At 44.7% G+C, this 69222-nt stretch overlaps 5 protein-coding genes across 7 annotated transcripts; all 5 read right to left on the minus strand.

The window, feature by feature from the left end:
• Window positions 1-6403: 6403 nt before the first annotated feature.
• On the minus strand, window positions 6404-8984 carry LOC133067951 (cathepsin G-like). The gene is made up of 5 exons (XM_061159035.1): window positions 8930-8984; window positions 8059-8206; window positions 7476-7625; window positions 7079-7331; window positions 6404-6627 (listed from the first exon to the last, which is right to left on the minus strand). Exons 1-5 carry the CDS (start codon window positions 8982-8984, stop codon window positions 6466-6468), a joined length of 768 nt encoding a protein of 255 aa, XP_061015018.1. The 3' UTR covers window positions 6404-6465.
• Window positions 8985-26016: 17032 nt separating this feature from the next.
• LOC133067955 (granzyme H-like) lies at window positions 26017-29374 on the minus strand. Of its 2 annotated transcripts, none has more exons than XM_061159041.1 (5): window positions 28959-29374; window positions 27777-27937; window positions 27113-27248; window positions 26653-26910; window positions 26017-26271 (listed from the first exon to the last, which is right to left on the minus strand). In XM_061159041.1, exons 1-5 carry the CDS (start codon window positions 29010-29012, stop codon window positions 26128-26130), a joined length of 753 nt encoding a protein of 250 aa, XP_061015024.1. In that variant the 5' UTR covers window positions 29013-29374; the 3' UTR covers window positions 26017-26127. The 2 variants fall into 2 exon arrangements, with proteins under 2 accessions (XP_061015024.1, XP_061015025.1); XM_061159042.1 differs by having other exon boundaries at window positions 27182-27248; window positions 28959-29373.
• Window positions 29375-31368: 1994 nt separating this feature from the next.
• LOC133067956 (mast cell protease 1A-like) lies at window positions 31369-33441 on the minus strand. Its single transcript, XM_061159043.1, has 5 exons — window positions 33351-33441; window positions 33002-33146; window positions 32400-32535; window positions 31961-32218; window positions 31369-31641 (listed from the first exon to the last, which is right to left on the minus strand). The coding sequence occupies exons 1-5, from the start codon at window positions 33403-33405 to the stop codon at window positions 31480-31482; spliced, it is 756 nt and encodes a 251-aa protein (XP_061015026.1). The 5' UTR covers window positions 33406-33441; the 3' UTR covers window positions 31369-31479.
• A 16946-nt stretch (window positions 33442-50387) lies between these two features.
• LOC133068425 (mast cell protease 3-like) lies at window positions 50388-52560 on the minus strand. 2 transcript variants are annotated; one of them, XM_061159660.1, is made up of 5 exons: window positions 52397-52560; window positions 52036-52183; window positions 51497-51563; window positions 50979-51236; window positions 50388-50646 (listed from the first exon to the last, which is right to left on the minus strand). In XM_061159660.1, exons 1-5 carry the CDS (start codon window positions 52449-52451, stop codon window positions 50491-50493), a joined length of 684 nt encoding a protein of 227 aa, XP_061015643.1. In that variant the 5' UTR covers window positions 52452-52560; the 3' UTR covers window positions 50388-50490. The 2 variants fall into 2 exon arrangements, with proteins under 2 accessions (XP_061015643.1, XP_061015642.1); XM_061159659.1 differs by having other exon boundaries at window positions 51428-51563.
• A 9943-nt stretch (window positions 52561-62503) lies between these two features.
• On the minus strand, window positions 62504-66026 carry LOC133068426 (granzyme B-like). The gene is made up of 5 exons (XM_061159661.1): window positions 65827-66026; window positions 64460-64607; window positions 63843-63978; window positions 63387-63644; window positions 62504-62733 (listed from the first exon to the last, which is right to left on the minus strand). The coding sequence occupies exons 1-5, from the start codon at window positions 65879-65881 to the stop codon at window positions 62590-62592; spliced, it is 741 nt and encodes a 246-aa protein (XP_061015644.1). The 5' UTR covers window positions 65882-66026; the 3' UTR covers window positions 62504-62589.
• Between the last annotated feature and the right edge of the window lie 3196 nt (window positions 66027-69222).

Here is a 69222-nt window from a genome sequence, read left to right on the forward strand (position 1 = left end):
ACAAGTTGAGAACAATACTGGCTTTATAAGGGCTACCTGGGACTGGACCATAAGATAAATTCAGGTGCATTTGTCTGTCAAACCCACCTTCTCAAACTCTTCTATTCTGTCACTACCTTATCTTCCAGGTGCTCTCACTGACACCCCACCTCCACTTCATCCGCAGTCTCTGGTCCTCACCTCCATCCCCAACAGTTTGCAGTTACCTGAAACTACCAAGAAGCTGATGGATGGCTAGGCTCTTGCCTAACATGTTCTAGGAAAGACTTTTGCTTGGTAATTTTGCATTTATAAAGATAACAACAACAAACCTCTTCAGCTATCCATAAAAAGTGAAGTTCTACAGAATATAATTGGATATTTGTATGCTTTTTGATACCTAATGACAAATTCAAGGCATGGTGGGGTCAGATTTATGGTCTTGGAGGGTCAAAATTAGAGGAAGGGGACACCATTTCTGATTAATGCCACCAGCTCCCCCCCCACCCCCAACAACTCCTTTCTCTGTTCAGAAAGCCCACCCAGGACTTTCTCTAGATGAATTTGGTCCTGCTATCAAGGGCCTAAGAATACAGCTCCTGTAACACCCTCACCACACAGACTTTTCTGATGAATGCTCATGTCTTGAGAATCAATAGAACCAGGAGCAAATTGGTGGTGCCCGGGCCTGCCCTTTTAAACTCAGGATTGAAAAAACCTGAAAGGAGAACCCGCACGCCACTTCAGACCTGCTCAGCTTTTCAGAGAAGACACTGTTGCTCCTGTTCTCACTGGCCGATCTCCTAACCCCTGGGGCTGAAGGAGGTAAGTGACGGTCCCTGTCTTCAGTGAAAGTCGTGCAGTCATGTCTGACTCTTTGCAACCCCATGGACTATACAGTCCATGGAATTCTCCAGGCCAGAATACTGGAGTGGGTAGCCCCTTTCCCTTCTAAAGGGTGTCAGGAAGCATTTAACAAGAGGCTTCCTGTGTGCTGTTTTGGATCTGTTAGGAACCCTGTGGCCCTTATTAATTCCTGAACATTCAGGAATTAAGAGGAGAGGCACGCCTTTCCCGGGGCTGAGGAATCTAGGCATTTCTCATTACAGTGATAAGTACCCTCTTCCTTTTTATGAGCCAAATGGTAAAAGGTGATTGTTTGCATCTCTCTCTTTGATAGGGATCATCTAATGTTTTGTAAGTCTGGAGTTTTAATCGTTATCTTTGCTGAGAATAACCACCTTGTAAGACAGTATATGTGCCCACACCATGTTGATTATTACCTTTGCTCCATCAGAGCTTGGATCCCTGTGTCTTTCTCTCTCTCTCTCTTTCTTTCTTTCTTTTCTCTCTCTCTCTCTATTTCTGGCTAATTCCTTGGAGCGCAGAGGCCCGCTGAGCTCACTTTCTTGCCTGGGCTTCTAAGACCCTCTCGAGAAGGCACACTGCGCCTTCACCTACTCGAGAGGGCGCCTGGTGCTTACGTGCAGCAGCGCGAGCCCTAAGAACAGGGCTCTATTGGCTTTCTGCGTAAACCAGGGGATATCAGCCTCTTTCTCTCTCTTACTCTCCAGACCACCAGGTTCCGGTCCGTTAAAGGATCAACAAAAGGGGATCTTCCCAACCCAGGGATGAACCCAGGTCTCCCGCATTGCAGGCAGATTCTTTAGCAGCCGAGCCACAAGGGAAGCCCCTCTGTCCTCAGAGGCCTGGCTTATTCCAGCAGCACCACTTCCCCAGTGCCCCTGAGACACTATCGCTATGGTGTTCCTCATCTTAGTCCATTCCCAGAAATTTGCTAGACTCCAGATCTGCTGCTGGACACAGTGTGCAGATTACAGAAAACTACTCCCATGGAGATCTGGTGGGTCTTCTCCCTTCATTAGGTCACACCCTGACACGTGGAAAGTTATTTATAATTAGGATGGCACAGGATCCTGGTGGGGAAGGAAAGCTGAGAATGAGTGTTGTCACTTCCCATTCTCCAAAGCTAAGGGTGGGTTGCTTTGTCCCAGGAGCTATCGTCTAGAACAAGAATGAAGGAGCCATCTCACAGTTTCCTAGATGTCACCCTCTCATTGACCCCACTCTCCTGAGCTACTCTGCTCCACCCGGGCAGGTATCTAGAACCCAGGCGAGCCTCACAGTGTCACCTCACTGCCAATCAAATGGCACTCATGAGGGCTGGCTTCTACCCAGGCCCCCTCCTCCCATTTCCCTGCCTCATTCTGGTTTCTAATCCTTGCACATGTCCTCTTTGGCTTGAAAGTTAAATTGCTTAAAAAGATAAATCTGTGCTGAAATTCAGACCGCATTAGGACCCAAAGCAATTTTGGAGACTGTTCATTCACATGTCCAACAGCATTTGTCGGACATTTACTAGGCGCCTGGCTCATGATGGGGGAGAAAGAAGCCAGAGTATTCGGTTCCACGGGCTCAAAACTTTTGGGTTTTTGAAACCAACCTCATCTGGAAGTAAGCAAGACCCAGGGGGTCTGAGAAGCTCAGGGACAAAGAAAGAGCCAGAGTAGGTCAAAGAGAGTGGCTTCCAGGTGGTTTATCCCGAAGACAGATCCCTACCCCCTCACATGTATTTGAAGTGCTCCAGAACAAGGGCTGAGCCGCTCCTCTCTATGGGGAGATAAGAACTAACCAGGGAAACAGGTCACATTGTGAGCCTGCTGTGCTGCCCAGGGGAGCCTGGGGCCCCCAACTCATTGAGCTGGGTCCCTAGAGACTGTTGAGGACTATCATCCTCTGAACATCCCATTGTTTTAGGCCACCTGGCAGTTCCTGTCCTGTTTCCTATGAAGACAGAACTCCAGGGAAATTTTGTCTTTCGGGGGAGATCAAATGGCGCAGAAAGGGCAGATGGCGCTCCCCACCGTACATGGTATCTGTAGATTTTTATGACAACAAACAAGGCTGGAGCAGATGTTGGGGATTCCTGGCATGAGACAACTTCATGTTAACTGTGGCTCGCTGGGACAGAAGGTAAGGAGCACAAAAGAGTCTTGTCTTTCTGGGAACCCCTGGTACCAAACTAGGCCTCATAACTCAGGAAAGCCCCAGAGCATGCAGAGCGGATGTTAATCAATTGAACCATCTGATTGTCTTGGGCCAGGGCAAACCAAGTGTGGGATACTGGGGGGAAGTGTTTGGAGAGAGGCCTGTTAAATTTCTGGATGTGAAAATGGTTTAGTAATTTTTTGCACAACAATAACAGTGAATCATAATGTAGCCTGTGAAAATTATACTTCTGAAAATTCAGTGGAAATTTGAAAAAGCAACCTTTTTAAAAAATTGAAGTATAGTTGATTTACAATGTTGTGTTAGTTTCTTTCATACAGCACAATGATTTGGTGACACATATACATATATAATCCTTTTTAAAAATATTCTTTTCCATTATGATTAACTATGAATATAGATATCTGTACTACACAGCAGGACCTTATTGTTTATCCCTTCTATATGTAATAGCTTACATCTGCGAACTCCAACCTTCCCCTAACCCCCTCCCCAGGGGCAACCATCTGTCTCTTCTCTATGTCCATGAGTCTGTTTCTATTTTGAATATAGGTTCATTGGTGCCGTATTTTAGATTCCACATATAAGTGATTTCATATGGTATTTGTCTTTTCCTTTCTGACTTCAGTTAGTATGATGATCTCCAGTTGCATTTATGTTGTTGCAATGATGCTCTTTCATTGTTTTTTATGGCTGAGTGGTACTCCACTGTATATGTGTACCACATCTTCTCTATCCATTCATCTGTTAATGGACATTTAGGTTGCTTCCATGTCTTGGCTACTGTGAATAGTGCTGCTATGAACATAGGTTGCATGTATTTTTTTTGGAATAGAGTTTTGTCTGTATATGTGCCCAGGAGTGGGTTGCTGGTGATAAAGCAGTCTTGATAGGGTATCAGTCTAGTGGAGCTTGTAGTTTTTCTGGGGATCATGCCACCTAAAATCTCGAAATGATTCATGATGTATTAGGCAGATTTTGTATACTGAGAGTTTTTCTTTTTTCTTTTTTAATGTTTCTGCAAGAAAGGCATTTTCTTTGAGCTATTGGTCCTGGGCTGCCCTCTTGTCTCCAACTCAGGTTGGTGGATGAGCTGGAGAAAGGCGGCTTTCTCCTGGGGTCCCCACTCTTCCCAGACAAACTCAGATAACCACGATCAAGGTCACCAGCCCTCACTTCTGTGATGCTGCTAGTTCTGATGCATCACCAGTGTCTAGCTCCTCCTGATTCTGATGCTCTGCCCCGGGGCACAGGCACCGGGTTCCTGTGGACCGGAAGTCTGCCTGAGTGATCAGGTCAGGACTGAAGTTCCTGGTGGGGTTTCCATCCTAGAACTTGTCATGGTTTTGTGACTTTCCAGACAAGTCAGGAGGTCTTCCAAAGCACACAGGTTGAAAGCAGAGTAAGAGATCGAGAGGAACTGTGTTCTTTTGCACTGGTGTTTGGTGTGCAAAATGTTTTCTTGCCGAAGCTCTGCTGCTGAGGTTTATTATTAAGGAAGTGTGCTGAGCCGTGAGAAGTGGTGGAACTGGCTTCTGAAATGGTCATGAAGGGAATTGTCCTCTGGACGTGGACATGGTGAGGGCTGTAGAAATCTTTCCAGCAGGGCGGCTGGCAGCAGACAGCTGCCTTGGAGAGCTGACTGGCAGGGAGAGGCTTGGAGGAGAGATGGGTCTGTCCTGGGAGTTTCCTGGGCATTCCTGACCTCGGCGGTGCTCTGGTGGTTGTTCTTTAGTCGCTCAGTCATGTCCAACTCTTTGCGACCCCATGGACTGTAGTGTGCTAGGCTTCCCGGTCCTTCACCATCTCCTGAAGCTTGCTCAAACTCATGTCCATTGAGTCAGTGATGCCATCCAACCATCTCATCCTCTTGTGTTCCCTTCTCCTCCTGCCTTCAATCTTTCCCAGCATCAGGGTCTTTTCCAATGAGTCAACTTTTGCATCAGATGGCCAAAGTATTGGAGCTTCAGCTCTGGGGCTCAAAGTAAATGTCACATAGAGGAAGGGCTTCACGGGGGCTCTTCCACTGCTCTCTCCTCTCCCCCTGCCCCCACCATCAAGTATTCTTTCCATCTGGCAATGCAGACATTTAATAATGAGACTGTTATACCTGAGAACATATAAGTAAGGGATAATTCCTATGGGTACGTGGTATCAAATTTAGAGGAAATGACTGAATGTTGTCAAGATGTATTGTTAAAATTTTGTGGAAAATGACGTGCGCTGAACTTTAGGCAAATGACTTTTTGACAAGAAGTACCCATAAACATAACAGACAAATCTGCCAAAGCATATCTGTGTAGAGCCAGTTGGAATTGATACGTGTGTATGGATCATTTCATGTCAGATTATAGAAAATGCAAGAATTCAGGTGGGAAATGTAACACTGCAAGGAGTAGTTAACATTTTGATGATGTTTAGCATCCTAGCTGATTCTCTACAGTTACCTTAAGGTGTTAAAAGCTTGGGCTTAATTATGTTACTTCAGAAATCCTGTATTTCAATATAATATTGATGCATTAGTCATGCATAAAAGGGTAAATGGCATTTTATTTTAGTCAACATATTGTGTGGAGTTTTGTTTAATTTTAGAGTAACAAACCCAGAAGGAGATTCTCATCACAGTGAAAACGAGAACAACAGTCTACAGCACAGTGAGGGATGGTATGGGAAAGGACTTTGGAGAAAGACTCCGGCTGTCCATAGACACTTGGGTTGCTCCCATCTCTTGGCCATTGTGAAAAGTGCAAATTTGATATGGGTATTTCTTAGATATTTTTAAGAGAGTAAATCTTCTTTTTTCTTTCTTCTAGTACTTGCATGGCTTGATTTTTAACAGTTAAATCTTTAATCCCATTTGAGTGTTATCTTGGATTATGATAAGAAGTATGGACCCAACTGTATCTTATTCCCCAGTGATTCTGTTTTGTTTCAATGACACTGATTAAAAGTTTATTGTTTCCCAGTGGTTTGACAGCTGTTCACCAATCCTCGTTTAGAATTTCAGTTGTCCCTTTGGTTTGCCTGTCCAACTCATCCTTCTCACACCAATGGTACATGGTTTGGGGGTACACTTTAATACCTAGTTTGGAGTCTCTTTAATACTCTAGTGGGTAGAGAATAAAAAGCCTTACTCTGGGGAGAGGTAGGTCCCTCCATCCCTCCTCAGGCTGTGGGTAGAGGGGACACAGAGGAATGGGTGGCTGGGAGGAGGGAAGAAGATCATGCTGACCCCAGGACAGTAGGAATCGGGATTCACTTCTCCTGAGAAAGAGACCCCATCTTCCTGATGAAGCTCGCCCTCATTCCAGGCACACTTTGTTGTGCACAAAAATGTTTAATGAACACATTAGAAATCAGTCATTTCCACTCTAGACAAGGATGTTTATTAAGGCTCTGGGATCTGCTCTGGAGCTGGGCTCTGCCCCAGAGAAGGAGAGTCAGTCTCGTGGGATGTCACTCTGGTCTCCACTCTTTGAAGCGTCTCATTGTTCTCCTTATCCAGGGCAGGAAGCTGGAAATTCTGGTGAAGACTGCTGGAGGGGTCCCCATCCTGTCTCCATAGGAGACAACGCCCTGGGCCACATTGTTACACACGAGGGGGCCCCCGGAGTCCCCCTACAGGCAGAGGAGGGAAGGCACACTCCGTTTTCCAGGACTCCCCACTCCTGTTGCCCTCTCCCAACCCTCAGAGAAGACGGGGGTTGAGGAGAGCTCCTTCCAGTGCTGGCTGTGTGTGAGATGGGAGGGTGGTGGGGTGCAGAAGAAAAGCTTCTGAATTTTCCCATCACTGGGCTTCAGCCCTGACTGTGATTGCTTCCCCAGGCCAATCCAGGTGAAGGTACCTTCACTGGCCCCAGGAAAACACTGCACATGAACATTCCTGTGTGTCTGGTACTTCTCCAATTCCCCCAGAGACTGGATGGATGGGGAAAAGCCCCCCTCCCCGCCCCATGTCACTTTGGTGTGGACCCCAGGTGGCAGCCACAGAGATGGAATCTGTCCCCCTACCCATTCTGCCCAGGGCCCCCTGTCTCGGGCACTGTCAGCAGACCCTACATTGTCTTACCAGGAAGGTGGACTTCCCCTCTCTTGGGTCCCCCACACAGATCTGCTTTTGGCCAGTGTAGAAATCAAAGAGACTGTGACACTCTCCATCCCTCTGAATTGTCAGCTGCACCTCCTGGAGTGTGACTGCTCTCCTGTTCAGCCCGGTGAGGCCCCAGCCGGCCACAGTGCACTGGGTCCCAGGGTCCAGCATTTCCTCTGTCTGAGGCAGAGCTACCAGCTTCATGGCTTCATTCTGTCTGACTCGACGCCAGCTGGCAGGAAGTGTGCAGGCACTCAGGGACTGTATGCTCACCCCATGCCCACCACCACCCTGGGAGCCAGCCCTGATTGCCCCTCCATGGTCCCAGGACACATGAAGCCCCCCAGGCTGGGAGAAAGTCACCCAGGTGAAGAACCAGAGGGTCTTTACCTGCAGTAACATGATGTCATTCCGGTTGTTCCGCTGATTGTATCTGGGGTGGGGGATGGGTCTGAGAACAGGGATGCGCTGCTGCGTCCATTCAGAAGCGGTGACACTGTCGATCCCCAAGATGACATTTATTTGGCTGCAAAAGAAAGGGAGCCTAGAGGTAGGTTTGAGCTGCAGGAACCATGGTCCCCAATATAGGTCAAGTGACTGCCCAGGGTAACGAGACCTCAGCCAAGGGAACCAGGAGACAGGAGGGCTCTGGGGCTGAACTCCGTGCCTTAGGTCTCCCCAGCCTTGAGATGGGGGTGGTGGGAAATTCAGTGACCTTAAATTTGCCTCCCCTACAAGAAATTGAGAAAGAGCTTGAATTCACAATTTGAGCCCCATGGTGTACCTTCCATCTCCCCCTCTTATTCTTTCTGATCAGATCCTCGCTTCTATCCATTCACACAGGCCTTCTCCTGGTCTTTTTTCACCTGTTCATTGCTAGAACGCTGCCTTCAATGGCTCCTCTCATGAACTCTTCTGGACCTGCTTTGCAGGTGCCTAGAAGTTCTTTAATTTCTCACCTTCCCAAGCAATGAGTTCCTGTCATCACAAAGTCTTCACGCACCAGGAACCCCCTACAGATGGTCAAACCTGCTGGTGTCAGGGTCTGAATATATGCCATGTAGGGGTGGGAATGGGGCCTGGCCTCTTGGCCTCCGATGATCTGCCCTGGAAGGAAGCACTAGGATTATCTCTGCACCGGCAGGTGTGTGGACATCAGCTTGGTGGCTCCAGAAAGACTGGAAGTTGGGGAGCAGGAGAGATGATGCAGGGGCAGGGTGAGCTGGTGGTTGGTGAGAATGGGGTCTGCAGGGCACAGAATTGGGGGAGGCTGCAGGACCCTGCAGGAAGTGCTGCTGGCTCTCCATCCAGCCTCAGCACCCTCCCACCTGCCTGGAAGGAAGGGCCAGCTACAGGCTCCCTCACAGGAGGGTTTCTCTGCTGTGGGGATGGCAAACCCAGAGCCCTCTGGAGGGGCCTGTCCCTGAAGTTCTGTGGCACTTTCTTCCTCAGGGAACTTTCCAGATGCCTGTGAGTCCAGCTCATGAATTTAAGGATCTAGAGATGAGCTGATGGGCCCGCTATCGCTGTATGTTGATCCCCTAGGCTCTGACACAGGGGCTGCAAACTCAGTTCAGAGAGCACATTTATACAGCAGGTAGTATGTACAAGGGTGGTTCTGAGAGCTTTATGTACACTCCGTCTCTTAACTCTCATAGCGACTCTCCAGGTCAGCTTGATATAATTTCTGCCGTCAGAATCTGAAGCTGAGAAGCTATGGACTCATGCAGGCTGCCCAGTGATACAGGGCTAGCAAGTGTCTGGATGGTCTGACTCCAGTCTATGGGGTGGAGTTGGGCCCATTCCCTGAGGGTGGGAATGGGCACTCACCTGCCCGAGCCCTGGGGAACAGGAGAAAGGCCACCAGGAGCAGGAGCGGCCGCATCTTCCCGGCGAGGCTGCCCAGTCAGTAGCTGCCCCTACTTCCTCCTGCCCGACTTTGAGCCCCCGGGAGAGGAAGGAAAGGGGAGGGTGGGGGGCGGGGGCTCGAGAATTCACAGTCCCATCTCCTGCTGCTGGGATAAGTTTCATCACCCAGAGTGCCCAAGAGGCTTGCCCACCAACTGCCAGGGACCTGGGGGAAGGCAGTAACCGAAGGCTTCAGTGCAATAGCCCGCACAGCTGCTGAGTCAGGGCCGGCCACAGAAATGGGAGCCCAGGGCACCAAGGCGGGGCTGGGCACTGTGCCCCAGAACCCCATACCCACCACATTCAACGATGTCCTCACAGGCACCAAGGCTGGGGCCTGTCTGCTTCCTCCTCCTCCCTCGGGGAATGGAACCTGCGTGTCTTCACCCCCTGGTCCTGATCCCCACCCAGGCCCTTGCTGCTCCCACTTCTTTCTAGAAGCTCTCAAGCGCCCTGAGGAGCTCTGCTCCTGGAGGGGGTGGAGGGCACGGCCAGAGAAAGTAAAGGGAAGAGTGAGGCTCTGCCACTGACCATTTCTCTCTCAGGTCATTTGAGCCCCCAACAAGCTCTCAGTGAATCACGACACTGGGGACGGCTTCTATTCTCCTGCCTCCTCCTGAGGTGAATGTTTTTGTGTCCCAGAAGCTTCCCTGCCTGCAGAGAAAGCCCGGTGACTTGATTTTGTTGACAGCCCTCAGACCCTGTGGAAAAGCATCTCAGATCCTATTCATCCAGGATAGACCCGTCAACCTAAACCCATCTCTGCTCCACGGGAGCTAGCTCCTAAGAAGGAGGCGCCTCCCTGCTGTGCTCCCTGTGAGACATGAAGAAGGGGACACTCACCATTGAGAGGAAAGGATGGGAGAGTTCTGTCGAGTAACACAGGGGGTTGGCAGACACACGTAAAATACTTGGAAGGTTCTGTGTTGGCACAGAAAACCCTACAATACAGTAAATGTTTGCAAAAATGTCAGAATTGAAAACCAATACAGTTCTCAACCTTTTATGGATTGTGATAAGCCCACTTGAAAAATCTTATGAAAGTTAACGATCTGCTCCCCATATACAAATATACACAGCTTGGCGCTTATTCTCAAAGCTGCAAAGAACTTAATTCCTTCCCTATTACATTGTAAATGATTGCAACGTCATGAAATTTCCTTATGCATCTCAAAAAGATATAGGCAGAAAACAGGAAAACAAGCAAAAATAGTATAACTACTTTACTTAGTGTCTTTGCATAATTTTAATTTATCGTTATATAGGCTTTCTAACTGTTTATTTTGTCTTTAAAATGTTACTCTAATCTAAACTATGGGGAAAGTATGAAGAACAGAGAGTCCGTGTGCAAAAAGGGAAGTAAAATATTCTCCTAATGATCTGGGTGGAGAGATGTTCAGGGGATTTCATTAACAGTGACTAGGATTTCATGCCAATTTTCCCACCAAAACCAACCCCAAACAAACTTGTTTAAAATGTATGGAAACCTTGAAGAACTCCCAATGCAAGAGTTATTATTAGGTTAAAACAGAAGGAATAATGGGAATCAAGACAGGTAACTCTATTTCTCTGAGAGAATTTGCTAAATCCACAGAATTTGAGCTTCTGTTTGAAGAACACCTAAAATGATGGTGTAGAAATCAAAGATCATGAGGTCTAGACTAGACAAACAGGTCTAGTCAAACCCTCCCCACAATAAGCTGTGAATTTAAAAGTCTACATCCTCAAATTAACAAAAAAGAGGTATTGAGTTAGTAATTGCAAATAATTTCTTGAAAGTTTGCAATTACCTGGATTTTTTAATGGACTCTCAAGCCTTGAGTTTCTGTTATTGTACTCATGGATTGTGTTCCAATGTACCTGGCAGAATCTATGGCAAAGAAATTTCACTTATCTTCAAAATTCGAATTACACCTAAAAAATTATTTTTCAAGTATAGTGACAAGCATATAGCTAAATACAAACAGCTCAGCAAACAATAAGAATATGAGACATCATGACTAAGAAATAGTAAATAGCAAAAGAGGAAAAAAACCCGTTAGTTTTTAAGATATTATCAGTATAATAAAATATAGATGTCTCCTTTTACAGCTATTAGCATTTCCCTCATATGTTGAGGTACTCCTATGTTGGGTGGATATATATTTACAATTGTTATATTTTCTTCTTAGATTGATCTCTTGATCATTATGCAGTGTCCTTCTTTGTCTCTTGTAACAGTCTTTATTTTAAATTTATTTTGTTGGATATGAGTATTGCTACTCCAGCTTTCTTCTGATCTCCATTTGCATGAAACACCTTTTTCCATCCCCTCACTTTCAGTCTTTATGTGTGCCTATATCTGATGTGGGTCCTCTGTAGACAGCATATATGTGGGCCTTATTTTTGTACCCATTCAGCAAGTCTGTGTCTTTGTTGGAGCATTTAATGCTTTTATAGTTAAGGTAATTATTGATATATATGTTATTGACATCTTGTTAATTGTTTTGGTTTGTTCTGGTAGATCTGTTTCCTTCCCTCCCTATTTGGTTCTCTCTTCTTTTGATTTGATGATTATGTTTAGTATCATGTTTGGATTTATGTGTGTGTGTGTCTACTGTAGGTTTGGTTCCCATGAGGTTTTGAAATACAATATTGTTTTAAGTTGCTGATCTCTTAATTTCAAATGCATTTCCAATATCCTGCATTTGTGTACTCTCCTCTTTTCATTATTGCTGGCTTGGATATCATATTTGTGTGTGGATGATTTCCTTTCTTTGCTGAATGTTTGTCTTAACTGGTGAGCTTTCCCATTCGTACTTTTCTTGTTTCTAGCTGTGGCCTTTTATTCCACCTAGAGAAATTCCTTTAGCATTTGTTGTAAAGATGGTTTGGTGGCATTGAATTCTCACAGCTTTTCCTTGTCTGTAAAGCTTTTGATTCTCCATCAAATCTGAACAAGAGCCTTGCTGAGTATAGTATTCTTGGTTATAGATTTTCACCTTTCATCACCTTAAATATACTCTGCCACTCCCTTCTGGCCTGCAGAGTTTCTACTGAAAAATCAGCTGATAATGGTATGGGGTTCCTTTGTGTGTTATTTGTTGCTTTCCCCTTGTTGCTTTGAATATTTTCTCTTTGTCTTTCATTGTTGTCACTTTGATGAACATGTGTGTCTGTGTTCCTCCTTGGGCTTATCCTGTATGGGACGCTCTGTGCTTCCTGTTAGTTGAGTGAGTGTTTCCTTTCCCATGTTAGGGAACTTTTCAGCTCTTAACCTCTTCAAATATTTTCTTAGGTCCTTTCTCTCTCTCTTCTCCTTATAATGTGAATTTTGGTCTCTCAGGCTGTCCTCATTTCTTTTCATCCTTCTTTCTTGATTCTGTTCTGCAATAGTGATTTCCACCAATCTGTCTTTCAGTTCATGTATTCATTCTCCTGCCTCATTTATTCTATTGATTTCTTCTAGTGTATGTTTCGTTTCAGTCACTGTATTGTGTTGTTCAATAATTATATTGTACTGTATTGTTCATCTCTGTTCTTTAAATCTTCTAGATCTTTATTAAACGTTTCTGTGTCCTCTCAGTCAGTGCCTCCATTCATTTTCTGAGATTGTGGATCATCTTTACCATCGTTGCATTGAATTCTTTTCAAGGTTGATTGCCTATATTCACTTCACTTAGTTGTTCTTCTGGGGTTTTATCTTGTTCTTCATCTGGAACATATTTTCCTGCCATCTCATTTTCTCTAACTTGCTATGTCTGTGGTCTCTGTTCCTTAGGTTGTAGAATTATAATTTTTCTTGTTTCTGGTGTCTGTTCCCTCTTGGGTGAAGTTGGTTCAGGGGCTTGTGCAGGCTTCCTGGTGGGAAGGACTAGTACTTGCTACTGGTGGGTGGCGCTGTGTTTTGTCCTGCTGGTTGGCAGGGCCATGTGTTTCTAGGCCGTTGTTGGCTCAGGATGACTTTAGGCAACATGTTTGCTGATGAGTGGGACTTTTTCCAATTGTTTTCCAGTTTGTTTGTAGCCCACCTTGTGGGTATGGGGTTATTTGATTTTATTGTGAAACAGGCATTCTAGCACTGGAGCCTGCAGGCTGTTGAGTAAGGCCAGGTCTTGGTGCCCAAATGGCAACCTCCAGGAGACCTCACACTGATGAACATTCCCTGGGGTGTCTGCCACCAGTGTCCTTGCCCTCACAGTGAGCCACACCTTCCTAGGATAGGATATCCCACCTTCCTAGTATACCCTCCAGGCCCCCCAGGAAGGTCTGGCCCAGGCCTTTATGGAGTCACGGCTTTGCTCTGGGTCTCAGGGCACATGAAGCCTTGTATATGCACCCCAAGAATGGAGTCTCCATTTTCCCCAGTCCTGTAGAGCTCCTGCATTCAAGTCCTGCTGGCCTTCAAAAGAAATGCTCTTGGGGTTCTTTGCCCCAGTGCCAGATCTCCAGGCTGGGAAGCCTGATGTGGGGCTAGGGAGTCTCACTCTTGTGAGAGAATTTCTGAGAAATAATTATTTTCCGGGTGGTCGGTTGCTCACTTGGTGGTATGGGGTTTGATTTTATTGTGAAAGAGCCCCTCTTGACATCTCATTGTAGCTTCTTCTTTGTCTTTGTGTGTAGAATATCTTTTCTAGTATGTCAAATCCTTTTTCATAAATGGTTGTTCAGCAGTTGTGATTTTGGTGTTTTCATTAGAGGAGGTATGCTCAAGTCCTTCTACTCCACCATCTCATTTTTCATTCTATACAAGGTTTTTATTTTTCAGTTGTAAATGCTACCATGCTACACTATCCATGGTTGATTATATAAGTGATTGTGAAACCACAGAATGGGAGGGCCAACTATAAGTTTTACTTGGATATTCCACTGGGTGGAGAGTCAATGCCCTTAAACCCTGCACTGTTCAAAGAGCCACTCTAAATAAAGAGTCAAAATTTGAAAAGAATGGAGACAAAAAATGAGTTTAAAATGATTAATAATGGCAAAAATAATCTATAGTAAAATTTATTGAGTATGAGTAAAGATAAAACTTGATTATTTAAAATAAAGGAAAACACTTTTAAAATAAGAATTTTCTTTATAAACTTAACAAAGGGAAAATTTTTAAGATATAGAAAGTGCTAACCAATAATAATTACAAAGTAAAAATGGATAAATTAATCTGCATAAAAATTTATTGGGTATATATGAATAGAGGTGTGGCTCCCCTGATAGCTCAGCTGGTAAACAATCTATCTGCAATGCAGGAGACCCCGGTTTGATCCCTGAGTCAGGAAGATCCCCTGGAGAAGGGATAGGCTACCCACTCCAGTTTTCTTGGGCTTCCCTGGTGGCTGAGATGGTAAAAATCTACCTACAATGTGGGAGACCTCGGTTCAATCCCTGGGTTAGGAAGATCCCCTGGAGGAGGGCATGGCAACCCACTGCAGTATTCTTGCCTGGAGAATCCCTATGGACAGAAGAGTCTGGTGGGCTACAGTCTATGGGGTCACAAAGAGTTGGGCATGACTGAGTGACTAAGCACAGCATAGTATGAATAAAAGTGAAATTCTGATTATCCAAAATATTATTAAGACAGTGAAAAGTAAAGCCACAGGGTGGGAGAAGATACTTGCATTAACTGAGAAGGGGTTTGTATGTGGGAGATGTGTGTGTGTGTGTGTGTGTGTGTGTGTGTGTATGTCATATCTATGTTATCTTACACATCATTGAGAAGCCAATAATTGTGAAAATCTACATGAAATTGACAAATCCCTAAAAAATATAACTTATTGAAATATACCCAAGAAGTTTTAATTTTCCTTTAAACATTAAATAAATTGATTCTGTTTTCAAAAACATTCTATCAAGGACAGCCCTATGCTCATAAAGCTTCCCTGAACATCTCAACAACATATTCAAAGAACACTACATGATATTTTCTAGAGAGGAGGTGCTACCTATCTCCTTTATGAGATAGCAAAGCCTCAATGCCAAACCCAATAAAGACAATATGGGAAAGGAATATTACAGGCTAAGTCACATGAATATTGAGGTAAGGAAAAGTAATATATCAGAATTAATTTGGGTTTATCCGAGGAGTGGGTGACTTTTTATTCAAATCCAATTGCTATAAAACAACAGATTGATTGAAAAAGGGAGAAATGCCATATGACTATTCAATTGAAATAAAACAAATGAACATTTGTGAAGTTCATTAATGAAAATTCTAGCAAAGTATAAATAAAAAATTATGTTTTTAACCTGATAAAATGTCTCCATAAAAAGCCCCAGCAATCATTATACTAATGTTGAAACACACAGTGTTGTTGCTTGAGAGCAAAACAATATAAGGACATGTGGATAGCCATAATCACCATTTCTCTTTAGTATTATACTAGAGATTTTACATAGTGCACGTAAGCAGGATATAGAAATGAAAGGCATAAGGTCATGAAAAGCAGGAATAAAACTGAATATTTGAGATGCTATTGTGTATATAGAAAATGCCCAAGAACTTGCAGCTCAACTATTATGGTTAATAAGGCAGTTTGACAAATTTGCTCGGCCATAAAACCAACTTAAACATTAATTATATTTTGATATATACTATAATACTGTTGGAAATGTTGAGGAAGTTAACATTTAAATCATGAAAATTATCAACTAGATATAAATCTAACAAAAAGATGTGCAAGATCTCTTTGGTGAAAATATGTATAAAATTATAAGAAGAGACACTTAATAGGACCTAAACATAGAGATATTCCATGGTGATGTTTGAAAGAGAAAATTTTTTTTAAAGTCAATTCTCCAGAAAGTGTTCTATAGATTCATTGCACCTGAGAGGTATTTCACAGAACTTAATTGATTCTAAACAGATATGGAGAAAGCAATGGCCAACATTAGCCAAGACAGTCTTGAAGAATGAGAATAAGATGGGAGGTCTTATTCTAGCAAATGAAGTCACAGTAATGAAGATAGTGTGGTGCTGATGGGGCATAGACACATAGATTAATGGACAAGAAATAGAGACCCCACACACATTTAGACACTGATACACACATATTGAATGCTTGGTTTATGATGGAGGATTTATGTCAGAGAGTGAGGAAAATACTTTTTTTCTTTTTACTCTTCAGTAAGTGGTTCTAGGACAGTAAATGCCTCTATGATGTCCTATAAGAACACATATTTCTACTTGACCCTTATTTCACACCATATCCAATAATCTGTTTTATGTGGATTATGGATCCAAATGTGTATTTGAAAATGTAACAAAAACTTTATGATAGGTAAATATTTTTAATGCTGTATACAGAAATATTAATCATTAATAAATGGAATGGTGACTTAGATATCCAAGTAGAAACAAAAACCAGAGTTTAGGGATTAGAGAGACCATTTGGGTAGAGAGGGGATATATGATGGTAGAGAGAGGTACGCTTTTATTTTGTATTTTAATGAAAGGTGACTGAACTGGACTGAAAGTTATTTTTTAACAAATAGGATGGTGATATGTTTCACAATATCCATAGCTAGTTACATCTACTTTGGGCTGTTTTATTACATTTCCGTCAGTTACAATGTATTTTTCTTCTCTGGGATGTTGGGACACTAGATCGGGTGTTTCCCATGTCCTTCCTGGCTCCAAATGCCACCAACAGTCCAAGTCTTCTGGGCAGGCAGTTGTCAGGTGGTGCTGGGTCACCTCCCCTTCCCTCTTTTTGCTGCTGCTTTGGTCAGAAACCAACGTAGTTAGTCTTGACTTTGTAGGAGACCCATGTACTCCTGAAGCATTCTGGAAATCCTCAGGACTGCCTTAAAATCACTTAGAAAGATGTTTTGGAAGCTCCTTGGGGACAATTTTACTGATAAGCCTGTGTTGCCACCATGACTGTCTTCCCACCACACGTGAAATGAAAGACAAATGAAATGGAAACACAACACTCCAAAATCTATGAGACACAGCAAAAGCAATTCTAAGAGGGAATTTCAGTGCAACACAGGCTTTCCTCAAAAGATAAGAAACATCCCAAATAAGTAAAGCTACCGATCATCAAAAGGCATTTGAAAAAGAAGAACAAAGTCCAAAGTCAGGAGAAGGAAGGAAGTAGTAAAGACCAGAGAGGAAACAAAGCAGTGAAAACAAATAATGGAAATAAAATCAATGTAACCAACAGCTGATTTTTTTGAACAGACAAACAAAATTAATAAACTTTTAGCCAGACTCACCAAGAAGAAGAGAGAGAGGACCCAAGTAAACAAAATAAGAAATGAAAGAGGAGAAATAACAACTGACATCACAGAGATACAAAAGAATCATAGGAGAATACCACAAACAGCTATATGCCAACAGACTGGTCAACCTAGAAGAAATGAACAAATTTCTAGAAAGATACAACTTGCCAAGACTGAGGCAAGAAGAGATGGATAATTTGAACAGACTGATTACTAGTAGTGAAATCAAATTTCTAAATAAAAGCACTCCTAGCAATCAAAAGCCCGGGACCAGACAACTTCACAAGAGTATTATACTAAACATATATTTAAGAGTTAATACCTATCCTTCTCAAGGTATTCCAAAAGTTTAAAGAGAAAGATAAACTCCCAAACTCATTGCATGAGGGCATCACTGGACGTGAAGTGAAAGTGTTAGTTGCTCAACCGTGTCCAACTCTTTGTGACCCCACGGACTGTAGCTCACCAGGCTCCTTTGTCCATGGAATTCTCCAGGCAAAAATACTGGAGCGGGTTGCCATTCCCTTTTCCAGAGGATCTCCCTGACCCAGGGAATGAACCTGGGTCTGCTGCACTGCAGACAGATTCTTCACTGTCTGAGCCACCAGAGAAGGCTGAGAGCACCATTACCTTATTACCAAAACCAGACAACGGAGCAACAGGAAAGAAAAGAAATCTTATAAAAAAGAAGTGTACATAATATTTAAGATGCTGAGTATTTCACAGGAAAGCTGAATGCTGCTGTAAAGTGCTCTTTAAGTCTTTTTTAAAAATCCCCTTCTAATGAATGAAATTAGGGGAATTTTCAGGGGACAGAGATGGGATTTGTTGTATGATAAACGTATGTAGTTTCAGTCTTTCTATTTTGAGAAGCAGTGGTTGGGGCATTTTTTAAGATGGCTGGCTACACTTGTTTTCCTTCGTTATAATAAATTTGTCATAACTCAGTAAACATGGACTTGCCCCTAGAGGTAGTTGTTAATAACTGAAATATTAAGGTCTTGCCAAGGTTCTGGTGATTCAAACCTGTACTACTGAATATTAAGCGGGACAGACAGCTCTCTGGTGCGAATATCTTGAAGGAGCAATTTCTAAATAGGCAGAGGTAACCTGACTGTATATGTTGCATCCTGTGTCACCTCCCTCCATATTGATATTTGATACAGATTTTAATTTATATGAAACTTAAAAAGCAGTATCAAAACTTAAAGCAGAATCAAAGTTCCTCTTGGGGAAATGTCAAGTCTTTAGGATAAGCAATCCTATATGAATAGTACCAAAGCATTACCACTTGGTAGAGAACATTCTCTATTAAAAATGTTAGATTATCTGAAAAATAACAATGTGCAAGTCTTTAGGATGGCACACGAAAACAACAAAGGTTAATGCTTCTTGGGGCACAGTTCTTAGAGGGCTTGCAAGTGTGTAAATAATTGATGTTATGTGACTGGTGACTTCACTGAAAAATCTGCACAATTCAGTTTTAGCTCTGGATTACTTCAGTTGACCTTTGTGAAGGTTTTATCTGGGTAGACTGGTTGTTTGACTTGTTTTAACCTGTTAGGGTTTTGGGTTTGTTTTTTGTTTTTTTTTCATTCTATATTAAAATTCTACTAAAAGAAAAAAAAAAAGAAAAGAAATCTTAGACCAGTAGCTTTGATGAATATAGATTTGAAAATCCTTAACAAAATATTAACAAACCATATCCAACAACATATAAGAAGGATCATATAATGTGATCAAGTCGGGTTTATTCCAGGGACACAATTCATCATTCACAAACCAATGGATGTGATACACCATGTTATCAAAAGTACAGAAAAATCACATGATCATCTCAATAGATGAAGAAGAATCACTTGACAAAATTCAACACCCACTGATGATAAAAACTCTTAGCAAAGTGGGTAAACAAGGAACATCTCTCAACACAATAAAGGTCATTTATGACAAATTCAGTTGAGAATGCCCATTTCTATTTAACATAGTATTGGAAGTATCAACCACAGCATAAGACAAGAAAAAAAAAAAGCATCTAAATTGGAAGTGAAGAAGTAAAACTGCAGATGACAAGATACTTTATATAGAAACCCTAAAGTCTCCATCCCCAAACTATTAGAAATAATAAATGAATTTTGCATAGTTGCAGGATACAAGATTAATACACAGAAGTCTGTTGCTTTTATACACACCAATGATTATCATAAAGAGAAAATAAAACAATCCTATTTAAAATAGGAAGCAATTTTAATCTATTTAGAATAGATGCAATTCTATTGCATCAAAAAGAATAAAATTAAGGAATAAACTTATCCAAGGAAGTAAAGAAAACTATAAAACATTGATGAAGGAAATTGGAGATGATAAAAAGAAATGGAAAAATACCTGGTGCTCTTAGAGCAGAAGAATTAATATTGTTAAAATTACTTTACTACCCAAAGCAATCTACAGACTTAATGCAATCCTTATCAAAATACCCATGACATTTTCCAAAGAACAAGAAAAAATAACCTTAAAATTTACATGGAACCACAAAAGACTCCAAATTGCCAGGTCAATCTTGAGGAAAAAATAGCAAAGTTGGGAGTTACCATCCTCCCTGACTTCAGACTGCTCTACAAAACTACAGTAATCCAAATAGCATGGTGTTGCATACTCAGTCGTGTCCGATTCTTTGTGACTCTATGGATGGTAGGCTGCCAGGCTCCTCTGTCCATGGGATTTCCCAGGCAAGAATACGATGCAGGTTGCCATTTCCTCCTCCGGGGAATCTTCCCGACCCAGGGATCAAACACAGGTCTCCTGCATCTCCTGAATTAGCAAGTGGGTTCTTTACCACTGCACCACCTGGGAAGCATGCTACTGGTATAAAAACAGACATACAGATCAATGAAGGACATAGAGCCCATGCACCTATGGTCCATTAATCTACCACAAGAGAGGCAAGACTCTGCAATGGAGAAAGACAACCTTTTCAACAAGTGTTGCTGGGAAAATTGGACAGCTACATGTAAAAAAAAAAAAAAAGCAAGATGAGATACTTCCTCATATCATATATAGAAATAAACTCAAAATGGTTTACAGACCCAAATGGAAGAACTGAAACCATAAAGCTCTAAGAAGAAAACATAGGGAGAACATTGCCTATTGTTACAATACTTTTTTGGATTTATCTACTAAAGCAAAAGAAATATAAGCAAAAATAAACAAATGGGACCTAATTAAACATAAAAACTTCTACATAGCAAATGAAACAAACTAAACAAAAGAAAAGGCAACCTATGAAATAGAAGAAAATATTTGCCAGTGATATAATTGACATGGGATTAGTATCCAAAATATACAAACAACTCATAGCGAAAAAACCACTAACCAAATCAAGAAATGGGCAGAAGACCTGACTAGACATTTTTTTTCCCCAAAGATGACATACAAATGAATAATTGTCACATGAAAAGATACTCAACATCACTAATTATGACAGAAATGCAAATCAAAACAGCAATAACATGTCACCTCATACCTGCAGAAATGGCTCTCATAGAAAAGTACACAAATAACAAATGCTGGAGTGGACATGGAGAGAAGCGAACCCTCCTCCACTGTAAGTGGGGATGTAAGCTGGTACAACCGCTACGGAAAGCAGTATGAAAGTTCCTCACCAAGATAAAAACAGAACTTCCATATGACCCAACAATTCTAATCTTGGGTATATATCCAGAAAAAACAAAATACTAATCGAAAAGGGACATGTACCCCTGCACAACTTACAATAGCCAATATTTGGAAGAAACCCAAGTGCTGATTAACAAATGAATGGATAAAGAAAATGTGGTATACCTATATGGAATATTACTTGGCCATAAAAAGAATGCAATTCCACCATTTGCAGCAATGTGGATGAACCTAGAGAATATGAAGATTAGTGAAATAATTTAGAAGAAAAATTCTATATATCACTTATATGAGGAATCTAAAAAATATTCCAAGTACATGTATATGCAAAGTTGAAACAGACTCACAGATATGAAAATCAAACTAGTGGTTACCAAATGAGAGAGGGAAGGGGAGAGGCATGTAGGGGTATGTGACTAAGAGCCACAAACCACTGTATACAAAATAGATATGCAACAAGGTTATATTGTACAGCAGTGGAAGTTATAGCCATTATCTTGTATAACTTCACATGGAGTATAATCTGCAAAATACTGAATCATTATGCTATACACCTACAACAAATAATGTAAATCAACGGCACTTCATTAAAAAGACATAAAAATCTAAAAGCAAAAACAAATAAATGAAAATTTATCTAATTAAATCTGACTTTTCTATAAAAATAAGCAGAAAAAATGGAGGGCCATGATCCTTCTAAACAGCATACCGTAGTAAGTGCTGTGGTAGAGAAGACCTGGCAGTTTAGCAAAACCAGACCGTGTGTCCCTGTGTTCCGGGGACGCAGGTGACCTGTACCGTTCATCTCCGTGAGTGCAGCTGTGCCTCGGTCACTGTCACCGCAAACGGGGGGTGAATGAAATGCCGTGAGCCCCATGCAGAGCTGGAGCAGCTCCCACGCTTGACCATCTAGTGTCTTCCCTTTCCAGGGTTTGGCACAGATGAATGTGGGGAGCTTGAAAGCGTCTTTAGGGGACCGAGTCTGGATCCCTTAACTTTGGGCTGACCATGTAATTTATTGCCCAGACCAGGACACTTGAGAGTGAACTTGGGCACTGCTCACTGGGAGTGTTCATTCGGGACGGTCACTGAGCAGAGAGAGAATTCTATTGTGCCAGCCATGATGTGCTAAAAGTGACCTGTTAGAGGGGTCAGTTATCTTAACTAACACATCTGCCAGCTTACTTAACCCTGCCTTTTCTAACATAGAATTTTTAAAATACAATTATTTTATGAACGATACATTTTAAACTAGTGAATAAATTAAAAGGAGAAAGAAGAAAAATGCCAGCCTTAATTGCACCATTTAACTGACTACTGTTAGCAGATCTATTTTTATCCAGGTTTTTTTTTTTTTTTTTAAATGACTTAGCAGCTTTTTTTTTTACTTTTATAATTCTTGGTATTTCTATGGTATCACAGTAACCAATTAAATATTCTATATGACTTGACATATCATCTTGCTTGAGTAATTAACCTGGGGCCCAGGCAGGAGTGGTCCCTGCGTCTGTGCGGGGCTGCTTCCCAAGTCATCAACCCCTGCGGGTGACCCCCCACTCCCTACCCACCGACCATCCCGCTGAGAGCAGCCAGGGCAAGAGTGACCCAGAGGTTTCTGTAGTGGAATGAAGGGCTCTGGTGCGACAGGGCAGGCCCTGTAGTCCACGCCTCCCCAAACTGTCTGAGCTTTTCAAAATCCAGGTTCCTGGGCCCCACCTCAGAATTATAGATTCTGAAACCACCATCCAGGTTTTTTACATGTTTATTTTTGATAGGTGTGGTTACAATATGTTCAGTTTTGAATCCTATAATTCATTCAACAAACATTTTCCTCATTAAAGAAACTGTTAGTGAAGATCATTTTAGAATCTCATTCATATTTTTAAAAAGACACTTAAGTTATCTAAATCATACATAAATGTTATAGAAAAATTAAATAAATGGTTGTGTAGGAAGGAAAAAAGCCTACAAGGAAAATTGTATAAGCAAAAATTGACTGTAGTATGTACGGCTCTTAATCTGCTTTTGACTTAAATCTAGTGACCATTCTTTCATGTGGTCAATTATAATTCTATATCATGACTTTAAAATTTCCACTGCGTTCAAAGGGATGAAAAATTTTAAAAAGCAAATCCCCATTTAATTCTGGGTTAATTAGTATTTCTTAAGATTTGACCTGTGTAACTTTTTTGGGCATTACCTTCTGCACTTTTCCTGGTACAGTTGATGGCTACATCAGATTCTTCTTTTCTTTTTTAAAGGATATTTGCGTACAAGGTATTAAACTACATTTTCTGTGTCTATTCTAAATCTCACTTGTATCGTTTGTGTCAATCCTTTCCAATCATATAAGTAAAGATTATTAATATTTAAATTTGCATTAATTAATTAGTGAACTTTTACTTTTCCCCAAATGTTTATTCAGTTATTTAAATGATTTCCCTATTAATATTCTCAGCCTAGTTTACTTTCTTTTGTTTTCTCTGCCTGGTTTTTGTTCTTTTGTTTTCTTAGCCTGGTTTTCCAGAGTAGTGGATAATGTAGAAAATAACGACTGCATAATATATAATGCAAGCATGCTGTATCTTACCATCTCCCTCTTGCGGACTTTAATACTGATTCTAATTTGAGGTCTATTATTAAATAATGGTGTGATGAACATTTATGTGAGTAACCCCTCTATAAATACGCACACACACACATTTTAGATCTTATGTAGGTTAAAGTCCTAGAAATAAAAATCACTAGATCAAAAAAGAAATAATGTAAAAATATTTGGAAATCATTTTTAGGAAATATATAGCCTCAAGCAGTCCCATGATCATGACACTACAGCATTGAAAGGTAATCGTTTTTCTTCCTAATATATCTCATATTATGTTAAATGATTCCATCAGGTGTAAGGGGGAAGACTAACTCGTCTGGCACTGTCTTTCAAGGGCTCATATCCTTGCCTGGGGTGGTGGATATCCCTGGCCACTCTGCCTTACTCTCTGGGCTTCTGTGGAGCTCTTCATGACTGGCTTTCTGGGCTCTCTACATTCCTTTTGTGTGAAGACATCTCCGAAGAGTGTCATCATTTACTGAGGGGACCTGAAGTTGTCCCCTGGCTCATGCACTCCTTACCCTTTTCTGGTTCACCTTCGTGCATACGTTCAGCTCTTTGCTCACCTGTGCCCATGCTGGTACTGTGAGCTCCAGGGAAGACTTGGCAGGTGGATGTAGGGATGGTCTTGTGTGAAAAATAAGTGTTTATTTGTTTTTCACCTTAGTTTTCGATATGCTGGATTTTACTTCTCATATTCATGTGATTTGTTATTTTTAGTGAAGTTCCTTCTCTTTGTTGTGTTTCTTTTTGTTGTTGTGAAGTTTCTTCTCTTCTCAATGTTGATCTCACTCAATTCAGTGTTTGCCCAGTTACTATGAATTTGATGTGTTCTATCATCCTCAATTCACTGGCGGTGCTATTTAAAGGATTCAAGACATCTGGGTCACAATGAACTGTCTTCCTGTTTAAATGTGGCATCTTGTAGATTTGCAAACTGAGGTTCATGCTTCCACATGTAAGATAACAAAAGAGGCAGTTCCAGGGGTCTCTTCCCTCCCTCCCCTCCAGACATGGAGTCCATGGAGCACAAACTGGAAACCCCAGGACCTGTGGGTCTCCAAGCCTCTTCCAATTTCACATTGCCCTTCTGGAATAAAACAAGATTATGCATGTGAAACTTGAATGTACAGTCTATCTAAAATACAGAGAAAGTAATTATTTTCAAGACAAGATTTTGTCCAGATTCCAAATACAGGTCTATCTCTGCCAAACTGAACTTCCTTGTGGAAGGACAGGCACCACGGAAATTTCAAGGAAATTTCTCACCACTAAGCATTTCCTGATGGCAGAGACAGAGCTTGTTATGTTCTGGCACAAGAGGAAGATCAATATTTGCTCTACTGATGGATGGCAATGCGGTACTTCTCCACCCAGTGGCCCTGGATCCCTGTGGCTCACAAGGCTGCCATAACCCGGTTGCCAGCAGGGGGAGGCAGAGGCCCAAAGCCAGCCAGGCTGAGAGGGCTGAGGCCGCAGTACCTCAACAGGCCTTGGTGTTGGTTGAGCCCCTGGGGGATGTTGGGCTGGACCCAGGGCCTGAGGTGGCCCATCCCAGGTGGGAGGTGGGTCCTGGCTCCTCTGATAAGCAGAAGGTACTGGTTGGGAGGTTAGGTATGGCACGGACACGTGAGGAGGAGAATTCTGTTAGGGAGATGAGAGGAAGGGTGACTCAAAGCCAGGTGAGCTGGAAGGGAAAGGAGCCGGTGGCTGGGGCGCTCGGGCAGAGAACAGGGGCTGGTGTGGGATGGCAGGCAGGGAGCAAGGTTGACTGCGTCTCGTGTTGGGCCTGGGGCAGGGTGTGGAGATGGGGCCTGAGTGAGGCTGAAGGCCGTCATGGGAACATCTCAGCCTCCTGAGCTCTAGGCAGTCCTGGTGTGGGAGCAGCCTGCCCTCACAGGAGAGAGAGACGCCCTGGAAACAGGAACCCGAGTGCCCGTGGATGGCCCCCGACCTGCTGGGTCCCTGGAGTTATTCTCCTCCTCTGACCTGTGCTTTGCTAAATTGTTGAGGGGTTGGTGACAGTGTTTGGCTTAGAGAAGGTAAGAACTTTCTAACACCCAGAGAGGACCATTTTGGGGGAGAGTTTGAATTGCCCTTAGGATTCATCCTTGGGGGAAGGGTAAGCACCAAAGAGACGTAGTTGAGGAATCAATGAGATTCTGTACAGACAGCGTGGGACGTGAGGAGGCGCGAGGGCGAGGGTGGCTTAGTGGGAAAGAATTCGCCTGCCAAACAGGAGACGCAAGAGACGCAGATTCGATCCCTGGGTTGGGAAGATCCCCTGGAGACAGAAATGGCAACCCACTCCAGTGTTTGTGCCTGGAAAATTCCGTGGACAGAGGAGCCTGACAGGCCACAGTTATGGGGTCGCAAAGATTGTACACGACTTAGTGACTTAGCAGCAGAGGGCGAGGGAGGAAGGAGGAAGTAAAACCCAGAACTGACAGCAGAGGGTGTCTTGGAGCAGCGTGGTTATGTACTGAGGTGGTGCCATGAATAAATAGGAATTCAGTCCCCATCGCTTTAGAGATCCCATTTATTGTGGCCCTGTGATCCCACTGCCAATCCATGTGGGATTCTTGCTGCTTCCCCAGGACAATGGTCAGTGCAGACAAAGGTCAGTCTCAAGCTGCTGTTAAAGGTGCTTCATTGTTCTCTTTATCCAGGGCAGGAAGTGTGAGACCTGGGTGAAGACTCCTGGAGGTCTCCCATTCATCGTTCCATAGGAGAAAGTACCATGGACCACTTTTTTACACACGAGGGGTCCACCGGAGTCACCCTGTGGGCAGAGAGATAAGGGCTGAGCAGGCCTCCTTGGGGTTCTGTCTTCCCTGCCGCCCAGGCTGGGTGGTCTCAGTCAGGGGCTGTGGGGAAAACCCAGGCCCAGGGAGGCCTGGTCACCTCCCGGTCCTGGGGCTCCAGCCTGACTTTGACTGTTCTTAGCAGCTGGACTCAAGTCTACCTTTCTGTCAATTTTCTCCTGGAAACTCTGGTGATAAGACAGCTGTGGGATGACTGATGCTTCCTGACCCACTCGGGAAAAAAGCAAAACATTGGATCCAAGGACCAGGCTGCCAAAGCTCTCAGCTGAGGATGAAGATACGGCCTCTGCCCTACGCATACCTCCCGGGTCTGTGTGCTTAGATGCGGGAAAACTGACCTTGAAGCCGGTCTTCGCCTTCCTTGGGTCCCCGACACAAATCTGGCTGGCCCGGCTGTAGTGGCTGGGGTAGAGGGTTTCGCACACCCGGTCCTCTTGCACCATCAGCTCTGCCTCCTGCAGGGAGGTGGCTGGAGCGCCCAGGGCCACCTGGCCCCAGCCGGCCAGACTGCACATCTGTCCTGGCCTCACCCGGGCCTTGGCCCTGGGCAGACTAAGGGGCTTCACAGCTGACGTCTGCTTGGCCTTCCTCTCCAGCTGGTGGGAAGAGACAGGAGTCTGGCTCAGCCAGTGTTCCTCTGGCCTGGATGCCATGATGAGGCTGCATGGACCCCATCTCTCACCTCTCCCCCTGAGACTGGTTAGGCGGCCAGGATGGGAAGGCGAAAAGGGGCAGGAGATCCTGGGAGGGCAATGATCTGATCTCAGGAGGGCAGGGCCAGTGGGGCGTTTTCCTTGCCTGCAGTAACATGATGTCATTGGAGAAGTTCTTAGGATTATAGTCTGGGTGGCGGATGGCTGTCCTCACCTGGATGACCTGCTGGGTCCTCTCCTGCTGTTTGATGTTGTGGGCCCCCAGGGTGACACTCATGGAGCTGCACGGAGGGAAGAGCAGGGGTGTGAGGATCATGGGGTCACAGGAGATACAGCCCAGGAGCTGTGACAGGCAGCTGACACCAGGGCAGGGCAGCCGCTGAGGGGGAATTGAGGTGACAGACGGTCCTGGGGCTGAGTGACTCTGGGCCCTGTGCTTCTCGGTGACATGAGGGCAGGGCTCCCGGGAGCTTTCTCAGCGATATTGTGAAGTGGCTCTGAGCTTGGGTTTGGCTCTCATGCACACCCTCGTCCTTCTCTGATGCTTTATTTGGCCATTGTGGGTCAGCCCTTCTCAACCCTGTCTCTTGTTCTCACCTCCGACCCACTGAACTCAAAACTTACCTGTCCTATTTCTCAGCCTTTCATCACCCTAGTCCTGCTCATAAGATGGCTTGTTTGATGAGCTCTTGTGGTCCTGATTTCCAGGATCCTGGGGTAAAGGAGGGGTACCCCTGGGCTCAGCTCCTGGGGAGAGGACGGGTCCCTGTCCAGGTGTCAGGAAGGGTAAGCTGGCTACTGCCCCTCACCTCCCTCTGCAGTGAGCAGCCGTCAGAACAAAGTCCTTTTGTATGAGGACACCGCCACACCTCTTCCAACTCTTCTCACCCAGAAACTGAATGAAAGCCATGTAGGGGCGGGAGTGGGGCTTGGCCTCGTGGCCCCCAATGATCTCCTCTGAAAGAAAAGGCTGAAAGATGGGGAGATGGGAGAGGCTATGGTTAGAAGGGAGGTTCGGGAAGGTGGCAGTCAAGGTGGGTCACGGTGTCCAACAGACACTAGGGGAGAGTCCCCCAGGGTCTCACTGCAGTGGGTAAAACTTTTCTGAACCCCAAACCTCAGTATTGTTCTCCATGCCCTAATTCCCACAAACATATGGAGGGGCCTAAAACTGCCTTCCAGAGGGTGGAGCCCAGAAGATCATGGATGGGACCCCTGATGAGCCCTCATGCTCATGGAGTCTCCTGGACTCCTCTGAGCCTCTGCTAACATCCTGATTGGTGCCATTTTCTAATAATCCACCTATGGGATTATGGAGTTGGGTTTTCTAAAATCCTCATGTCTTAGGGCATAATGCATCCCAGGATCTCACTAAACATCTGTTGACTGCATACATGAATGGCCTCCAATTAGCTTTTGGCTGAGGTTTGGTGGGGATAATACTGGTGGGATTTAAGAGCACAGGGATGGGGGAGGACCCTGCCAAAGACAGTGGGGCAGAAAATGAACTGCTTGTGGCCTGGGGAAGAGTAATGACACCCAGAGAGCTTTGGGTGCTGTCATCTAGCCATTTCTGACCAATCACACCCTGGGCTCCTCTCCTGGGCAGGAGTGAAGGTTGGGGGAAATGGACAAGTTTCTCTGGTTCTTAAGCTGGGTCCACTGACAACCCCGTACTATGGATGGTTAGTCTGAGTTGTCCTTTCGTGGCTGGAGTGAGGAATTTTCTTACTTGTGTTTTGTAGCTTCACATCCTCCACCAAATGCACATCCTACTTTACCGGTGGTGAGAGAGAGGCTGAGCGCTACAAAGCTTTTAGTGAAAGCTTGCTTCCTACCGTTCATCCTTGCTGAGTGTCTATGCAGCATCTAATGTGTAGTCTTGGTTGGGATGGGAGCTGGTTCAGAGATTGGAGCTGAGCAGAAGGGCCAGGACTGTGGGAGGTTTAGTGAGATGGGCTAGCCTGTCAGGAATGGGGATGGTCACTCACCTGTCCCAGCCCAGGAGGCAGAAGAAAGGCCATCAGGAGCAGGAGTGGCTGCATCTTCCAGAAGGTGTGCCCAGATCACAGCTGCTGGGGTTTCTTCCTTCCAGACTCAAAGCACAGAGGAAGGAAGGAGGGGAGGCTCAGGGCCCCCACAGACCTCCCCGAGCTGTGCTCCCCCACAGCCGGGTGTGAGCACGCCATTTGTGCCCATGTTCTCTGCTGTGGGATAGGTGAGAATGACAGTCACCACACTTGCACTCCCACTGCTGAGTCACAAAGCAAGAGGAACAACAAGAAAGTGGAGGCTGGGGTGCAGCCAGGGGAGGAGCTGGGTCTCCAGAGGCCCTCAGTGACTGAAGCAAGAGTGTCTTCATTTCTCCCCTCTTGGGTCTTCTTTGATTCTGGAGAAAGCATGAAGAATTACCCAATAGGTGAGCTGCAGAGATAACAGAGACATGGCTCCTGTACTTGAGAAGCTCAGGGGGCCGGAGGAGACCTGAAATCTGTGAGTAGAGATCACGTGGGTGAGGACTGTGGTGTGGGGCTCTACTTGGGGCCGAGTGTGAGGCAGAGACTGGGCTCGCTTTAGGAGCAGAGAGACCTGGACTCATCCAAGTGCCCCAAACATCAACCCCATTTCCTATTTTGCCAGGGTTCTAGCCTCACATTTTTGGAGAATTTAGAATCTCCTGTTTAAATATAAGTATTCTGTAAAAAAGAGAGCCTTTCTTATCCCAAAATTTTGAACAGAAGTCCTGAACTTGATATTCACTGAACCAGAAAAAAACCATCACTGGGTCCTTTGGCAATGAGGGACATGATTGGGTTGTGCTGAGGTATCCAGCACCCCTCAATGTGAGATAGAGGCTGTCCCACCTGAATCAGGGTGTTTGTGAGTCAGGAGGGGCTTCCTCTCCAGAAATGCTGGTGACTGGTGAGTGGTGAAGGGGAAAGAGATGCCAGTCATCTAATACTTACTCCCCACTAAGTATTCCCTGTCCAGAGTCCAGAGAGGCACGTCTCAGATGTCTCTGGGCCAGGCCATCCTAAACATGTGCAGATGACCCAAACACTCTCACCAGTATGAGGAAAGAAGAAAGAAATGAAAAGGATGGCATGAGGCGCTCTAAACAACCCAATCCCATGTGAGTTGAAGCAAGAGCATCTTATGAATAAATAGAAAAACAGTGGAAGGAAATATGCTTAAGCATTAATGCTGATGACCTGGGAATGGTGGAACTGCGCTTCATTTACTTTTCCTACTCGTATGTTCTGTATTTAGTTGTCTTTCTGTGATGAATGGGCAGAGGAGCCTGGAGGGTGACAGTCCATAGGGTCACAAAGAATCGTACACAACTGAAGTAACTTAGCACACTTGCACATACCATGTTGAATATGTTCCATTTATGAGGAATATCTTTTGATGAATATGTGTTACTTTCTACCCAGAACCCATTGTGCAATAGTTGAAGCCCACTCTGCATTCAAATGTTCAGCAAACCACTTCCCTTAAGCCCTCTCTAAGCTGCATGTCTTAAAACTGAGATTGCTTTTATGAACCTTGTATCAAAACTTCAGCAATTGATAAAAAAAAAAAAAAACAGGAAGAAATGTACCCAATAACTATAGGTTATAGATACTCTTTGAAACTTTCAGATATCTTGAAACCAATGATTTTCTTTATAGTGAGTTTCCTTTGGAGATAAATATATTTATACACAAACACACGTGGGAATGATGAAGGTGGGGAGCCGCTGGCTCAGCCCAAGGTGGAAGAGCTCCCTGAAGGTCACTTGGGGCTGAAGGAGGATATGCCCTCAGGACACCAGAGGCTGTACAGAGCCCTGGGCCCAGGACTCCAAGGCAGGGCTGTGAGAGGCACTCAAGCTGGGCCTAGGAATACTGAGGGCCTGCTGAAACTTTCTCAGGCTTCTGAGCTCTGCCTCTCTGACACAGGGAGGGAACACTGCATGGGGTGAGCTACACCTTTGTAAATCCCCCATTTCTGTTAGGGTGGACAAGTGCCCCCTGCCTCAACCCTCAACCTCATGTGGCCTCCTTCCAAATCTGGATCCTCTTGTTTTCCCCCAGGGCACTGGGATGGGGGGAGGGGAGTAGGTGTGGACGAGGAAGAAGGCATATGGATGAGACACGAGGGTTGTCAAAAGGGTCGTGTGTTCCTGAGAGGGGTTTCCTTCTCTGATGGAGCTCACGGGCAGCCTGGAGGGGAGCTGGCCCTGGGGACATGTGGCTGGAGGGAGCTGGCTATCAGTGCAGCAGGAGTTTTAATTCCAGAGTTGGAACAGGGTGGTGTCTTGGAGGCGGAAGCCAGTAACAGATCAGAACTATAAACAGGTCAGACATGGCAGGTGCTGAATGAATGTGTTTAGGTAAGTAAAGGAGGAATCCATGATTTCTGCTCAAGAGATGGAAGTTTATTAAGTTTCAGGCAGCCTAGCTTCAAACCACTTTGCCCAGTGCCTCCATCCCAGGGAAGATGGACAGATCAGTCCTTGGAGAAACCTCAGTCTGGTCCCTGAAGTTCGTACTGTTTCATTGTTTTTTGGATCCAAGGCAGAAAGCTTGAGATTCTCGTGAAGATCCCTGGAGGTGACCCATCCTCTTTTCCATAGGACACAATGCCCTGGGCCACACCGTTACACACGAGCGGGCCCCCGGAGTCACCCTGTGGGCAGAGAGGGCAAGGACTGAGCTCACCTTCTTCAGGTCTGTTCTCCCTACCACCCTGGGGTGGGTGGTCTCTGTTAGGGGCCCTGGCTGATATAAGGGTCTTGTTGTTCCTGAGGGTTCAATCTGGCCCTGACAATCCGCCTCCTCCCACAGGAAGCCCCTGCCCATGTGGGACTTTGAGGCAATGTCCATCCCCCAGGGACAGCAGACAGAGACAGGACAGGAGGACAGGCTGGGGACAGAGGACAGAGCTCGTTCCCACAGCCCCGGACCCAAAGACCGAGGCTTTGCATGGATAGTACTGGGGATCTCACCTTAAAGGAACTCTTCCTCTCTCCTGGGTCCCCTGCACATATCTGGGTGTTGGTTCTGTAATATTTGTAGCGAGAGGCACATTTCTTGGCCCTTTGGACTTCAAGCTCTACCTCCTGTAGGTTATTTGGGTGGGACATATCCAAGCCAAGATGCCCCCAGCCAGCCACACTGCATAGCATCCCTGGATTCACCGTATCCCAGTCCCTGGGTAGACTGATGGGGCTCACAGCGGTGGTCACTTTCGCTTTCCTTTTCAGCTGAAAGCAGAGGAAAGGCATTCTTACCTACTGATGGCCCACAGAGACTGCAGGACGGTCGTGGGCTTGCCTTCTTCACAGCCCTGGGACCACAGAAGGGGTCAAACAGGAGGAGGGTCTGGAATGAGGTCATGGGGGATGCAGAACCCAGGAAGGAAGTGTCCTGGGGTCAGTGTCCCACCTGTAGTAACATGATGTCATTGGTCAAAGTCTTGTCATTATAGCATGGGTATGGGATGGCTCTTCTCATTGCAATGACCTGCTGGGTCCTCTCCTGCTTTTTGATGTTATGTGCCCCCAGGGTGACGTTGATTGAGCTGCACAGAGAGCAGAGAGGGAAAGGGAGTCACAGGAGACATAGGCCAGGAACCTGAAGGAATGCTTGGGACAGGGTGGGACTTAGGGAGGGGAGAATTCTAGGCGATGGGCCCTGGAACTGAGCATCTCTGTGCTGTCTGCTTCCTTCAGCCTGGGCAGGGTAGTAGTTCCTGGGTCCACGGAGGGTGTGCAGTCCTCACAAGTTTGTCTGTGTCTAGGAAAACGTGAATTTTTCACATGTGCACTCTGGGCTCCAGGGTGCAACACTGGCTTCCTTCCATATTATGTTGGATCAGACCCTCTCTCCATGCGTCAGTGGCATTGACCTGTCCCTCTCTTGCCAAAGCTCACCTGTCCTCCAAAGAGCTTCTTACCTCACCTGGTGGCCTAGGTCTGCAGCCCCTGAGAAGAGGGTTCCCTGGGAGGGCTCAACAGAGGGATGGGGACCCGGACACGGCTCCTCACCTTCCCAGGCAGTGAGCTGCTGTCAGCACGAAGTCCTCACGCACGAGGAAACCCCCACAGAACATGTTCTCTGCAGTGTGTATTTGAAGATATGCCATGTAGGGACGGGAGTGAGGCTTGGCCTCATGGCCCCCGATGATTTTCCCTGAAAGAAAGACACCAGCCTACCCACTGTGCTCACGGAGCCAAGGCTGGGGAGGGGAGATGGGTCCATATTTGTTCGTCTTTGACCTGAGTTCGAAAAGTTGCTGAAGATGGGCCAGAACGAGGATGTGCATGAGTGTAGCATCTGAGCAGGTCTGTCCATGTGGGGAGGGACTGGGCCTCTGAGGGTGGGACCGTTACTTACCTGCCTCCTCAGTGGGGGACAGAAGAAGGGCCGCCAGGAGCAGGAGCAGGACCATCTCTGCAGGAAAGCTGCCCAGATCTGAGCGGCTGCTACTTCCCTCTGGTCTTTTAACCAGTGTCTCCTCCCCATGTTGTGGCTTTTCTCAGTTGAGATTTCTCTGAAATCTTACACCTCTGTCTGATTAGGTCCTGGGGTCTGAGTGGAGTGTGTACTCTGTGGTCACTACAGAAGCGCCCGTCAGCTCTTGGCTTAGAGCCATCACTCAGCAGGAAACAAGAAAATCACTACAAGTAGAAGTAGTGAGACGTTGTATCAACAAATACCAGATCTTTGAGCCCCAGCATTCTGGGTCCCATGATGAGAGATTCATGACATAGAATGTCTTCATTTCTGTCGTTCTCTTTCATTACCAGGGTGATTGTGTACTGAGGCCTCTTTGTATGAGAAATTTGGAGATAAGATCTCTCACTTCTGGTGGAGGAGACAAAATCGTCAGGGTCAAACAAGGATGGTGAGAATCATGCTATAGGATATACAGGATGGTGTGTGAGAGTGAGGCTGAAGAGAGATTATTCCAATTGTTAAAGACTGAGTTTTTTTTTTTTTTTTTTTTAACAAAAGCAACATTGTTTCACCCATGAACCTGTATTTTGCTCAGGATACAGTGTGGATAGCACTCCTCTGCTCCTCTTGGTATCAGGGAGGTTTGAAGCCTGGATGCTGAATTACTTGATGTCTCGCTCACACTTGCCCAGTGGATGGTGCTGGCTCTTCACTGGGCGTGTTGGTTTCTCTCCACGAGGCACCTCAAGTCACCTCTGTTTCTGGGATTGTCAGTCGCCCTCACACACGACATGTTGTTGGCTTTCTCCCAAATAAGCATCTGCCTAGAAATAAGCCAGGCACGAGCTGGGCTCTTTTAATTACCTAAATTTTGATATCCCATGGCATCTATTCTACCATATCCCTCTGTTTGAGGCAATCAAGAGCTCCCAGCAGATTAAAAAGGAAGGGCCCTAGATTTCATCTCCCAGCAGGGGTCTTGTAGTCAAGGAAGAAGAGCCTGTGGGATGGAAGTTCCACGTGAAGTGAGAATGGACGCCAGGGAGGCAAAGCAGAATTCCCCCAACCACTACCCAGAGAGTGGCCTTCTGATGTCCCCATACAATTTGCTAACCAAATTATCCTGGTCATGTCCCAATAATGGAAAAGGTGGAGAGAGTCATATAATTGAAAACATCATGGGGCCTAAACACCTTGATCTCAAGTCTCTTCTAAAGCAATGAAACCTTTGATTAAGAAACAAAGCCCACTGCTAATATGGATTCTGGCAAGGGAGCACAGTTAACCAGGGCACGGTGTCCAAGCCAAGCCCACATGGGGTGAGAATGTGTCCACACCTGGCCTCTCTCCTGTGTGGACACACGTCTCACCCTATACCCTGCATTGGACATCCTGGATCAGGTAACATGTGAGGCGGAGATTCAGTGTCCACATGGGATAAGTAGGGGGTTCACACAAGGGATGAGTGGTTTCTGATCAAGGGGCATTTATGGGCCTTCTCGGGGGTCTGGGCAATCAGGTGGGATTTATCAGAGCAGGAAAAATAGGGTGAGGTGGGCATTGATAGGAAGGGGCTACCTAATGTGCGTCACCAGATCCTGGGGTGTGGGGATCAGGGGATGCACTTGGGGATGATGGGTGAGAGATCGCTTATATATATCTCTGCAGATGCTAATCAGATAAGTCAACTTATTAAGGCTACTGAGCTAGGTTTTTCACTGAAGATTAGATGATAATTGTGGCATCAGTGTTAATTTCCTGGGTCTGAAGGTTGGATGGTGGCTACGTATGTCCTTGTTTGTAGGAATTACATTCTATAGTATTTGAGAAGCAATGGAGTGCTGTTTCAGTAACTTATACTAGCAAACGGTTCTGGAGAAGAAAATTTTTTGCATTGCAATTGCAACTTGTCTATGAGCTTGAGATTGTTTCCAATTTAAAAGGAAATCTGTACCTTTCACATATATAATAATAACCTGTTTTAAGATATAATTGAAAAGAAAATCTGTTACAGTATGGGCCTTCTCGGGGGTCTGGGCAATTGGGTGGGATTTATCAGAGCAGGACAAATAGGGTGAGGTGGGCATACCTCAAATATAGGTATGAGGCTGAAGAAAAACTTAACCAGAATTGTGAAAAACCTATTCTGAAAAACACAAGAACAGTCTTTAGAAGCAGCAAGATATTCTTAGTTCTCAAATACAATGGATCTACACCAAAAATGTACTGATTCTCCCAAGTTAATACATGAATATGATTATAAAAATAATATATATAATGTCATTCATTTTTCTGGAATTGAGCTGCAGGAGTTGCTTGTATATTTTTGAGATTAATCCTTTGTCTGTTGCTTGGTTTGCTAGTGCTCAGGGCTGGTGCACTGGGATGATCCAGAGGGATGGGATGGGGAGGAAGGTGGGAGGGGGGTTCAGGATGGGGACACATGTAAATCCATGGCTGATTCATGTCAATGTATGGCAAAAACCACTACAATATTGTAAAGTAATTAGCCTCCAACTAATAAAAATAAAGAAAAAAAATAATAATATATATAATGTGATTTTTTAAGAAACCTATTGAATTTTTTCTCCTAGCATTCCACAAGTTCTAGACAATATCTAAAATTTATGTGGAAAATAAACATGAAAGAATCACTAGGGAAATTTTGTCCAAATGAAAAATGTATAATAAGGGAGAAGGTTAGCCTATCAGAGCTAAAAATTATGAACATTCTTTCCAGAACACAGTGTGATTTACTCTCTGTTCTTTTGCCCCGCTTTTCTGCTCTATAGTGTTATATACCATTTTGGCTTCTTTATTGGCTTTCTGTTATATATCTATGATTATTTTAGCTGTTACACTGAAGCATATGCCTTCAGCTTCCCCTGTGGCTCAGATGGTAAAGCATTGGCCTGTAATGCTGGAGACCTGGGTTTGACCCCTGGGTTGGGAAGATCCCCTGGGAAGGGAATGGCTACCCACTCCAGTATTCTTGCCTGGGAAATCCCATGGACAGAGGAGCCTGGCAGCTACAGTCTATGGGGCTGCAAAGAATCAGACAGCACTGAGCAACTAATACTTCCACTTTTTTTTTCACTCAAATGTGAACCTCGTAATGGTATATTTTCACTTGTCTTCCTTCTCACCCTTTGAGTTATCTTTGTCATACATTTCACCACTATATGCCTTAAATACTATCTTGCCTTAAATAGTCAATAATCGATGTAAGAAATTGATATAAATTCTTTTCCATTTAGTCAGTTTTAAAAAATTAAACTATAGTAACTCACAGTATTAGTTTCTGGTGTACAGTATAGTATTCCATATTGTTATAGTTTATACTCCATACAAAGTTATTATATAGTGTTGACTACATGCCCAGTGCTGTACATTAAATCCATGCATCTTATTTATTTTATACCTACTGGTTTGTACCTCTTAATCCCCTTCGACTATCTTGCCTCTGTCACCACCCACCCCCCCCTCTGGTAACCACTAATGTGTTCTCCGTATCTATGAGTCTGTTTCTATTTTGTTACATTTGTTCAACTGTTTTATATTTTACATTCCACATATAAGTGAAAATGTATAGTAGTTAGCCTTCTCGGTCTGATTTCACTAAACTTAATACTTTCCAGGTCCATTCATGTTATTGCAAATGGAGAAATTTCATTTTCTTATGGCTGAGTATATATTATTGTGTGTATATATATGCCACTCTTTCTCTATCCATTCATGTTAATGGATGCTGACCTTGATTCCATAGCTTGGCTTTTGTAAATAATGCTTCTTTGAACATTGGGGTGCATATATTAATGACTTATTGAATTAGTGCTTTTGTTAACTTTGGATATATAACCAGGTGTGGAATTGCTGAATCCTATTGTAATTCTGGCTCAGATGGTAAAGTGTCAGTCTGCAGTGCTGGAGACCCGGGTTCAATCCCTGGGTTGGGAAGATCCCCTTGAGAAGGAAATGGCAACCCATTCCAGTACTCTTGCCTGGAAAATCCCATGGACAGCGGAGTGTGGTAGGCTACAGTCCATGGGGTCGCAAAGAGTCGGACACGACTGAGTGACTTTACTTTACTTTATGGTAATTCTATTTTTAAGTACTTGAGGAACTGTGGTACTGTTTTCTCTAGAGGCTGGACTAATTTATATTCCTAACAACAGTATACTGGCTTTTTCTTTTCAACACATCCTGTTAACACTTGTCATTTGTTATCTTTTTGACAGTAGTTCTTCTAAGATGTGTGAGGTAATATTGTGATTTTGATGTGCATTTATTAGGTTGGTGCAAAAGTAATTGCGGTTTTTGCATTTTGCTGTTTGATATTGGAATACATTCTTAAATATGGTTATGTCATACGTCATTTTAATGCACATTTCTTGCTTTATGTTTTTTTGCTAATGACTTGTTACTTGCTCTTTGTTTATTTTTATTTCAGACTAGGAAAATGATGTTACACATAAAGCACATTGATCGATTTTCTTATTCCAGTTCAAAACGGATCGTTAAGCAGCAAAGACAACTTGCAGCATCAACCACGCATTTGGCCCAGGACTGCTAATGAACATACAGTGCAGTAGTGGTTCAAGAAGCCTTGCAAAGGAGACGAGAGCCTTGAAGATGAGGGGCGCAGTGGATGGCCATTGGAAGTTGACAAATACCAAGTGAGAGCATCATCAACGCTGATCCTCTTAAAACGACACGAGAAGTCGCTGAAGAACTCAGTGTCGACCATTCTTTGGTTGTTCAACATTTGCAGCAAAGTGGAAAGGTGAAAAAGCTCAATGTATGGGTGCCTCATGAGCTGATCGCAAATCAAAAAGATCATCATTTTGAAGTGTCATCTTCTCTTATTCTACGCAACAACAATGAACCATTTCTAGATAGGATTGTGACATGCGACGAAACGTGTGTTTTATTTTACAGTGGCAACCAGCATCTCAGTGGTGGGACCGAGAAGAAGCTCAAAAGCACTTCCCAATTCAAAATTGGACCAAAAATGGGGTCATGCTCACTGTTTGGTAGGCTGCCGCCCGTCTGATCCACTATAGCTTTCTGAATCCAAGTGAAACCATTATGTCTGAGAAGTATACTCAGCAAGTGGATGAGCTGCACCAAAAATTATGATGCCTGCAGCCAGCACTGGTCAACAGAATGTGCCCAATTCTTCTGCATGACAATGCCTGATCACACATTGCACAACCAACTCTTCAAAAGTTGAATGAATAGGGCTACAAAGTGTTGCCTCATCCAATATTTTCACCTGACCTCTTGCTAACTGACTACCACTTCTTCAAGCATCTCGACATCTTTTTGCAGGGAAAGCACTTTCACAACCAGCAAGAGGTAGCAAATACTTTCTGAGAGTTGGTCAAATCCAGAAGCATGGATTTTTACTTTACAGAAATAAATAAAATTATTTCTTGTTGGCAAAAATGTGTTGATACTAAAGGGTCCTATTCTGATTAATAAAGTGTTTGAGCCTAGTTATAAGGATTTAAAATTCAGTTTGAAGTTGCAATTATTTTTTCACCCACCTAATATCTCATAATTAGTGATGTTGAAAATCTTTCCAAAGAATAGCAAGGAGAGAAAAGAAAGCCTCCCTCAGGGATCAATGTGAAGAAATAGAGGAAAACAATAGAATGGGAAACACTAGAGATCTCATCAAAATTAGAGATACCAAGGGAACATTTCATGCAAAGATGGACTCAATAAAGGACAGAAATGGTATGGACCTAACAGAAGCAGAAGATATTAAGGAGAGGTGGCAAGAATATGCAGAGGAACTGTACAAAAAAGATCTTCATGACCCAGATAATCATGATGGAGTGGTCACTCACCAGAGCCAGACATCCTGGAATGTGAAGTCAAGTGGGCCTTAGGAAGCATCAAGACACACGAAACTAGTGGAGGTGATGGACTTCCAGCTGAGCTATTTCAATTTCTAAAAGATGAAGCTGTGAAAGTGCTGCACTCAATATGCCAGCAAAATTTGAAAACTCAGCAGTGGTCACAAGACTGAAAAGGTCAGTATTTATTCCAATCCCAAAGAAAGGCAATACCAAAGAATGCTCAAACTACCGCACAGTTGCATTCATCTCACACACTAGTAAAGCACTGTTCAAAATTCTCCAAGCCAGTCTTCAGCAATCGTGAACCGTGAACTTCCAGATGATCTGGCTGGTTTTAGAAAAGGCAGAGGAACCGGAGATCAAATTGCCAACATCCGCTGGATCATCAAAAAAGCAAGAGAGTTCCAGAAAAACATCTATTTCTGCTTTATTGACTATGCCAAAGCCTTTGACTGTGTGGATCACAATAAACTGTGGAAAATTCTGAAAGAGATGGGAATACCAGACCACCTGAACTGCCTCTTGAGAAACCTGTGTGCAGGTCAGGAAGCAACAGTTAGAACTGGACATGGAACAACAGACTGGTTCCAAATAGGAAAAGGAGTACGTCAAGGCTGTATATTGTCACCCTGCTTATTTAACTTATATGCAGAGTACATCATGAGAAACACTGGGCTGGAAGAAGCACAAGCTGGAATCAAGATTGCCGGGAGAAATATCAATAACCTCAGATATGCAGATGACACCACCCTTATGGCACAAAGTGAGGAGAAACTAAAGAGCCTCTTGATGAAACTGAAAGAGGAGAGTGAAAAAGTTGGCTTAAAGCTTAACATTCAGAAAACTAAGATCATGGCATCTGGTCCCATCACTTCATGGTAAATAGATAGGGAAACAGTGGCTGACTTTATTTTTGGGGGCTCCAAAATCACTGCAGATGGTGAGTGCAGCCATGAAATTAAAAGATGCTTGCTCCTTGGAAGGAAAGTTATGACCAACCTAGACAGCATATCAAAAAGCAGAGATAATACTTTGCCAACAAAGGTCCATCTAGTCAAAGCTATGGTTTTTCCAGTGGTCATGTATGAATGTGAGAGTTGCACTATAAAGAAGGCTGAGTGCCAAAGAATTGATGCTTTTGAACTGTGGTGTTGGAGCAGACTCTTGAGAGTCCCTTGGACTGCAAAGAGATCCAACCAGTTCATCCTAAAAGATATTAGCCCTGGGTGTTCATTGGAGGGACTGATGTTGAAGCTGAAACTCCAATACTTTGGACACCTGATGAGAAGAACTGACTCTTTTGAAAATACCCTAATACTTGGGAAGATTGAGGGCAGGAGGAGAAGGGGATGACAGAGGATGAGATGGTTGGATGGCATCTCCGACTCCATGGACATGGGTTTGGGTGGACTCTGGGAGTTGGTGATGGACAAGGAGACCTGGCGTGCTGTGGTTCATCGGGTCGCAAAGAGTCAGACATGACTGAGCAACTGAACTGAACATCTTTTTATGTACCTGTTGGCCATCTTCATGTCTTCTTTGGAAGAATGTCTATTCAGATGCTCTACCCATTTAAAAAATTACTTTTATTGAAATATAGGTAATTTACATTCTATGTTAATTTCTGCTGTACAGAAAAGTGATTCAGTTATTCATATATATCCTTTTTCATATACTTTTCCATTATGGTTTATCACAGGGTACTGAATATAATTCCCGGTCCTCTGACTATTTTTCAGTTGGGTTATTTTCTTTTTTAATATTGAGTTGTATGAGTTCTTTATAAATTTTAAATGTTAGCCACTTACAAGACATATCATTTGCAAATACTTTCTCCTATTCAGTAGGTTTCTCTTTTGTTTTGTTAGTGATTTCCTTTGCTGTGCAAAAGCTTTTAAGTTTGATTAGGTCTCATTTGCTTCTTTTTGCTTGTTTCCCTTGCCTGAGGAGAAATAGCCAAAAAACTATTGCTAAGACCTGACCAAAGAGTGTACTGCTTGTGTTTTCTTCTAAGAATTTAATTGTTTCCGGTCGTTAATAAATTTGAGTTTATCTTCATGTATGGTGTGAGAAAATGTTCTAATTTTATTCCTTTATGTGTAGGTGTCCTGTTTTGCCAAATGACTTATCAAAGAGACTGTCTTTCCTCTATTGTATGTATCTTGCCTCCTTTGTGATATAAATTGACCTTATGTATGTGGGTTCATTTCTCGACCCTCCGTTCTGTTCCATGGATCTATGTGTCTGTTTTTGTGCTAGTTTCATACCATTTTGATTACAGTAGTTTTATAGTGTAGTCTGAATTGAGGGAGCATGATGAAAAGGAGTGAAAGTGCTAGGTGCTCAGTTGTGTCCGCCTCTTTGTGACCCCATGGATGGTAGCCCACCAGGAATTTTCCAGCCAAGAATACTGGAGGGATAGCCATTCCATTCTCCAGGAGAGCTTCTTGACCCAAGGATAGAACCCCTGACTCTTGCACTGTAGGCAGATTCTTTACCATTTGAGCCACCAGGGAAGCCTCAGGAAGCATGATATCCCCATCTTTGTTCTTCTTCCTCAACATTGCTTTGGCTATATGGGGTCTTTTTTTGTTCCAGATGAACTATTTGTGGGACTATTTGTTCTAGTTCTGAAAAATGTCATGGATAAGTTTTTATACAGATTGCCTTAACTGTAGGTTGCTTTTAGTAGTTCGCTCATTTTAGTAATAATAGTTTGTTCAGTCCCTGAACGTGCAATATCTTTCCATTTATTTTTATTGTATTCAAATTCATTCAATCAGTGTTTTACAGATTTTAGAGTATAATACCTTCGTGGGTAAATTTATTCATAGTTATTTTATAAATTCTGATTGGATTGTAAGTGGTATTTTTTTCTTTTTCTGAGAGTTCATTACTAGTATATAAACAAAACAATAGATTTCCATATATTAACCTTGTATCATGAAACTACTGACTGTATTTATTCTAATCATTTTTTTTTTGGTAGAGATATTCAAGTTTTCTACATATAATATTGTGTCATCTGGAAATAGTGACTATTTTTTATCTTTCATTCCAAATGGATGCCTTTTATTTCTTTTTCTAGTCTGATTGTTGTGACTAGGACTTCCAATGCTATGTTTAATAGAAATGGTGAGTGGGGGCATTTCTGCTTTGTTCCTAATCTTAGGGGAAAAGCTTTCAGCTTTTCACTGATGAATGTGATGTAAGTGGTGGGTCTGTCATGGAAAGTCAAAGTGTTAGTCATTCAGTCATCTCCAACTCTTTGGAACCCCATGAACTGTAGCCCACTGTGTTCCTTTGTCCATGGAAATCTCCAGGCAAGAATACTGGAGTGGTAGCCATTCCCTTCTCCAGAGGATCTTCCTGACCCAGGGATTGAACCTGGGTCTCCTGCACTGCAGGCAGATGTTTAATGTCTGAGCCACAAGGGAAGCCCAGTGTGGATCTGTCATAAACAGCCTGTATTTTGCTGAGATATGTTTCATCTATACCAACTTTGTTGAGAATTTTTATCCTGAATGGGCTCAGACAGTAGTACCGTATTGTGCCAACTGTACCACTGTACAATCACAATGCCCAGCACTTAGTAAGTGATCCACCAGCATTTGTATTGATAAATGAAAATTGTGCTTTTCAGTCCTGCTAAGGACAGGAGCTCTTTCTATCTCAAAAGGCCCCAGTTGACCAGCAGGGAATCTTGGCCCAGAGACCAACTATGACTAAAGGGACAGGATGAAAGGTACTCTTTCAAACTAACCAAACTGATCACTTGGATCACAGACTTGTTTAACTCAATGAAACCAAGCCATGCCATGTAGGGCCACCCAAGACAGACGGGTCATGGTGGAGAGTTCTGACAAAACATGGTCCACTGGAGAAGGGAATGGCAAACCACTTCAGTATTCTTGCTGTGAGAACCCCATGAACAGTATGAAAAGGCAAAAAGATATGATACTGAAAGATGAACTCCCCAGATCAGTTGGTGCCCAATATGCTACTGGAGAAGAGGAGAGAAATAGCTCCAGAAAGGATGCAGAGGTTGAGCCAAAGTGAAAACAATGCCCAGTATGGATGTGACTTGTGATGGAAGTAAAGTCTGATGCTGTAAAGAATATTGCTTAGGAACCTGGAATGTTAGGCTCATCAATCAAGGTAAATTGGAAGTGGTCAAACAGGAGATGGCAAGAGTGAACATCAACATTTTAGTAATCAGTGAACTAAAATGGACCAAATGGGAAAATTTAGTTCAAATGATCAATAAATCTACTCCCGTGGGCAAGAATCCCTGAGAAGAAATGGAGTAGTCCTCATAGTCATCAGAAGAGTCCAAAATGCAGTACTTCAGTTCAATCTCAAAAATGACAGAATGATTTCTGTTTGTTTCCAAGGCAAACCATTCAATATCACAGAAATCTAAGTCTATGCCCCAGCCACTACTGCCAAAGAAGCTGAAGTTGAATGGTTCTATGAAGTCCTACAAGATCTTCTAGAACTAACACCAAAAAAAAGATATTCTTTTTATCATGGGGACAGGAATGCAAAAGTAGGAAGTCAAGAGATACTGGAGTAACAGGCAAGTTTGACCTTGGATTACAAAATGAATCAGGGCAAAGGCTAACAGAGTTTTGTCAAGAGAACACAGCGGTTCTAGCAAGCATCCTCTTCCAACAACATAAGAGACGACTCTACACATGGATATCACCAGAGTCAATAATGAAATCAGATTGATTATATTCTTTGTAGCCAAAGATGGAGAAGCTCTATACAGTCAGTTAAAAGAAGACCAGGAGCTGACTGGGCTCAGATCATGAACTCCTTATTGCCAAATTCAGACAAGTTGAAGAAAGGAGGGAAAACCACTAGGTCATTCACATATGACCTAAATCAAATCTCTTAAGATTTTATAGTGGAAGTGACAAGTAGATTCAAGGGATTGGATATGATAGATAGAATGCCTGAAGAACTATGGATGGAGGTTCATAACATTGTACAGGAGGTGGTGATCAAAACCAACCCCAGAAGAAGAAATGCAAAAAGGCAAAATGGGTGTCTGAGGAGGCCTTACAAATAGCTGAGGAAAGAAGAGAAGCAAAAGGCAAAGGAGAAAAGGAAAGATACACCCATCTGAATGCAGAGTTCCAAAGAATAGCAAGGAGAGATAAGAAAGCCTTCCAAAGAGATCAATGCAAAGAAATAGAGGAAAACAATAGAATGGAAAGACTACAGATCTCTTTAAGAACATTAGAGATAACAAGGGAACATTTCATGCAAAAATGAGCCCAATAAAGTACAGAAACGGCCTAATAGAAGCAGAAGATATTAAGAAGTGGCAAGAATACACAGAAGAACGTTAAAAAAAGACCTTAATGACCTAGATAACCATGATGGTGTGATCAATCACCTAGAGCCAGACGTCCTGGAGTACAAAGACAAGTGGGCCCTCAGTTCAGTTGCTCAGTCGTGTCCAACTCTTTGTGACCCCATGGACTACAGCATGCCAGGCCGTCCAGGCCATCACTAACTCCTGGAATTTACTCAAACTTATGCTGTTGAGTCAGTGATGCCATCCAACCATCTCATCCTCTGTTGACCCCTTTTCCTTCCACCTTCAATCTTTCGAGCATCAAGGTCTTTTCCAATGATTCATTTCTTCACATCAGGTGGCTAAGTATTGGAGTTTCATCTTCAACATCAGTCCCTCCAATGAATATTCAGGACTGATTTCCTTTCAGATGGCCTGGTTGAATCTCCTTGCAGTCCAAGGGACTCTCAAGAGCCTCCTCCAACACCACAGTTCAAAAGCATCAATTCTTCAGCACTCAGCTTTCTTTATAGTCCAATTCTCACATCCATACATGACTACTGGAAAAACCATAGCTTTGACTAGATGGACCTTTGTTGGCAAAGTAACATCTCTGCTTTTTAATATGCTGTCTAGGTTGGTCATAACTTTTCTTCCAAGGAGCAAGCGTCTTTTAATTTCATGGCTGCAGTCACCATCTGCAGTGATTTTGGAACCCCCCAAAAAGAAAGTCTGTCACTATTTCCATTGCTAAGATTTTCCCATTCCTAAGTGGGAAGCATCACTATGAACAAAGCTAGTGGAGGTGATGGAATTCCAGTTGAGCTATTTCAAATCCTAAAAGATGATGCTGTGAAAGTGCTGCACTCAATATGTCAGCTAATTTGGAAAGCTCACCAGTGGCCACAGGACTGGAAAATATCAGTTTTCATTGCAATCCCAAAGAAAGGCAATGCCAAAAAATGTTGAAACTACCACACAATTGCACTCATCTCACACACTAGCACACTCACACTCTAGCCCCAGGTTGTGTCTTGGTGTCTAGAGGGTGAGGCAGTACCCAGGTCCCAGATCTTCAGCAAACACACTTCTCCCCAGATCCAAGCAAAGTAGGCTGTCATTCTCACCTGAAAGGGATCTTTCTTTGTCTTTGGATCCACCATACCTAGTTGGATGGCGTTGGTGTAATAGTAGTGTAAGGATCACACATTTGATCCTCCCACATGGTCAGCTTTACCTCCAGCAGTGAGTTAGGGTAGGCGCCCATAGAGTCCCTCCCCCAGTGGGCCACACTGCATGTCTATCCTGGCTTCATGCAGGCCATGGTCCTGGGCAGGCAGAGCTGCCTCACAGCTGCAAGTCTGCTTGGCCTTTCTCTCGAGCTATGGGAAGATGCGAGAGTCTGGCTCAGCCGGTGGTCCCTGAGCCTGGACAGGGCAGTGACGTTGATGTGTCTCCCCTCTCCTGAGCCACAGGGACTGGTCAGGTGGCCAGGATGGGAGGGAGGAAAGGGCAGGAGATCCTGGGAAGGCAATGATCTGATCCCAGGAGGGCAGGGCTAGTGGGGTGTTTTCCTTGCCTGCAGTAACATGATGTCGTTGGAGAAGTTCTTAGGATTATAGTCTGGGTGGCAGATGGATCTTCTCACCTGGATGACTTGCTGGGTCCTCTCCTGCTGTTTGATGTTGTGGGCCCCCAGGGTGACGTTCACTGAGCTGCACAGAGGGCATTGCAGGGATGTGGGAATCATGGGGTCACTGGAGATACAGCCCAGGAGCTGTGACAGGCAGCTGACACCAGGGCAGAGCAGCCGCTGAGGGGGAGTTGAGGTAACAGACAGTCCTGGGGCTGAGTGACTCTGGGCCCTGTGCTTCTCAGTGACATGAGGGCAGGGCTCCCGGGAGCTTTCTCAGCAATACTGTGAAGTGATTCTCAGTTTGGGTTTTGGCTCTCACTGCATTCTTTCAACCTCTGATGCTTTATTTGGCCATTGTGGGTCAACCCTTCTCAACCCTGTCTCGTTCTCACCTCCGACGCACTGACCTCAAAACTTACCTGTCCTGTTTCTCAGCTTTTCCACATCCTCAGTTCAGTTCAGTTCAGTCGCTCAGTCATGTCCAACTCTTTGCAACCCCATGAATAGCAGCTCGCCAGGCCTCCCTGTTCATCACCAACTCCCAGAGTTTACTCAAACCCATGTCCATTGAGTCGGTGATGCCATCCAGCCATCTCATCCTCTGCCGTCCCCTTCTCCTCCTGCCCCCAATCCCTCCCAGCATCAGGGTCTTTTCCAATGAGCCAATGGACTTTTCGCATGAGGTGGCCAAAGTATTGGAGTTTTAGCTTCAGCATCAGTCCTTCCAATGAACATTCAGGACTGATCTCCTTTAGGATGGACTGGTTGGATCTCCTTGCAGTCCAAGGGACTCTCAAGAGTCTTCTCCAACACCACAGTTCAAAAGCATCAATTCTTCAGCATTCAGCTTTCTTCACAGTCCAACTCTCACGTCCATACATGACCACTGGAAAAACCATAGCTTTGACTAGACAGACCTTTGTTTGCAAAGTAATGTCTCTGTTTTTCAATATGCTGTCTAGGTTGGTCATAACTTTCCTTCCAAGGAGTAAGTGTCTTTTAATTTCATGGCAGCAATCACCATCTGCAGTGATTTTGGAGCCCAAGAAAACAAAGTCAGCCACTGTTTCCACTGTTTCCCCATCTATTTCCCATTTCAACACCCTAGTCCTCCTTTTAAGATGGCTTGTTTGATGAGCTCTTGTGATCCTGAATTGTCAGGATCCTGGGGTGAAGGAGGAGCTCCCTTTGGATCAGCTCTTATGGAGAGGATGGGCCCATGCCAGAGCCTCAGGAGGGGTGGGCTAGCTGTTGATCCTCATCTTCATCTGAACTGAGCAGCTGTCAGAACAAAGCCCTTTTGCCTGAGGACACTTTCTCACCTCTAACAACTCAGCCAAAAATGGGCTGCTTGGGATCTGGGGCAGAGTTAAGGCATCTGGAGAGCTTTGGGTGCTGTCATCTAGCCACTTCTGATCAATCACACCCTGGGCTCCTCTCCTGAGCAGGAGTGAGGGGTGGCAGACACAGAAATTTCATGGGTTCTTAAGCTGGGTCCACTGACAGCTTCCATACTGTGCGTAGTTTGTCTGAGTTGTCCATTCCTGGCTGGAGTGAGGGATTTTACTTACTTGTGTTTTGTAGCTTCACATCCTCCAACAAATGCACAACTCACTTTCCTGGTGGTGAGAAAGACTGAGATCCGTGAAAGCCTGCCTGCCTGCCTGCCATCCCTTCTTGCTGAGTGTCTATGCGGCATCAGACTTGTAGTCTTGGTTTGGATGGGAGCTGGTTCAGGAATTGGAGCTGAGCAGAAGGGTCAGGAGGTTTAGTGAGATGAGTTCCACCCTCAGGAATGCGGACAGTCACTCATATGCCCCAGCCTGGGAGGGAGAAGAAAGCCATCAGGAGCAGGAGTGGCTGCATCTTCCAGGTTTGCCCAGCTCAGAGCTGCTGGGGTTTCTTCCTTCCAGACACAAAGCATAGAGGAAGGAAGGAGGGGAGGCTCAGGGCCCCCACAGACCTCCCCGAGCTGTGCTCTCCCCCAGCTGGGTGTGAGCATGCCACATGTGCCCATGTTCTCTGCTGTGGGGTAGGTGAGAACGACGGTCACCACACTTGCACTCCCACTGCAGAGTCACAAAGCAAGAGGAAGAACAAGAAAGTGGAGGCTGGGGTGCAGCCAGGGGAGGAGCTGGGTCCCCAGAGGCCCTCAGTGACTGAAGCAAGAGTGTCTTCATTTCTCGCCTCTTGGGTCTTCTTTGATTCTGGGGAAAGCATGCAGAATTACCCAATAGGTGAGCTGCAGGGATAACAGAGACATGGCTCCTGTACTTGAGAAGCTCAGGGGCCGGAGGAGACCTGAAATCTGTGAGTAGAGATCACGTGGGTGAGGACTGTGGCATGGGGCTCTACTTGGGGCCGAGTGTGAGGCAGAGACTGGGTTTGCATTAGGAGCAGAGAGACCTGGACTCATCCAAGTGCCCCAAACATCAACCCCATTTTCTATCTTGCCAGAGATCCAACCTCACATTTTTGGAAAGTTTAGAATTACCTCTTTAAATGTAACTATTCTGCAACAAAGGGAGTTTTTCTCATCCTACAGTTTAGAGTGAAAGTCCTGGACTTGATATTTATTGAAACAGAACAAACCCTCACTGGGTCCTCCGGCAATGAGGGACATGACTGGATTGTGCTGAGGTATCCAGCACCCCTCAAGCTGACATGGGGGCTGTCCCACCTGAATCAGGGTGTTTGTGAGTCAGGAGAGGCTTCCTCTCCAGAAATGCTGGTGACTGGTGAGTGGTGAAAGGGAAACAGATGGGGGTCATCTAATACTTACTCCCCACTACTATTCTCTGTCCAGAGTCCAGAGAGCCATATATCTGATGTCTCTGGGCCAGGCCATCCTAAACATGTGCAGATGACCCAAACACTCTCATCAGTATGAGGACAGGAGAAAGAGGAATGGAAAGGATGGCATGAGGAGCTCTAAACAACCCAGTCCCATGTGAGTTGAAGCAAGAGCATCTTATGAATAAATGGAAAAAAAGTGGAAGGCAATATGCTTAAACATTAATGATGATCTGACAGTGTGAAATTCTTGGTAATTTTTTATTTTCTTATACATATATATATATATATATATATGTTTTAGTTGTCTTTCTGTGATGAATATGTTCCATTTATGAGGAATATGTTTTGATGAATATGTGTTACTTTCTACCCCAAACACATTTTGCAATAGTTGAAGCTCGCTCTTCATTCAAACATTCAGCAAACCACTTCTCTTCAGTGCTCTCTAAGGTGCATGTTTTAAAAATAAGGTTGGTTTTCTCAATATGCACCTGTATCAAAACCTCAAGATGGATGAAAAATAGAAGAAAAAATGTACCTGATAACCTATGGCTATAGACACCTTTGAAACTTTAGGATACCTTGAAATTCAATAATTGGTTTACAGTGCCTTTCCTTTGGAGATAAATATATTTACACACACACACACGTGTGAGCAATGGAGGTGGGAGCAGCTATCTCAGCCCAAGGTGGAAGAGCTCCCTCAAGGTCATTTGGGGCTGAAGGAGGATGTGCCCTCAGGACACCAGAGGCTGCACAGAGCCCTGGGCCCAGGACTCCAAGACAGGGCTGTGACAGACACTTGAGCTGAGTGTGGGAACACTGAAGCCCTCCTGAAACTTTCTCAAGCTTCTGAGCTCTGTCTCCTCTGACGCAGGGAGGGAACACTCATGGGGTGAGCCACACCTTGGTAAACCTCCCCCATTTCTGTTAGGGTGGACAAGTGCCCCCCTCAACCCCAGAGCTTCTCAGGTGGCCCTCCTTCCAAATCTGGATTCTCTTCTGTTGCCCCTTGGGCACTGGGATGGGGGATAGGGGAGTGGGTGTGGTTGAGGAGGAGGGCATATGGATGAGAAATGAGGGTCATCAAGAAGAGGGTCATGTGTTCCTGAGGAGGGGTCTTTCTTCTCTGATGGAGCTCACAGGCAGCCTGCAGGGGGAGCTGGCCCTGGGGACACGTGACTGGAGGGAGCTGGCTGTCAGTGCAGCAGGAGTTTTTATTCTGGAGATGGAAGGTGGGGGTGAGAGGGGCGATGTATGTGCCAGAGGGGAAAGCTGGTGACAGATCAGAACTGTGAACAGATGTTTCCCTGGCAGAGTAGGTGCCTAACGAGTATGTGAGTAAAGGAGGAATCAGTGATTTCTGCTCAAAAGATAAAACTTTATTTAAAGTTCCAGGCAGCCCTCCTCCACCCACTTTGCCCAACACCTCTACCCCGGGGAAGATGGAAAGAACAATCCTGGGGGACCTCAGTCTGGTCCCTGAAGTTTGTACATTTTCATTGTTTCTTTGATCCATTGTTGAAACCTTGAGATTCTGGTGTAGACATCTGGAGGTGTATCTGCTCCGTAGGACACAATGCCCTGGGCCACACCGTTACACACAAGCGGGCCCCCAGAGTCACCCTGTGGGCAGAGAGAGCAAGGGCTGAGCTCACCTTCTTCAGGTCTGGTCTCCCTGCCACCCTGGGGCGGGTGGTCTCTGATAGGGGCCCTGGCTGATATCAGGGCCTTGTTGTTCCTGAGGTTTCAATCTGGCCCTGACAATCCGCCTCCTCCTGCAGGAAGCCTCAGCCCATGTGTGACTGTGGGGCAGCGTTCACCCCCCAGGGACACAGGACAGAGACCAGGTAGGAGGACAGGCTGGGGACACAGGGATGGGACTCATTCCCCCTGCCCCCCATCCTCACAGCTTGGCTGTGCCCAGGGCTTTGCATGGATAAAGGTGTGTTACTCACTTCCATAGCATTCTTCCTCATCCTTGGGTTCCCCACACATATCTGGATGTCGGTGTTGTAATTTTTATAGTGAGCTTTGCATTCCTCATCCCTTTGGACTTCAAGCTCTACCTCCTGCAGTTTGTTTGCGGTGGTGCCATTCACAGAGAGGAGTCCCCAGCCGGCCACACTGCACAGCATCCCTGGTTTCACCGTGTCTGAGCCGCTGGGCAGACCGATGGTGCTCACACCGGCGGTCACTTTGGCCTTCCTCTTCAGCTGAAGGCAGAGGAAAGGCATTCTCACCTATTGATGGCCCCCAGAGACTGCGGGACAGTCTTGGGGTTGCCTTCTTCTCAGTGCTCGAACCACGGAAGGGGTGGTACCGGAGGAAGGGCAGGAATGAGGTCATGGGGGATGCAGAGCCCTGGAGGAAAGTGTCCCAGAGTCAGTGCAGCCACGTGCCCCACCTGCAGTAACATGAGGTCGTTGACATCTGTCTCACTATTATAGCCTGGGTGGGGGATGGCTCTTCTCACCCAGATGAACTGCTGGGTCTTCTCCTTCTTCTTGATGTCGTGGGCCCCCAGTTTGACCTTCATTGATCTGCACACATAGCAGAGAGGGAGGGGGAGTCAGGGGAGATACAGACCAGAAGCCTGAAGGACAGAGCACTGCTGGGAACAGGGCAGGACTGGTGGGGAGAGAATTCTAGACGATGGACCCTGGGTCTGGGCTCCTCTGTGCTGCCTGCTTCTGGCAGCCTGGGCAGGGTGGTATTTCCTGGAGTCCACAGAGGGTGTTCAATCCTGAGCAGGCTTGACTGTCTCTAAGGAAAACGTGAACTTCTCCCATTTGCACTCTGGACTCCAGGGTACAACCTTGGCTTCCTTCCATCTCAGGTTTGATCAGTCCCTTCTCTCCATGCATCACTGGCATTGACCTGTCCATCTCTCCCCAAGGCTCACCTGTCCTCCGAAGAACTTCCTGTGTTACTGGTAGCCAAAGTCTGCAGCCCCTGAGAAGAGGGTTCCCTGGAGGCTCAACAGAGGGTGGGGACCCGGGCACTGCTCCTCACCTTCCCTGGCAGTGAGCTGCTGTCAGCACAAAGTCCTCACGCACGAGGAAACCCCCACATATGTGAGGTCGCCCTGCAGTCTTGAACTGAAGATACGCCATGTAGGGACGGGAGTGAGGCTTGGCCTCTTGGCCCGCGATGATTTTCCCTGAAAGAAAGATTCCAGCCTGCCCACTGTGCTCATGGAGCCAAGGGTGGGGAGGGGAGATAGGCCCAGATTTGTTGGTCTTTGAGGGAATTTGACCCGAATTCAGGAAATTCCTTACATGGACCAGGGCCAGGGCTTGCCTGAGTGTAGCATCTGAGCAGGTCTGTCTATGTGGGGTGGGTCTGGGCCTCTGAGGGTGGGACCGTCACTCACCTGCCTCCCCAGTGGGGAACAGAAGAAGGGCCGCCAGGAGCAGGAACAGGACCATCTCTCCAGGAAAGCTGATCAGATTCTGAACAGCTGCTGCTTCTGTCTGGTCTTTTAACCCCAAGTGTCTGCTCTGGTGTGGTTTTTATCACCTGAGACTTTTCTGAAAGCCTCACACCTCTGTCTGATCAGATCTTGGGGTCTGAGTGGAGTATGTACTTAGTGGTCACCACAGACACACCCATAAGCTCTTGGCTTAGTGCCATTACTCAGCAGAAAACAAGAAAATCACTACAAGTAGGAGCAGTGAGAGGTTGTATCAGCAAATACCAGATCTTTGAGCCCCAGCATTCTGGGTCCCATGATGAGAGATTCAAGAATGTCTTCATTTCTGTGGTTCTCTTTAGATCACCAGGGTCATTATTTATTTATTTAACAATTTTATTTCACTTTTAAGTGGAGGAAAATTACAACATTGGGAAGGTTTCTGCCATACATCATAATGAATCAGCCATAGGGATATGTGTCCCCTCCCCCTTAAACCGCCTTCCCACCTCCCTCTCCATCCCACCCCCGTAGGTTGTCATAGAGCACCGGCTTTGGGTTACCTGCACCGTGCAGCAAATTCCCACTGGCTATCTATTTTACATAAGGTAATGTGTATATTTCAGTACTACACTCTCAAGTCATCCCACCTTCTCCCTCCCTCAGTGTGATCATAAGTCTGCTCTTTATGTCTGCATCTCATTTGCTGCCCTGCAAACAGAATCATCAGTACCATCTTTCTATTACATAGAAAGAGTCCACACATATGCATTAACATACTATATTTGTCTTTCTCTTTCTGACGTACTTCACTCTGTATAATAGGTTCTAGGCTCATCCACCTCATTTGAATGGATTCAGATGCATTCCTTTTTATATCTGCATAACATTCCATTGTGTATATGTACCACAATTTCTTTATCCGTTCATCTGTTGATGGACATCTAGGTTGCTTCCAAGTCCCATCAATTGCAAGTAGTGCTGCACTGAACACTGGGGTATATATACCTCTTTCAATTATGGTTTCCTTAGGGTATATGCCCAGTACTGAGGCGCTGCGTCATATGATAATTTTGTTCCTAGTTCTTTAAGGAGTCTGCATACTGTTCTCCATAGCGACTCTATCAATTTGCATTCCTACCCACAGTGCCAGAGGGTTCTCTCTTCTCCACAGCCTCTCCAGCATTTATTGTTTGTAGACATTTTGATGATGACCATTCTGACTGGGATGAGATGATACCTTATTGTAGTTTTGATTTGCATTTCTCTAATAATGAGCAAAGCCGAGCATCTTTTCATGTGTTTAATAGCCATCTGTATGTCTTCTTTGGGGAAATGTCTGTTTAGTTCTTCTACCCTCTTTTCGACTGGATTGTTTATTTTTCTGATATTGAGCTGCATGAGCAACTTGTGTATATTGGAGATTAATCCTCTGTCAGTTGTTTCATTTGCTATTATTTTCTTCCATTCTGAAGGCTGTCTTTCCATCTTGCTTGTAGTTTCTTTCATTGTGCAAAAGAATTTACACCAGGGTCATTGTAGATTGAGATTCACTTTGTGTGTGAGACTGTGGGAAGCATTTGGAGATAAGATTTCTTGTTCCTGGTTGAAGAGACAAAACCATCATGATCAGACAAGGATGGTGAGATTCATGGTGTGGGATGGACAGAATGGTGTGAGGGTGATGCTGAAGAGGGCTTATTCTCATTACTAAAGAACTGAGTAGTTTAAAAAAGAACAGCAACATTACTTTTACCCATGAACCTGCATTTGGTCAGGGTACAGTGTGGATAGCACCCCTCTGCTTCCTTGGCATCAGGGAGGCTTGAAGCCTGGAGGCTGAATCTCTTGAAGGCTTGCTCACCTATGCTGAGTGGATGCTGCTGGCTGTTCACTGGGCATGTTGGCTTCTCGCCATGAAGTCTTCATTTGTGGGATTGTTAGTCTCCCTCACAACATGACGTTGCTTTGCCCCCAGTTGAGGATCTGCTAAGAAATGAGCCAGGCACAGGCTGGGTTCTTTTCGTTACCTAGACTTTGATGTCATAAGGCATCTGTTCTACCATATTCCATTCCTTGAGGCAATCAAGAAGTCCTACCAGCTAAAAAATAGAAGGGCCCTAGACCTCACCCCCATCAGGAGTATTGCAGTCAGGGAAGAAGAGCCTGTGGGAAGGGAGTCCCACATAAAGTGGGAAAGGATGCCAGGGAGCCAAAGCAGAATTCCCCACCACTACCCAGAGAATGGCATTCTGATGTCCCTGTACCATTTGCAAACCAAATCATCCTGGTCATGTCCTCAAACTGGAAAAGGTAAAGAGAGTCATGGAGTTGAAAATACTGTAGGTCCTAAACATCTTGATCCACCCCACACCCCTGCAAAACCAACAACATGTTAAAGAAACAAAGCCCACTGTCCATAGGGATTCTGGCAGGAGAGCCACAGCAAACCGGGGTGGGGTGTCCACGCCAAGCCCGTGTGGGGTGAGAATGTGCTCGTGCCAGGCCTCTCTCCTGAGTGGACACACTTCTCACCCTACTCTAGAGGGCAGCCAGGATCAGGTAACCAGAATACGTGTGTGGTGCAGAGTGGATGCCCCACTGGGGTGAAGAGGGGGTTCACACAAGGGGCAGGCAACAGGTTGGTTTCTGATCAAGGGGAATTTATAGGCCTCCGTGGGCTTGGGGGCAGTCTGGTAGGATGTCAGAGCAGGACAAATATGGTGAAATGGCTGTTGGTACCAAGGGGCTAGCTGGTGTGGATCACCAGAGCCTAAGTGGGGGCAGCAGGGTCTTGCACTTGTGGAAGAGGGGTGAGAGGTATGTTATATATGAATCTCTTTGTAGACTAATCAGATAAGTCAATATATTAAAGGTCATGAGCCAGATTTCTCTGTGTCTAAGGATTAGATGATGACATCGATGTTAATTTCCTGGGTTTGATGGTTTGAATGTGGTTCTGTAAGAGTATCCTTGTTTTAGGAATTACACTCAAAAGTATTTGAAAAGCATGAACCACCATGTTGGTAACTTTACTTGCAAATGGTTCTGGAAAACAAAAGTTTTTGTATCACAATTGTAGCTTTTCTATAAGCTTGAGATTGGTTGAGAACTGCAATCTGTAGACTACCCTAGTGGGCCAATGGATGAGAATCCACCTGCCAATCTTCCTGGTCCAGGAAGATCCCACATGCTGCAGAGCAACTAAACCTGTGCACCCTGTGTTCTGCAACGAGAAGCCACTGCAGTGAGAGGCCCATGCACCACAGCTAGAGTAGGCCCGCTCTCAGTAAGTAGAGAGCCCATACGCAGCAGCAGAACCCATCACAGTCAAAAATTAAAAAATAAAGAAAACTGGGAATGTGTGCCTTTCACCTATACAAATAATAGCCAGTTTGAAGATAATTGAAAAGAAAATCTGTACAGTAGCAACAGAGGAAGTCATGATGCTTAGGAAAAATTTAACCAGAATTGTAAAAAACATGTTTGTGCAAGATGTTAAAGTACTTCTGAAAAACAAAACAAATGTTAAAGTACTTCTGAAAAAAACAGACTTAGAAACATCAAGGTGTTCTTAGTTCTTGGATCGGATGGATCTACACCAAAAAAGGTACTGATTCTCCCAAAGATAATACATAAGTATGATATAAAATAACATAATGTGATTTTAAAAATCAATCCAATTTTTCTCTTGATGTTATACGAGTCCTAAACAATCTCTGAAATTTCTGAGAAAAATCAGTATGAGAGCATCACTAGGGAAATTATGCCCCAAAGAGAAAGGAATAGTATGGGAGACAGCCTGTTGGAGTTTAAAAACTACTAAAGTTCTTTCTGGAAGACAGTGTGGAGCTGAATGATGAACACACAGAGAGACTAGTGAAACAGAATGGAAGAACTCAGAAACGTTCACAAGTATATATGGAAATGTAGTTTCTAATAAGGTAGCATTTTGAATCATGGGGGGAAAAATGGACTTTTAACAAAGATTTTTGAACAAGTCATTGGTTAAGAGATTAATTTAGAGTAACACTTCATAGAAACCACCAGAATAAAGTTTGAATAGATATTTGTATATTCAAATATACAGCATAAAACTATACATGCACTGGAAATAAGCACAAGGAAATTCCTTTATAGATTGAGAGTGGGGAAAGCCTTTCTAGTAATGACTAGAAATCCACAAACATTCTAAGAAAGGCTGATAAATAAATTATGATTTGAAAAAACAACTTTTAATGTTTCTATATAAAAAAATGAGTACAAGCATATTCAATTTACAGGCAGCGAACTTGTGAAAAATTATTGCAACATACGTCACAATTAAGTTCATCTATCTATTATAATGTACAGAGATCTGTAAACCAGAAAAAATAGGCCAAACACCTGATAGAATGGGCAAAAGATCTGAAAGTTCACAGTAAAACATATATAAAAACTAATTAAGAGTCTCAACTTCACTGTTGCTAAGCTAAATAGAAATAAGGGATAAAGAAAATAATTATTCTACTCTATGTTATCTCACAGATGGCCAAAAATTCTACAGTTAAACAGCATATACCATGGACAATGCTTTTTTTTTAAATTGGGGTTACAGGATACATCTTTGTTGTTGCCCCATAAGTTTATCTTCCATCCATGTCTTTATATTCAAGATGTTTCTCCCGTATATCGCACAAAATTGGACCTTGCATTTTTGATCTAGACTGACAGTCTCTGCTATTTGGAGTATTTAATCTACTAAAATTTAATGCCTCTACTGCTAAGATGAGATTGAAGAACATTGCATTACTATTTGATTTCTATTAATATGATTTAATTATATTAATAATTAATTAAAAATTATAATCATTATATAAAAAATTGATAATAAAAACAAGAGAAGCAAAAGGCAAAGGATAAAATGAAAGATATCCCCATCTGAATGCAGAGTTCCAAAGAATAGCAAGGAGAGAAAAAAAAGAAGCCTTTCTAAGTGCACAATGCAAAGAAATAGAGGAAAACAATAGAATGGGAAAGACTAGAGGTCTTTTCAAGAAAATTAGAGATACCAAGAGAACATTTCAAGCAAAGATGAACACAATAAAGGACAGAAATGGCATCAACTTAACAGAAGCAGAAATTTTTTTTTTCATTTATTTTTATTAGTTGGAGGCTAATTACTTTACAATATTGTAGTGGGTTTTGTCATACATTGACATACATGAATCAGTCATGGATTTACATGTATTCCCCATCCCAATCCCCCCTCCCACCTCCCTCTCTACCCGATTCCTCTGGGTCTTCCCAGTGCACCAGGCCCGAGCACTTGTCTCATGCATCCAGCCTGGGCTGGTGATCTGTTTCACTATAGATAATATGCATGTTTCGATGCTGTTCTCTCGAAACACTCCACCCTCGCCTTCTCCCACAGAGTCCAAAAGTCTGTTCTGTACATCTGTGTCTCTTTTTCTGTTTTGCATATAGGGTTATCATTACCATCTTTCTAAATTCCATATATATGTGTTAGTATGCTGTAATGTTCTTTATCTTTCTGGCTTACTTCACTCTGTATAATGGGCTCCAGTTTCATCCATCTCATTAGAACTGATTCAAATGAATTCTTTTTAATGGCTGAGTAATATTCCATGGTGTATATGTACCACAGCTTCCTTATCCATTCGTCTGCTGATGGGCATCTAGGTTGCTTCCATGTCCTGGCTATTATAAACAGTGCTGCGATGAACATTGGGTTGCACGTGTCTCTTTCAGATCTGGTTTCCTCAGTGTGTATGTCCAGAAATGGTATAGAGGCAGAAAATATTAAGAAGAGGTGGCAAGAATACACAGAAGAACTATACAAAAAAGATCTTCATGACCCAGATAACCATGATGGTGTGATCAATCACCTAGAGCCAGATATTCTGGAGTGTGAAGTCAAGTGGGCCTTAGGAAGCATCACTACAAACAAAGCTAGTGGAGGTGATGAAATTCCCGTTGACCTATTTCAAATCGTAAAAGATGATGCTGTGAAAGTGCTGCACTCAATATGCCAGCAAATTTGTAAAACTCAGCAATGGCCACGGGACTGGAAAAGGTCAGTTTTCATTTCAGGAAAGGAAAACCAAGAAACGAAAACATACTGTTTAAAAAAGGAGCCTAGCCACATACATATTCAGCTCCAGTATCACATTTACTTTGAGGAAATGGTTCTCTGGTTGAAGAAGTTTAAGAACATTTGTTGCAGACTCTCGTCCTCCTTCGAGAGATGAGGGGGACAGAGTCCCACGGGGGACAGTGAGCGCCTGGAGGCCCCACAGAGCGAGGACGGAGCCTGGGCTCAGCCAGGCCCCTGAGAGTCAGGCCAGCAGGAGGACTTCCGTGTTTTCTCCCCCTGCCCACTGATGACTCCCTGCCATCCCTGGACAAGACAGGAGCCTCCGCTCAGATACCTCCCTCCACACACAGCGAGTCCCTGGGCTCCCACGGCAGCCGTTCTCTGACAAGTACTCAGACAGCTTCCTGGGGAGCTGATCTGTCTGCTCACGGGCACAATCAGATGGAGGTGGGTAAGCCCCTAAAACATGCTGATTTCTTCAAATCTTCTCCATAGAATTATCCCTCACCCCCCACCTTTAAGGAAACAAATCTTTCCTTGGCTAAATATCTCTGTAACAGAAATAAAACATGTCATTCAGTAAAACATCTCTGTACATACCACTAAGGAAATTTCTCTACTCACCAAGGCCTTTCCCATCACTTTTCCTTCTGTCCAGATCGCAAGAAGAGTCAGGTACCAGCATACTGGTAGGGAATTGACCAGTCAGCTACGGGGGTGATGGGCCTAAAGGGATTCAAATCCTTGCTGATTTGTTTTGGCAATGTGCACTGGAACAGGGATGGCTCTGCCTTTCCAGCCCATGACCTTGCTGCTGCCGGTACCACTGAAGGTCTAGACTTGCAGAACATCAGGGTTTATTTCCTATCTCCTATTTCCTATCTTCATATCCCACCCAACACTGCTTTTGGTCAACAAACACCCTGCTCCATGAAAAAAATTCAGCAACTGTTTCTTTTTTTCCAGAGGCGTATTGCTAGACTACATTCCTTCTTCAGTCAGGAGGCTCAGTTAGCCTGTGTTAGTTACTCAGGTAGGAAAGAAAATCACATCTAAGCATGTAGTGGTCAAATTAATGAAAGTCAAAGAGAAAGAGAAAAAGTTGAACATATTCAGGGAAGAAAAGAAAATACTTTAGGGGAAACAACAATCACAAGCTTCTTGTCAGAAATCAGTTCAGTTTAGTTCAGTCGCTCAGTCGTGTCCGACTCTGCAACCCCATGAATCGCAGCACACCAGGCCTCCCTGTTCATCACCAACTCCCAGAGTTTACTCAAACTCATGTCCATCGAGTCAGTGATGCCATCCAGCCATCTCATCCTCTATTGACCCCTTCTCCTCCTGCCCCCAATCCCTCCCAGCATCAGGGTCTTTTCCAATGAGTCAACTCTTCGCATGAGATGACCAAAGTATTGGAGTTTCAACCTCAGCATCAGTCCTTCCAATGAACATTCAGGACTGATCTCCTTTAGGATGGACTGGTCGGATCTCCATGCAGTCCAAGTGACTCTCAAGAGTCTTCTCCAGCACCACAGGTCAAAAGCATCAATTCTTTGCTGCTCAGCTTTCTTCACAGTCCAACTCTCACATCCATACATGACCATTGGAAAAACCATAGCCTTGACTAGATGAACCTTTGTTTGCAAAGTAATGTCTCTGCTTTTTAATATGCTGTCTAGGTTGGTCATAACTTTCCTTCCAAGGAGTAAGTGTCTTTTAATTTCATGGCAGCAATCACCATCTGCAGTGATTTTGGAGCCCAAAAAAATAAAGTCTGACACTGTTTCCCCATCTGTTTGTTTCCACTGTTTCCCCATCTATTTGCCATGAAGTGATGGGACCAGATGCCATGATCTTAGTTTTCTGAATGTTGAGCTTTAAGCCAACTTTTTCACTCTCCTCTTTCACTTTCATCAAGAGGCTTTTTATTTCCTCTTCACTTTCTGCCATAAGAGTGGTGTCATCTGCATATCTGAGGTTACTGATATTTCTCCAAGCAATCTTGATTCCAGCTTGTGCTTCATCCAGCCTGGCATTTTGCATGATGCACTCTGCATATAAGTTAAATAAGCAGGGTGACAATATACAGCCTTGGTGTACTCCTTTCCCAATTTTGAACTGTTGTTCCATGTTTGGTCTAACTGTTGCTTCTTGACCTGCATACAGGTTTCTCAGAAAGCAAGTAAGGTGGTCTGGTATTCCCATCTCTTTAAGAATTTTCCAGTTTGTTGTGAGCCACACAGTCAAAGGCTTTAGCACAGTCAATGAAGCAGAAGTAGATGCTTTTCTGTAATTATCTTGCTTTTTCTATCATCCTGCAGATATTGGCAATTTGATCTCTGGTTCCTCTACCTTTTTCTAAATATAGCTTGCACATCTGGAAGTTCTCAGTTCACGGACTGTTGAAGCCTGGCTTGGAGAATTTTGAGCATTACTTTGCTAGGGTGTGAAAAGAGTGCAATTGTGCAGTACTTTGAACATTCTTTGGCATTGCCAAAGAATGGATTCTGATTGCCTTTCAAATAGGTGTTCCTACCATCTGAGCATGTGCAAGGACGTTCCTGCCTGCTATCTTTAGAGTAAAACAAATAAAGCTGCCCATGTTCCTTCTCTTCCCTCCCTGCTGCCCCCTCCCCCAGGGGACAAGGATGTTCCAGTGAGCAGAGCAGTATCTTCTTGTCTAGAGACCAAATAGCTGATGTTCAAGAGTCACACATAACAACATCCTCTGAGCGCAACCAGCAATAAAAATAAACACAAATCTCTGTCCCTGTGGACTACCCACAGAGATGTAGGCCGCTCAAGTGGACTCATGAGAGGGAGGGAATATAGACAATTTGGATGATATTGACACTGTCAGTTACAGCTGAACTGAGATGATAGAACCCGTATTGTGTCCAGTGTACAACCATAATGTCCAGCACTTAGTAGGTGCTCCATCAGCATTTGTGTTGATGGATGAAAACCAATGTGCTTTTCAGTCCTACTAAAGACAGGATCCCTTTCTAACTCAAAGGTCCCGGTGACCAGCAGGGAATCTTAGCCCAGAGGCCAGCAGTACCGAAAGGGACAGGCTGACAGGGACTCAGACTACTGAGCCATCAGGGGCCAGAGGACCCTGAGCACATGGGGGACACTGGGCTGCATGTGAGGGGTTGAGCTGGCCCTGCCCAGGTGAGAGATGGGGCCCAGCGATCTGGACCTGTCTGGTACAGCACAGGCCTGGTCCCTCTGATCCCTCTCTGCCAAGGCATGAGCTGGGTTGGCACGTCAGTGGTGAGGCCCTGCTGGGACCCCATGGGACTCAGGTATGCAGGGTGGGAGGGATATGAGGAAGGGGTCAGCAGAAATCAGTGTGGTCTGGAGGGGACCGGAGCTGGTGGCCCTGCTGAGGATATGCGGTGATGGGCAGGGACAGAGAAGAAGGGGAGGCAGAGGAGACTGGAGGCAGAGCTGGGCCCTGGGCTCTGAGCAGGGCAGAGCAGGACACTCCGCCTGGGTGAGATGGAGGGGCTTCTCAGGAGACCAGCCCTGCTCTGGGCCAGCTCCCCTGGATGTGGGGGTTAAAGGTCAGCTCAGGTAGCCCCCTCCACAGTAGGCAGGCCTCTGTCCTGGAGTTGCAACCCAGGCTGTGCTCTTGGTGTCGGGGCCCCATGGTGTGACCCACTCCCTCCTGCCATGTACCCCAGAGCAAGGAGTAAGGAGTTCACCCTGAGCCCCAGGACCAGAGAGGTTCATGTTTTCCCCTGACGGTGCTCAGCTTCTGCCCTTGCAGGAGGGCCGGCCCTGGAAGACAGGTGTGCGTAAGCAGACCTGGAAGACAGCTCTGCATGGGGTTTAGGGGAAGAGATGGCGGGAGGGGGAAGAGGAGGAAGCAGAGAACAGCAGAATCCTCTCATTGATTTTCCAAGCACAGACTAGATGCCCGTGAATAAGAGTCAGAGAATAAATAAGCAACCAGCCCTTCCAGCTCAGCTGAGAGACATTTATTGAGTTATGGGCACACCCGCAGTGTGATTCTGGATCAGCCCCAGGGAAGATGGTCTGGTTCCTGCAGTCAGAGGCTTTTCATGGTTTTCTTTATCCAGGGCAGGAAACTTGAGAGTTTGGTGTAGGCCCGTGGAGTTGATCCATCTTTTCGTCCATAAGACACAATGCCCTGGGCCACATTGCCACACATGAGAGGGCCCCCAGAGTCCCCCTGAGGACAGAGAAGGGGAAGGACTGAGTCTGCTCTCCTCCTGGTCCTGCCCTCTCTCCCACCCTGCCATTTCAAGACCCCTCTAGGAGCAGGCCACTTTGCAAGGCCTCCATGTGCGAGACAAGTGGGCAAGGCAGGTCTATGGGCCCCCCAGCTGCCAAGCCCTGACCTGGATATTGCCCCTGCTTCACTTCCCCCAGGGGGCAGCTCCTTCTCTGCCCCCAGGTCTCCATCCTCTCCCTCCCCAGATGCTGAGGGCTATTGGCTCCAGGCTGCTGTGAGAACAGGGAAGCAGGTGGGAAGGCTGACATTCATCAGGGAGGGGGAGTTTAGTAAGCAGGTGGGTTCCAGCTTTGAGCAGGCACCTGGACTGAACCACCTCCCACTCAGGAAGCCTGGCTTTCTAACACCTGTGCCTCAGTGCCTGGCAAGTTTCCCCTTCTGGAGGAGCACCAGGTTGGGATTCACCGCAGGTCTTGTGTGACTTGCAGAGGCTCTAGGCACTCCCAGCTCTGGCTGTTCCCCTTTTCCTCCTGGAGAGAGGTCCCAGTCTAGAGGGTGAGGTGGTCCCCCACTGCTTGGGTCCCCAGGTCCCAGGTCTTCTGCCAACACCCTTCTCCCCAGATCCAAGCAAGGTAGGCTGTGATTCTCACCTGAAAGGAAGTTTTCTTTGTCTTTGGGTCCCCCACACACAGCTGGGTGGTGTGGTTGTAATAGTTGCTTAAGTGGGACTCACACTTTCGATCCTCCTGCACGATCAGCTTTACCTCCTGCAGTGTCTCAGGGTAGGTGGTCATGGAGTCCTTCCCCCAGCCGGCCACACTGCACGTCTGTCCTGGCTTCACCTGGGCCATGGCCCTGGGCAGACTAACGGGCTTCACAGCTGACGTCTGCTTGGCCTTTCTCTCCAGCTGATGGGAAGAGACAAGAGTCTGGCTCAGCCGGTGGTCCCCGAGCCTGGACACGGCAGTGACACTGACCTGCCTCCCCTCTCTCCTGAGCCACAGGGACTGGTCAGGCAGCCAGGATGGGAGGGAGGAAAGGGGTAGGAGGTCCTGGGAGGGGAAGAGAGCTGATCCCAGGAGGGCATGAGAAGCAGGGTGGTTTACCTTTAACAACATGATGTCGTTGGAGAAGTCCTTAGGATTATAGTCTGGGTGGGGGATGGCTCTTCTCACCCGGATGACCTGCTGGGTCCTCTCCCGCTGTTTGATGTTGTGGGCCCCCAGGGTGACGCTGATTGAGCTGCATAGAGACCAGAGCAGGAATGGGGGTCACAGCCCCAGGGTTGACAGCCCTGGAGCCATGAAGGGCAGGTGACTCCAGGGCAAGGCTGCCACTGAGGGGAAATGCAGGTAGCAGGAGCGCCCTGGGGGCTAAGCTGTCTGTACTGTCTGTCTTTTGGTCAGACAGCAGCCAAGGTCAGATTCTGGAGCCATTGTGAAGGGCACAGCTATTCCCCGTGGGCAGTTAGCCCTAGGACAACATGTGAAGTGGCATCAGTTTGCATTCTGAGTCCAGGCGCGCCCTGTGTCTAGTCTCTGTCACTTCAGCAATGCCTCCGGCAGTGACCTTCCCTCTTTCTCGCCCTCTCACTCTCCTGCTGCCCTCTTTCTCGCCCTCCCAGGAGCCCTCCTGTTAGCCCTCCTAACAGCTCCTGGAGAAAAAGGCAGGGCTCCCTGGCCAAGGGTGTTCAGAAAGGTACCGGCTACTTGCTGCTCCTCACCTTCCTTTGCAGTGAGCGGCTGTCAGCACGAAGTCCTGTCGAACCAGGAACCCACCGCACGTCATCTCGTCATCCTCAACCCAGTACTTAAGATACGCCATGTAGGGGCGGGAGTGGGGCTTGGCTTCATGGCCCCCGATGATCTCCCCTGAAGGAAAAGGGCTGTTCTGCTTCTGTGCACACACCAAGTGTACCCTGTTGACATCGGCTTCGTGCTCAGAACAGCTGGGCACTGGAGTTGGTGGGGCAGGAGGAGGCTGGGAAGGGGGCTCCCCTTCCTCCTCTAAAGAAGAGTAGCTGTCTGGGTCTGCGAATCTGTCTCCCGCACATAATTGGAGGTGAGCTTAGAATTTGCCTGCAATGCAGGAGACTCAGGTTTGATATCTGGGCTGGGAAAATCCCCTGGAGAAGGGAATGGCAACCCACTCCAGTATTCTTGCCTGGAGAATTCCATGGACAGAGGAGACTTGTGGGCTACAGTCCTTGGGGTCACAGAGAGTCAGACAGGACTGAGTGACTAACACTTTCACTTTTCATACCTGTCCTAGGGATAGCAAAGTCCTAGAGGCTTCTGAAAATTCCTCCCCCACCTGTGCTTCATTCCAGGTGAGTTTCTAAGGGCCCCATTACCCTATTTTATTCAGGATAGCCCTGTTTTCCAGGGCACAGGAATTCAGAGTAGGGACCTAGATGTCACCATAGCCTCTTTCCCAGGTCCCAAATGGTAGTAAATGCCCAGTGAGTATTTGTTGGCTGCATGAAGGAGTGACCATGATCCTCCTGCACCCTCCCTGTTCACAGTGGGCCTCTGGATGGGGGCTGTTGGTAGGGCCAGTTCTGGTGGGCTTCTGGGAAGCAGAGCAGTTCAGGTCTACCAAACACTGGCTTCATCCTTGAAAGAGAGGAGCCCCTGATGGCCTGGGAAGGGAAGCCAAGTTGGGTAAAAGGCCTGTGGGTCCTGGGGATTGAGCAAACACAGAGGCACAGGTCTGCCAAGCAGATGCTGAGGGAACTAGAAGCAGAGGCTAGACCCACTCTGCCCTCTTCAGGGGCAATTTAGTATTTTCTTTTCTCCAGTTTGTGACCATCTGCCATCACTTCTGGGAAAGTTCCACTTTCCAGATGGCAAAGGTAGGGCTGGAGGAGGGGCTGGTACCCACTGGCTCCTCTTGAGAGCAGGCTTTGTTCTGTTGCTCCTGCTGGTGGTTTATCCAGCATCATACTCCCTGGTATGAGGTGGGATGGAAGCTGGTGTTCAGAATGTTCCCAGCTGGTGGATAGCTGGATCAGGGACGTGCAGAATGGGTGGGACCTCTGTGCCACCTGGGGGATGGGATTGGGCCCCTAGGATGGGGATGGTCACTCACCTGCCTTTGCCCTGGGGGTCAGGAGAAAGGCCACCAGGAGCAGGAATGGCTGCATCTTCCTAGAAAGACTGCCAAGGTCAGAGACGCTGACACTTCCTCCTGGCTCTCTTTCAGATCCCCCAGCCTTTTGGAGAGAAACGCAGAGTTAGTGGACTCAGTGATCTCGTGTGTTCCCCTCTGGCTTTGCGATGCTTCATCCTGAAGGTTTTCTATGAAAGCTTACCCCGCCCCCACTCCATCTGCCTGATGACGTTCTCTGGGTGGTTGTGTGAGAAACATACAGTGACCACACCAGTACCCACAGATGGTGACTCAGAGCAGACCACTTGTTCCAGCCCAGAGCAGGAACCCAAGAGTACAAGGTGGGGATTGTAGGGTGTGATATCGACCAGTAGAGGTAGTAGAGCCCAGAAACCAGAGTCCCCAGTGGTAGAACCACCAGGGCCTCGTTTCCATGCTGCTAAGTCCACAGGATAATTTCTTGAGCAGATATGGGTTTACGCTCTTCTCTATGTTATGACCAAACACACTGGAGATGTGTCTCCTGCCCTTAGAGAGCTGACCATCTGCTGGGAGAGAAAGAAACATCCATGACCCGAGTGTAGCATGGTCCAGGGGTGCACAGAGCTTGACTGCCACCTACTAAGTCCATGTAGTCATCCACTCCTCATCTTAACTTCCTTTCTAAGACATGTGCACCCGTGGCTGATTCATGTCTATGTATGGCAAAACCACTACAATATTGTAAAGTAATTAGCCTCCAATTAAAATAAGTAAATTTTTTTTTTAAAAAACCCACCATTTAAAAAAATTACAAATGCTCAGAGTGATCGAGTCCATTTCTCTTGTCCACGTTTTGCAAACAAACGGACTGCACTTGACATTTATTGGCCTAATTTAACAAATCACTATGACTCTAGAAACTGAATCTGCAGATTGATGTAAGCCTAGGTCATTTCTCCTTTGGGTAGGCTGTGGTGGGTTCCACCTAAACCACCTGGACTAAGACAGGGAAAGAGCTGGTTTGCCAAAGGAAGTTTGGATTACTAAGTTGCCTATGCCATGTGAAGTAGGAAAGCATGCTGGGTGACCAAAGACCAATAATGGTCCTTTGAGTATTGTCCGTGCTGTGTCCAGAGGGCCACGCTGCAGATTTAGCAGGCCAGGCATTAGAGCCTCACACTGGCTGAACAAACTCTGCTGAAGACCTTGCTGTATGGAAATAGAGGACGGTTCTTTCTAAACAGTCCAAGCCCAGCCCTGTTCAAGAACAGAGAATCTCTGAGTGGTTAGAGTCTGGGGATGTAAGTGTCTATCTAGACATATTCTGTACTTTACAGCTTTCTGAGGAATATTATGCATCAGAAGATGTAATTCCAGGGTAAATATCCTCCTTATCAAACCAAGTACCTTATTGAACCTCTAATTATTTGAACTTAGTTTGCCCACCAGTAGAAATTTTTAAAATAAAATTAGTTTTGCTATTTTTGTGTAGTATATGTTCATTAAGAAAATTTGGCAAGTAGAAAGGAAAAATATTACTCATTTGCTTATATCTCACAGATAGATTATTATCATAGGCAGTGCATTTAAAATACTTGGGATGATATTAGGAAGTGTTAGGAAGTGTTCCCCCTTCTTTAATTTTTTGGAACAAGTCTGGGTAAGACTAGTGTTAATTCTTCTTTAAATGTTTTATAGAATCCACCAGGGTAGCCTGGGATTTTCTTTGTTAGAAGGTTTTTGATTTTTGATTCAATCTCTTTATTTTCATAAGTCTGATTAGATTTCCTATTTATTTTTGAATCAGCTTTGGTTATTTCTGTATTTCCAGGGAGTTGTTCATTTCATCTTGATTTTATCTAATTTGTTGGTGTACAAACATTGATAGTATTCTCTAACAATCCTTTTAATTTCTCTTAGGCTGGTAGTAATGTCCCCTTTTTTTAATTTCTGATTTTAGTAACGTGAATCTTCTCTCTCTCTTTTTTTGCTGGTCTAGCTAAAAGTTTATCAATTCTATTGATCTTTTCAAAGAACCAACTTTTGGTTTGTTGATTTTATTTTGATTATTTGGCTCTAATCTTTAGTATTTCCTTCTATCTGCTGGCTTGAGTTGTTTGATCTATTTTTAGTTTTGTTAGGCTTAAAGTTGTGCTGTTAGTTATAAATGTTTCTTCTTCTTTAATGTCCTCATTTATAGTTATATATTTTCCACTGAACATTACTTTTACAGCATCCTATACATTTGGTATGTTGTATTTTCATTTTCACTTGTCTCAAAGTACTTTCTAACTTTTCTTATAATTTCTTCTTAGGCCCACTGGTTACTTAAGATTGTGTTGTTTAATTTCCATATATTTCCATGTTTGTGATTTTTCCAGTTTTCCTTTTGATATTCATTTCTAGCTTCCTTCCATTGTGGTTTAAAAAGATAATTTGTATTATTTCAGTCTTTTAAAATGTATTGAGAAATGTTTTATGGCTTAAACTATGGTTTATCCTAGGGAATTCTTCATATGCCCTTGAGAAGTATGTGTAGTATAATTGGTTTATAGATGTACTATTTACTACTGAAAGTAAGGTATTGAGGTCTCCAACTATTTTTATAAAACTATTTCTCTCCTCAATTCTCTCAATGTTGCTTCATATATTTTGGAGTTCTGATGTTTGGGTGTTATGTTTTCTTAATTGATCTTTTATCAATATATAACGTCCTTTGTCTCTTTTAGCAATTTTTCACTTAAAATCTATTTTATCTAGTATTGGTATAACCATTCCAATTTCCTCTTGATTACTATTTATATAGCATATCTTTTTCCATTGTTTCATTTCCAACCATTTTGTCTTTGGATCTAAAGGGAGTCTGTTGCAAGCTGCATAGAGTTAGATCATATTTTTAAATTCATTCTTCCAATCTGTCTTTTAATTGGTTAGTTTAATCCACTTACAATTGAAGTGATTGCTGATAATGAGGGACTTTCTTTTGCCATTTTGCTATTTGGTTTTTATATGTTTTATGTATTTTCTGTTTCTTCAAAATTGGCTTTTATTGTGTTTGATCACTTTTTTCCCTAGTGTGCTATTTTGAATCCCTCTTCATTTCCTGTTCTGTATATTTTAAAGTTACTTTCTTAAAAACAATGATAATAATAAAGTTACTTTCTTAATGGTTACCATGGTTAGTGCCCTAAATTTATAACAATATACTTTGAATACAGATCAATTTAGCCTCAACATTATACATTAATTCTGTTCCTATTTAGTTCCATCGCCTACCTTGTTATTGTCACAAATGACACCTTTATACATGTGTGTCCATTAACATAGGTTATAATTATTGTCTTATGCATTTGTCTTTTAAACCATATGAGAAACAAAAAGAAGTTACAAGCC

Source organism: Dama dama, chromosome 13 (assembly GCF_033118175.1).
Source record: "Dama dama isolate Ldn47 chromosome 13, ASM3311817v1, whole genome shotgun sequence".
NCBI classification, from domain to species: Eukaryota; Metazoa; Chordata; class Mammalia; order Artiodactyla; family Cervidae; genus Dama; species Dama dama.

What these genes read in the sequence shown, in the direction of transcription:
- LOC133067951 (XM_061159035.1), bottom strand. Translation starts at nt 8,984, where the DNA reads ATGCGGCCGCTCCTGCTCCTGGTGGCCTTTCTCCTGTTCCCCAGGGCT. An exon ending in GTTCCCCAGGGCTCGGGCAG is followed by an intron (nt 8,207 to 8,929) that starts GTGAGTGCCCAT and finishes GCTTCCTTCCAG; the next exon opens with GGCAGATCATCGGAGGCCAA. An exon ending in AGGGGAAGTCCACCTTCCTG is followed by an intron (nt 6,628 to 7,078) that starts GTAAGACAATGT and finishes CTCTGCCTGTAG; the next exon opens with GGGGACTCCGGGGGCCCCCT.
- LOC133067955 (XM_061159041.1), bottom strand. Translation starts at nt 29,012, where the DNA reads ATGCAGCCACTCCTGCTCCTGATGGCCTTTCTTCTGCCTCCTGGGCTG. An exon ending in TGCCTCCTGGGCTGGGACAG is followed by an intron (nt 27,938 to 28,958) that starts GTGAGTGACCAT and finishes CCCATCTTTCAG; the next exon opens with CCTTTTCTTTCAGAGGAGAT. An exon ending in AGGCGAAGACCGGCTTCAAG is followed by an intron (nt 26,272 to 26,652) that starts GTCAGTTTTCCC and finishes CTCTGCCCACAG; the next exon opens with GGTGACTCCGGTGGACCCCT.
- LOC133067956 (XM_061159043.1), bottom strand. Translation starts at nt 33,405, where the DNA reads ATGGTCCTGCTCCTGCTCCTGGCGGCCCTTCTTCTGTCCCCCACTGAG. An exon ending in GCAGCTCACTGCCTGGGAAG is followed by an intron (nt 32,536 to 33,001) that starts GTGAGGAGCCGT and finishes CTCTCTGTGCAG; the next exon opens with CTCAATCAACGTCACCCTGG. An exon ending in AGAGGAAGAGTTCCTTTAAG is followed by an intron (nt 31,642 to 31,960) that starts GTGAGATCCCCA and finishes CTCTGCCCACAG; the next exon opens with GGTGACTCCGGGGGCCCGCT.
- LOC133068425 (XM_061159659.1), bottom strand. Translation starts at nt 52,451, where the DNA reads ATGGTCCTGTTCCTGCTCCTGGCGGCCCTTCTTCTGTTCCCCACTGGG. An exon ending in GTTCCCCACTGGGGAGGCAG is followed by an intron (nt 52,184 to 52,396) that starts GTGAGTGACGGT and finishes TCTTTCTTTCAG; the next exon opens with GGAAAATCATCGCGGGCCAA. An exon ending in ACGACCTCATGTTACTGCAG is followed by an intron (nt 51,237 to 51,427) that starts GTGGGGCACGTG and finishes CTCTGCCTTCAG; the next exon opens with CTGAAGAGGAAGGCCAAAGT.
- LOC133068426 (XM_061159661.1), bottom strand. Translation starts at nt 65,881, where the DNA reads ATGCAGCCATTCCTGCTCCTGGTGGCCTTTCTCCTGACCCCCAGGGCA. An exon ending in ACGACATCATGTTGTTAAAG is followed by an intron (nt 63,645 to 63,842) that starts GTAAACCACCCT and finishes TCTTCCCATCAG; the next exon opens with CTGGAGAGAAAGGCCAAGCA. An exon ending in CAAAGAAAACTTCCTTTCAG is followed by an intron (nt 62,734 to 63,386) that starts GTGAGAATCACA and finishes CTCTGTCCTCAG; the next exon opens with GGGGACTCTGGGGGCCCTCT.